The sequence below is a fragment of the Muntiacus reevesi genome, chromosome 7, assembly GCF_963930625.1.
Source record: "Muntiacus reevesi chromosome 7, mMunRee1.1, whole genome shotgun sequence".
Taxonomy (NCBI): Eukaryota; Metazoa; Chordata; class Mammalia; order Artiodactyla; family Cervidae; genus Muntiacus; species Muntiacus reevesi.
Genome location: NC_089255.1, coordinates 50365110 through 50437198, shown reverse-complemented (window position 1 = coordinate 50437198; position 72089 = coordinate 50365110). Strand labels below are relative to the sequence as shown.

The 72089-nt window shown below is 40.1% G+C and overlaps 1 protein-coding gene across 2 annotated transcripts; it reads left to right on the top strand.

The window, feature by feature from the left end:
• Positions 1-25331: 25331 nt before the first annotated feature.
• AQP9 (aquaporin 9) lies at positions 25332-66748 on the top strand. 2 transcript variants are annotated; one of them, XM_065941500.1, is made up of 6 exons: positions 25332-25442; positions 50872-50998; positions 57037-57174; positions 58816-58934; positions 61090-61307; positions 66574-66748. In XM_065941500.1, exons 1-6 carry the CDS (start codon positions 25332-25334, stop codon positions 66746-66748), a joined length of 888 nt encoding a protein of 295 aa, XP_065797572.1. The 2 variants fall into 2 exon arrangements, with proteins under 2 accessions (XP_065797572.1, XP_065797574.1); XM_065941502.1 differs by lacking the exon at positions 61090-61307 and having other exon boundaries at positions 66574-66585.
• Positions 66749-72089: the final 5341 nt, after the last annotated feature.

Sequence of the window (72089 nt, the reverse complement as noted above, 5' to 3'; positions counted from 1 at the left end):
TCCCTGAGTTGGAATGGGAAGTAAAGCCTTCCTGAAGGGCGTCAGCCTGTGGGTGGACGGAGCAGGTGTTGGGTCAGTCAGTTCTCTGTTCTGATTCATGTTTTCCAAGCTTTCAAGAACGATTTGGCTTCCGCGAGGACTATTGCTAAAGACATGTTTGTTCATCAGCCAAGAGGAGTAAGATGGCTGTTTTTCTCATTGTAAATTAATAAACAGACATCCCATTCATTAGTCAGACTGATGAATTTGGTAACTTGAGTCAGCCCTCCAGGGCTTAGCCACATTTGAGTGACACTATGAAATTAAGTTTTAGACCTGTGAAGCTGCAGACAACCACCTGGGTCTCAGTAGATTCCATTCAAAGGACAATCTCCTTTCATAAGAGAGTCAATCAGCCTCTCTCTTTGATATCCTTTTGGGGTAAAAGTTCTGGGAATTCCACGGACTATGAGTTCACTTGTTTCAACCATTTATGCTGCTGCTACTGCTGCTAAGTCGCTTCAGTTGTGTCCGACTCTGTGTGACCCCATAGACGGCAGCCCACCAGGCTCCCCTGTCCCTGGGATTCTCCAGGCAAGAACACTGGAGTGGGTTGCCATTTCCTTCTCCAATGCATGAAAGTGAAAAGTGAAAGTGAAGTTGCTCAGTCGTGTCCGACTCTTTGCGACCCCATGGACTGCAGCCTACCAGGTTCCTACATCCATGGGATTTTCCAAGCAAGAGTACTGGAGTGGGGTGCCATTGCCTCCTCCATTCAACCATTTATACATGTATCAAATTTACCAACTATCTATGTGGTTTCTTAACTAAATTGAGAGCATCTTGAAGACACAGTCTGCTTTTTATCTTCATGTGCCCAGGACCTAGCACAGTCCCAAGCACTTGCATATTCAAAAAATGTTTGTTAAACTGAACTCTATGTGGGTAAGAGCATTATATCGTAACTATAGACAATACAAGCAACATGCCCAATATGTTTTCAGAGAGTAAATTAAACCACTTTCAAGATATCACTTTGCCTCTCTCCATGTACCAAATACATTATTTTAAAATTAAAGATCAAATGACCATTTGATAAGTGTAATTGACTGCCCTTTTGTTTCAAGTCAACTAAACTTTTGTTTCAAACTAACCTTTGTTTCAAGGTTTCCTTCATGTCCTTCAGTAGCACACCAAATTTCATCAGTCAAATCCTTTGATATCTCAGAAATGACAAAAACAAAAGTGACCTTCCTTCATTTAGTCAACACACTTTCCCTTAAACTCTCTCTGAGCAAACATTTGGGTAAACAGATGTTCTTTATCTTTGTACTCAGAAGATCAATAAACTGAGATCATAGAGGACATGACAGACATGGAATCAAAGATTCCCCTGGGCAAGCACACATTAGCTATTACTACATTCAATTCTGATCAAATGGAGTTGACTTTAAATTTTTTCTCTACTGTTTATGGGATCATTAATTGATTGGTTACTTTTATCAATTCAACTATTACATTGTACCTCAGCTAGGTGGAGATTCAATCAACTGTTCAGAGATTAATCTGCAAAAGGTCTATATGAGCAACCACTATCATAATCTCCATATTCCTTGTATTAATCCAGAAGATGTTTAGGGGTGTTTTGAGAGTGCACTTCCGTTGAGAATATGGCACTTCAAAACACACCGTTAACTCATCACCAAGGACAAAGTTTTCACTGCCAGTGTTATAGTCTGCAGTGGCTTTCTAGATAATGGTCTGTCTGAACTACACGGTTTTGTTTTAAAATTTCTTGAGGTCACTGTAATGTATTTTTCACCATCTAACAAGTCAAATTTTTAAAAAATTGTAATAATAATAAAACACTTGGTGGATTTAGGAGATGAAGGAAGTTTATCTTGCATGTGTGCCTCATTTTCTCATGGGAGTCTCCCAGAAGTCTATGGAGATTTCCAGGGTATTCTTTAGGTTAGGATGCCATGTTTTCTCTAAAAGCAAGGTAAAGGTCACCCTTTACTTTGCCCTTTCCTGAGAAATGGATCAGTGACCAGTGCTGATTCTCCCCATTGTGCTACAATGAATATGAAGTTAGGAGAAGAGGGCTACCTTGGAAAGAGCTTTAAAAAGGAGATTTCTGTGCCCTCTATACTTAATGAAACAGTTAGAATTGTAATTAGTGAAGCAACTTCTGGAAGAAAAGCTTGACTTAGCACTTTTACAGACACAACTGACAATATGACCAACCCAAAGAGTGATAGCTACTTACTAGAACAAGAAGGAATTCCCAGTGTCTTGGGACTATATGAACAGCATGCTGGGCTACTATATAGAACCAGTAGGCCTTTGGAGAGCTCGAGATCAAACCAGTCAATCCTAAAGGAAATCAACCCTGAATATTCAGTGGAAGGGCTGATGCTGAAGCTCCAATATTTTGGCCACCTGATGTGAAGAACAGACTCATTGGAAAAGACCCTGATTCTAGGAAAGATTGAAGGCAAAAAGAGAAGGGGGTGGCAGATGATGAGATGGTTAGATAGCATCACCAACTCAAAGGACATAAATCTGAGCAAACTCTGGGAGATAGAGGAGTTCAGAGGAAGGTCCATAGGGTCACAAAGTCCATGGGGTGGCCAAGGATAGGACATGGCTTAGTGACTGAACAACAATAATCGGCAGAACTCAAAAAGTAGGCACTGGACTCCTCTCCCAACTGTTGAGAGAGAGGGGGCAGCATAAGAATGTGTTTAATACCTCTCTTGAGATGTTGTGTCCAGCATCTTCCTGGTGGAGGGAGTGTATGAACTTCCAGGGGAATGGGCATCCTTGTGGAATTTGTGATCCCTCATCCTGAACCCAAACCTGATGAATTATTTAGGCTCTTGAAATACTAAAGTTGCAGTTATAATACTAGCTTCCCTGTACACAGTTGTTGTTGCTAATGTACTATCCACAAGGCACAAGCTTTTGCATGTGTGTGTTTTTTATTTTTTGTAGTTCTGGAGATGAATTTGCAGAAGATCACCCCTGGCCAATGTGATCAGCTGGGTGTAATTTGGAGATGCACAGGCTGGGGCTGTGGAGTCATCCAGGCCAAGTAGCACTAGCAAGATCAATCCCTTGGCCTCAGCCTCACTTACAGAGAGCTGCAATTCTACCAAAGAAATCTTTTCCCAACTATAGTGTATTCACTCTACAAAATAGCCTACTCATAAAGAAAATGAGAAAGGTTGAATAAATATCTACCCATAAGCCAAAATCTCCTTTCCCTTTATGACAAAATGAGATTTCTTCACTGTGTCTGAGCAATGGTAGAAGATACACTGGATCCAGAGTCCAAAGTTTCAGATTTGAATCCTCACTCTCTCACTAACTGCATTGTTTTAGACAGGTTACTGCTTTGTCTTAGGCTTCAGTTCTCTCAACTGTAAAGGGAGGGCTCTCCTTACTCCCTACTTCAACATATGTTTAATCAAAGATTATGTGCCATGGACATACCATGTACTGGGTGTCTAATAGTCAACATGGTTTCTAATCCTCTAAACACTCACAGTGTAGTGTAAGAGAGAAGGAACAAGAAATTGCAGTTTATATCTGTTCCTTTTACTTAATATGACTGTTTTGAGATGCAAATAAATAATTTATGCAAATACTTGATACACTGTGAAGAGTTATTAAAAAAAATAACATTCTGCCCATAGTCAATTTTTATAAATATTAAGTTGTACTTCTTTGATGATAATTTTATTGTGAGATGATTTGTATGTTTGATAAAGACAGATATAAAGATTTTCTTCATTCATGAAAGTGGAGTACATTAAGAGAAGGTGATATTTCCAAGGTAGAATATTTGACAGGACCACCATGAAGTGGCTCTGTACTCTCTCTTTTATCCTTTTCTGAAAACTTATCTACCTTTCATCAACCCCTAAGACACACTGTTCCTTACCTCACTCCTGAAGCCCCTTGGTCAAGGGTCATAGATAGGTTGAATCTTTTAGGGACACAGAGGAGTGGATAGGATGGAGGGTCTGTCATGCACACTACTGGTAAATTTTGTTTAAGCTTAAAAGTTAAAATTTGTACCTTGGGTCATGTAAAACATGGTACCTGGGTAAAAATGGCTACATCAGAATGTCAAGTAAGGGAGGATATTTCTGAAGAGGACGTACAACTGGAAAATTTGAATGTCACAGCACATACTATTTCAAAGTTAGAACTAATTTTGAAAACTCTTTCCATATTTGATTTAAGACATTTTCAAAGTATCTCATGCCATTAAAAAATTTTTGAGACAGGATCTTTTGTTATGACAAATGTTTACTGTGCTAAGCCCTTTAGGCCATGCCAAGAATTATAAAGCATAGTCCTTATTTTTGATGAGTTTATTATCTATCTGGGGAGAGACAAAAAGCCACATGTGTGCATATACACATATACACACTCAGACAAGAAAAGATAAGAAGCTGTATACAATTAAGGGTTAAATGAGTAATACACACCATAAATGGGGCATTTCATTGCAAGACATTTCACTGTTCAGTGGAATTGGGAGTGAAGAGTTCATGAATGAGTTAGAAAGTAGTCATGGCCTTAGGAAGATGAGGTAAGCAAGGTTTGGACAGGAAGAGAGGCAGAGGAAGGGCATGTGAGGTGAATAAAGAGAGCATAAGGAAGAACTTGTAGGCAGAAATGAGCAAGACACTTTGTGCCACCTATAAGGGCCCTTCCAGAAGAAATGGAGGGCTTCATTTGGGGGGATATTGACATACCTATTTGGGCAGGTTAGGAGGAGCCAGATTTGTGGAAGACCTTTAATATCAGCCTAGGGAGACTGGACTTCACTCTTTGGAGAACAGGGAATCACTGAGCTTTAGAAAAGGGAAAACTGTAACTAAATCATGTTTCAGAAAGATTTCTCTTGGAGTTCCCTGATGGCCTTGTGGTTAGGGTTTGGGGTTGTCACTGCCATGGCCCAGGTTTCATCCCTGGTCAGGGATTGCACAAGTCATGAAATTGCACAAGCCATGCAGCATGGCCAAATTATTTTTAAGAAAAAATTCAAAAAAAGATTTTTCTCCCAGAGACGTACAGGGTGAATCAGTGAGCAGAGAGCTCATTTCTTCTATTATTTTTTCCATGTTTTATCCACTTTTTCTCTTCATTAATAAAACACATGCAAGGTATAAAAATTCATGCTATAATGAACACCTGTGAACACATCTCCCAGTTTATGATGAGCAACAGGACCATTACCTTACTGTTCCCTTCCTGAGCCATCAAATCCCTTTCCTCGCCTGCTCTCCTGAGACGCAGACCCTAATAATTCTGCAACTGTTTGCATTGCTTCATAGATTTACCACCTAGGCTTGGGTCCTAAAAATTGTTTAACAATTTTGTAAGCTTTTTCATGTAAAATGTAAAAATGTAAAAGGACTCATTCTTTATAAATTCTTCCACAACATGCTTTTTTGGGTCAACATTATATTTCTGAGATTCATTTATGTTGTTTTTTTGTAACTGCAAATAATTAATTTCAACCTCTTTATGGTGAAAGTGAAAGAAAGCGAAAGTCACTCAGTCATGTCCGACTCTTTGTGACCCCATGGGCTATACAGTCCTTGGAATTCTCCAGGCCAGAATACTGGAGGGGATAGCCTTTCCCTTCTCCAGGGGATCTTCCAAACCCAGGGATCAAACCCAGGTCTTCCGCATTGCAGGCGGATTCTTTACCAGTGGAGCTACAAGGGAAGCCCATCCCTTTGTAAAAATTTACTCAGTTTATTTATCCACTTAACTATCGATTGGGCATCTGCATTGTTTCCAGTTATTTTACTATTAGAAATAGTGTTGCTAGGAATTGTCTTGTACATTTCTGTAGGTATACTTATGCAATTATTTTCTCAGGGTGTATTTGTTCATGTGGAATTGCTGGGTCATTGGGTATCCACACCTTCAAATTTATTAGATAATGCCAAACTGGGTGTGGTCACAAAATGGATTATATTAATTTATACTGCCACCAGCAATGTACTGGTATTGCAGTGGTTCTAAATCCTGGCCTACCCTGGATACTATAATATCTTTTGTTTTTGCCAATCTGAATGGTATGAATTGTGATCTCATTGGGGTTTTGTGTTTGTTCAATTACTAGCACAGGGGAGCATACGTGAGGTCCACATGGCAGGCAGTGAGGAAGAGATGAGAGATGAAAAGTGAGGGAGAAGAACAAGCTGGAAACTACCAGCATAGTCAGGAGTCCACAAGCACAGACTGACAACTGTTGAAAACTGCCAGCTCTTATTGGCCCTGACCCTGAAGGTCTGAACATCCTACAGAAGCTAGGGTGCTTCATCGTGGTGACACACACACACTTATACAGGCATGCGCACGCACGCGCGCGCACACACACACACACCACTAGTGCAGGAACAGAGAAACTGAAGTAGGAACCAGGGGAAGGTGGAGTCGGTACAACCTGGCTGCTGCTTCACACCAGCAAGCTGAGCCAGCAGACAAGCAGTAATCCGTGTTAGCTACAGAATGGCTACTCTTGTAGTTCTGCTGTCCACATCCAATGAGAAGCTCTTTGGTGGCCCCACCCCAAGAGAAATATACAGAAAGGGGAATTCTGGGAGACGCAATAAGCCGAGCCATGTGGACAAAAATACTGCCACCCCACAAACAATACTGCTTAGTATCAGTTCAGCTCAGTCACTCAGTTCAGATTCTTTGCAACCCCATGGACTGCAGCACACCAGACCTCCCTGTCTATCACCAACACCCGGAGCTTGCTCAAAGCCACGTCCATTGCATCGGTGATGCTATTCAACCATCTCATCCTCTGTCGTCCTCTTCTCCTCCTGCCTTCAATCTTGCCCAGCATTAGGGTCCAATGAGTCAGCTCTTTGTATCAAGTGGCTGACGTATTGGAGCTTCAGCTTCAGCATCACTCCTTCCAATGAATATTCAGGACTGATTTTCTTTAAGATGAACTTCTTGGATCTCCTTGCAGTCCAAGGGACTCTCAAGAGTCTTCTCCAACACCACAGTTCAAAAGCATCAATTTTTCGGCACTCAGCTTTATTTATAATCCAACTCTCACATCCATACACAACTACTGGAAAAACCATAGCTTTGATTAAATGGAACTTTGTTGATGAAGTAATGTTTCTGCTTTTTAATATGCAGTCTAGGTTGGTCATAGACTTCCCTGGTGGCTCAGATGGTAAAGCACCTGCCTACAATGTGGGAGACCTGGGTTTGATCCCTAGGTTTGGAAGATCCCCTGGAGAAGGATATGGCAACCCACTCCAGTACTCTTGCCTGGAAAATCCCATGGACAGAGGAGCATGGTAGGCTACAATCCATGGGGTTGCAAAGAGTCGGACATGACTGAGCGACTTCACTAGGTTGGTCATTGTTTTTCTTCCAAGGAGTAAGCGTCTTTTAATTTTATGGCTCCAGTGATTTTGGAGCAAAAAAAAAAAAATGTCTCTCACTGTTTCCACTGTTTACCCATTTATTTGCCATGAAGTGATGGGACTGCATGCCATGATCTTACTTTTCTGAATGTTGAGTTATAAGCTAACTTTTTTCACTCTCCTCTGTCATTTTCATCAAGAGGCTCTTTAGTTATTCTTCACTTTCTGCCATAAGGGTGGTGTCATCTGCATATCTGAGATTATTGATATTCCTCCTGGCAATCCTGATTCCAGCTTGTGTTTCATCCAGCCAGCATTTCTCATGATGTACTCAGCTTATAAGTTAAATAAGCAGGGTGACAATATACAGCCTTGATGTATTCCTTTCCCAATTTGGAACCAGTGTGTTGTTTCATGTCCAGTTCTAACTGTTGCTTCTTGACCTGCATACAGTTTTCTCAGGAGGCAGGTAAGGTGGTCTGGTACTTCCATCCCTTGAAGAATTTTCCACAGTGTGTTGTGATCCACACAGTCAAAGACTCTGGCGTAGTCAATAAAGCAAAGGCAGATGTTTTTCTGGAGCTCTCTTGCTTTTTCAGTGATCAAGCAGATGGCAATTTGATCTCTGGTACCTCTGCCTTTTCTAAATGCTACTTAAACATCTGAAATTTCACAGTTCACATACTGTTGAAGCCTGGCTTGGAGAATTTTGAGCATTACTTTGCTAGCATGTGAGATGAGTTCAATTGTGCAGTAATTTGAGCACTCTTTGGCATTGCCTTTCTTTGGGGTTGGAATAAAAACTGACCTTTTCCAATCCTGTGACCACTGCTGAGTTTTCCAAATTTGCTGGCATATTGAGTGCAGCACTTTAACAGCATCATCTTTTAGGACTTGAAATAGCTCAACTGAAATTCTGTCACCTCCACTAGCTTTGTTAGTAGTGAAGTTTCCTAAGGGCCACTTGACTTCACATTCCAGGATATCTGGCTCTAGGTGATTGATCACACCATTGTGGTTATCTAGGCCATTCGGATCTTTTCTGTATAGTTCTTCTATGTATTCTTGCCACCTCTTCTTAATATCTTCTGCTTCTGTTAGGTCCACATCATTTCTGTCCTTTATTGTGCATGAAATATTCCCTTGGTATCTCTAAATTTCTTGATAAGATGTCTAGTCTTTCCCATTCTATTGTCTTCCTCTTTTTCTTTGCATTGATCACTGAGGAAGTCTTTCTAATCTCTTCTTGCTATTCTTTGCCTAGTACAGACATATATTAAAGAAAATCTTCTAACAACACAGGAATTCCTTAAAATCATTATCAGGATGAAAGATATGAACACACTTTTTTCAGGATTTGATAGGTTAAATGTGTTAGACAAAATTCTAAGTTGGTCCCCAAGTTTCCCACCATTTGTGTACATTATAGTGCACTCCCCTTGCACATGGGCCAGGCTTGAATACAATGGGACTTCATTCTTGTGATTGTGTGGTTACATGGCTGAAGGGTTTTGCAACTATAATTTATATCAGTTGGCAACACTAATCAATTGACTTTGAGTTAAACAAAAGAGAGGTTATCCTGGTTGAGATGGATTTAATTAGGGGACCCCTTAAAATGTGGTCTAGGCCATTCCCAAAGAAATTTCTAGATGAACCTTCAGATAAGGACACTGGCTGATGGCTGGCCAACAGCTTGATTTCAACCTTGTGAGATCTGAGCAGAGGAACCATCCATGCCACCTTAGCCCACACAATTCTGTCAGATAATAAATCTGTGTTGTGTTAAGATGCTAGGTTTGTGGTAATTTGTTATGCAATAATGAAAAACAAAAATAATAAATATAATAAAATAACAAAAATAAGCATTCGTCTTGATTATATGAATATGTAACTTTGTGTAACATAAAGGACAGAAACGGTAAGGACCTAACAGAAGCAGGAGAGATTAAGAAGGGGTGGCAAGAATACACAGAAGAACTGTACAAAAAAGATCTTAATGGTGGTCTAGGTAGTCACTCATCTAGAGCCAGACATCGTGGAGTGTGAGGTCAAGTGGGCATTAGGAAGCAAAACTAAGAACAAAACCAGTGGAGGTGACAGAATTCTAGTTGAGCTATTTCAAATCCCAAAACATGATGATATTAAAGCACTGCATTCAATATGTCAGTAAGTATACTTGGAAAACTCAGCAGTGGCCACAGGACTAGAAGAGATCAGTTTTCATTCCAATCCTGAAGAAGTGTAATGCCAAAGAATGTTCAAATTATCATGTAATTTCACATGCTAGCAAGATTATGCTCAAAATCTTTCAAGTTAGGCTTCAGCACTATGTGAACTGAGAAATTCCAGATATACAAGTTGGATTTAGAAAAGGTAGAGGAACCAGAGATCAAATTGCCTACATCCATTGGATCACAGAGAAGGCAAGGGAATTCCAGAAAAACATCCACCTCTGCTTCACTGACTAAGCTACAGTATTTAACTGTGTGGATCACAACAAACTGTGGAAAATTCTTAAAGAAATGGGAGTATCAGATCAACTTACTTGTCTCCTGAGAAAGCTGTATGCGGGTCAAGAAGCAACAGTAAGAGCCTAACATGGAAGAGTATTAGAAAACTTTGATTATATATTAGGCCACAAGAACATTTACAATCTAGCCCACAAATCTGAAACCTTAGGATACATTCTCTGAATATTCTACAATAAAGTTAGATACCAATAATAAAACTTCTTTGGATAATACATTAAAAAAAATCACACCAACAAATATCTATTTCGTAAAAGGGAAATCAAACAGAAATGACAGATTTTCTAAGAAATAACAATAATTAAACATAATATGCCAAAACATATTTATATAACTAAAGCAGTTCTCAGAGGAAAATTCATAACCTTAATTACTTCTACAAGAAAGAATATAAATGAATTAATCAGTAAATAAAGACATAAGAATAATGAAAGAAATTAAACTAAATCAGGAGAAATATATTAAGTTTATTTTATACAAAACTAAACTAACTTACAAATAAAATCAGTACATTGTTCTGCAGAAATAACTATGAAAGAGATATCTGTCTGGCAGGGATCAAGGCAAAAAGAGAGGAAAATATAGGTAAGTAAGTTTTGAAATGAAAAAGGATGCTTGAAAATTGTTTGCTACATCAGTATTACTAATTTTAAAAATCTATGGCAAATAAAACAGTTTTTAGAAAAGACTAACTGACCAAAAATCACTTATGTGTGTTAGTTACTCAGTCATGTTCAACTGTTTGTGACCCCATGGTCTGTCCATGGAATTCTCTAGGCAAGAATACTGGAGTCGATTGCCGTTCTCTTCTCCAGGGAATTATCTCAACACAGGGATTGAACCCAGGTCTCCTGCACTGCTGGCAGGTTCTTTGCCATCTGAACTACAAGGGAAGCCGAAAAATCACTTAAGACAGATAAATAACAGTAACAATTTAGTAGGTACTAAAATCTCCAAGATCTGCTAATCAAAGAGGAGATTGGCTCATGCTTGCGTGCATACATGGTAAGTTACTTCGGTTGTGTCTCTTTTCGACTCTATGGATTGTAGCCCGCCAGGCTCCTCTGTCCAAGGCAAGAAGACTAGAATGGGTTGCCATGCCCTCCTCCAAGGGATCTTCCCAACCCAGGGATCAAACCTGTGTCTCTTATGTCTCCTGCATTGGCAGGCAGGTTCTTTACCACCATCACCAGCTGGGAATCCCAGATTAGTTCACATTTGTGTATAAATGGAACTCTTATTTTTAAGGAACATATCATTCTTAAGTTATTTAAATTGTTCTATAGGATAGAGAAATATAGAAAACTTTCCAGTTTTTTTGCTCATAAATAGTATGTCTGATATTAAACTCTGACAAATAAAACACAAATCACCTACTTATAATTTCCAAGACAAAAGAAAATGAAAAACTAAATATTCAAAAATTAAATCTAGCAGTATTTGTGTATGTGTATCATGACTAAATAGGAATCTTTTCAGGAATATAAGAATATTTAAAATATAGTATAATTAAGTAACAACATAAAAGAAATAGAAGAATTTTTTGAAATGTAATAACCTCAGTAAATATTCAACAGACATTTTGATAGATTCCAACATTTATTCCTGTTTTTAAAATCACATTGCTTAATGGAAATCAAAACTGTAATCAGAAATCTTCCAGCAAACAAAAGCCCAGGACCAGATGGCTTCACAGCTGAATTCTATCAAAAATTTAGAGAAGAGCTAACACCTATCTTACTCAAACTCTTCCAGAAAATTGCAGAAGAAGGTAAACTCCCAAACTCATTCTATGAGCCCACAATCACCCTAATTCCAAAACCAGACAAAGATGCCACAAAAAAGGAAAACTACAGGCCAATATCACTGATGAACATAGATGCAAAAATCCTTAACAAAATTCTAGCAAACAGAATCCAACAACATATTAAAAAGATCATACATCATGACCAAGTGGGCTTTATCCCAGGAATGCAAGGATTCTTTAATATACTCAAATCAATCAATGTAATATACCACATTAACAAATTAAAAGATAAAAACCATATGATTATCTCAATAGATGCAGAAAAAGCCTTTGACAAAATTCAACATCCATTTATGATTAAAAACTCTCCAGAAAGCAGGAATGGAAGGAACATAACTCAACATAATAAAAGCTATATATGACAAACCCACAGCAAACCTTATCCTCAATGGTGAAAAATTGAAAGCATTTCCCCTAAAATCAGGAACAAGACAAGGGTGCCCACTCTCACCACCACTATTCAACATAGTTTTGGAAGTTTTGGCCACAGCAATCAGAGCAGAAAAAGAAATAAAAGGAATTCAGATAGGAAAAGAAGAAGTGAAACTCTCACTGTTTGGAGATGACATGATCCTCTACATAGAAAACCCTAAAGACTCTACCAGAAAACTACTAGAGCTAATCAATGAATATAGTAAAGTTGTAGGATATAAAATTAACACACAGAAATCCCTCGCATTCCTATACACTAACAAAGAGAAAACAGAAAGAGAAATTACAGAAACAATACCATTCACCATTGCAACAAAAGAATAAAATACTTATGAGTATATCTACCTAAAGAAACAAAAGACCTATACATAGAAAACTATAAAACACTGATGAAAGAAATCAAAGAGGACACAAATAGATGGAGAAATATACCGTGTTCATGGATTGGAAGAATCAATATTGTGAAAATGAGTATACTATCCAAAGCAATCTATAGATTCAATGCAATCCCTGTCAAGCTACCAACGGTATTCTTCACAGAACTAGAACAAATAATTTCACAATTTGTATGGAAATACAAAAAAACCTCGAATAGCTAAAGCAATCTTGAGAAAGAAGAATGGAACTGGAGGAAACAACCTGCCTGACTTCAGGCTCTACTACAAAGCCACAGTCATCAAGACAGTATGGTACTGGCACAAAGACAGAAACATAGATCAATAGGACAAAATAGAAAGCCCAGAGATAAATCCATATACCTATGGACACCTTATCTTTGACAAAGGAGGCAAGATATACAATGGAAAAAAGACAACCTCTTTAACAAGTGGTGATGGGAAAACTGGTCAACCACTTGTAAAAGAATGAAACTAGAACACTCTCTAACACCATACACAAAAATAAACTCAAAATGGATTAAAGATCTAAATGTAAGATCAGAAACTATAAAACTCCTAGAGGAGAACATAGGCAAAACACCCTCCGACATAAATCACAGCAAGATCCTCTATGACCCACCTCCCAGAATATTGGAAATAAAAGTAAAAATAAACAAATGGGACCTAATTAAACTTAAAAGCTTTTGCACAACACAGGAAACTATATGCAAGGTGAAAAGACAGCCTTCAGAATGGGAGAAAATAATAGCAAATGAAGAAACAGACAAAGGATTAACCTCAAAAATATACAAGCAACTCCTGCAGCTCAAATCCAGAAAAATAAATGATCCAATCGAAAAATGGGCCAAAGATCTAAACAGACATTTCTCCAAAGAAGACATACAGATGGCTAACAAACACATGAAAAGGTGCTCAACATCACTCATTATCAGAGAAATGCAAATCAAAACCTCAATGAGGTACCATTACACGCCAGTCAGAATGGCTGCTATCCAAAACTCTACAAGCAATAAATACTGGAGAGGGTGTGGAGAAAAGGGAACTCTCTTACACTGTTGGTGGGAATGCAAACTAGTACAGTCACTGTGGAGAACAGTGTGGAGATTTCTTAAAAAACTTGAAATAGAACTGCCATACGACCCAGCAATCCCACTTCTGGGCATACACACTGAGGAAACCAGATCTGAAAGAGACACATGCACCCCAATGTTCATCGCAGCACTGTTTATAATAGCCAGGACATGGAAGCAACCTAGATGCCCATCAGCAGATGAATGGATAAGAAAGCTGTGGTACATATACACCATGGAATATTACTCAGCCATTGAAAAGAATACATTTGAATCAGTTCTAATGAGATGGATAAAACTGGAGCCCATTATACAGAGTGAAGTAAGATAAACACCAATACAGTATACTAATGCATATATATGGAATTTAGAAAGATGGTAATGATAACCCTATATGCAAGACAGAAAAAGAGACACAGATGTACAGAACAGACTTTTGGACTCTATGGGAGAAGGCGAGGGTGGGATGTTCTGAGAGAACAGCATTGAAACATGTATATTATCAAGTGTGAAACAGATCGTCAGTCCAGGTTGGATGCATGAGACAAGTGCTCGGGGCTGGTGCATTGGGATGACCCAGAGGGATGGGATGGGGAAGGAGGTGGGAGGGGGGTTTGGGATGGGGAACACATGTAAATCCATGGCTGATTCATGTCAACGTATGGCAAAACCCACTAAAATATTGTAAAGTAATTAGCCTCCAACTAATAAAAATAAATGGGGGAAAAATCACATTGCTTACATTTTAAAAAAAAGTCTCCTCATGATTAAACAAGAAACATGAAACTTAACAGTTCACTAAAGGCATTGTCGGTAAATTAACGAACAGAACAAGAATGCCTGTCTTTATTATTATGATTCAATACTTTTGTAATGATTTCTACCCATATACTAAGGCAAGAAAAAGAAATAAATATAAAGATTAAAAAGAAAAAAGAGAGAGCAAAAGAAGATTATTTATAGTTCATTATATTCTATCTTAAAAATTTAAGATAATGGAAAAATTTAGGCTTTTTAATATTGAAATGAATAGAAATCCCATTCAAACTGGTTTTGAAAATATTAAACATTATTGGTTTACATAACTACAAGTCTAGAAATGGCATGGGCCTCAGGGTTGGTTGATCCAGTAATTCAGTGATATCACTAAGGACTCAGCTGCATTCTGGTCCCTGTGTTAGCTTTATTAGAAGGCTGCTGCCGCTGCTGCTGCTAAGTCACATCAGTCATGTCCGACTCTGTGCTACCCCATAGACGGCAGCCCACCAGGCTCCACCGTCCCTGGGATTCTCCAGGCAGGAACACTGAAGTGGGTTGCCATTTCCTTCTCCAATGCGTGAAAGTGAAAAGTCAAAGTGAAGTCGTTCAGTTGTGTCTGACTCTTCGCGATCCCATGGACTGCAGCCTACCAGGCTCCTCTGTCCATGGGATTTTCCAGGCAAGAGTACTGGAGTGGGGTACCATTGCCTTCTCCGAACTAGAAGGCTAGCTCCCCTCAAAGTATGGGATGGGTGTCTACAACAGTTGGAGCTACAAGCTTCCGTGTTCATGTCCAGGGAATGACAGAGAACTGGGTTCTTAGAGCTTTCAGAGACTTGAGGAATTTCTTTCCAAAGCCTCAGAAAGTTTCTTCTCAAATTTCATTGGCCCCAATTAAACCACATTATTATTTCTGAACCAGGCATGCTTTCAAGGGTGGGAAAATGATTCTCATAGGTTAAACTAGTCTATTTTTACCCTTAAACCTTAAACTTGTGTTTACCCTTAATCAGTGTTCTACCTAAAGCCTACAGTTGCTCAGAAAAAGCAGTGGATATCCAAATAAAAATCTAGTACTATTTGAAAGAGGGTTTAAAAGATGCCAAGTAGGACACTAATGCTGTTCACTACAATGTCAACTAGATAACTATTTAAAACTGTAATAAAGCTCATTAGCATGTACATATTAAAGACATACATGCAGAAATTTGCTTGTAATGATCAGTCAGAATTATAAAGAAGATCTCAATCTAATTCCCCATATAGCGACAACTAAATATCAAATGCCTAGAAATAAGAATTTAAGAATTTTCAAGACCCAGTGGAGAAAATAATGTAAACTTACTTACAGACATAAAAAAGACTTGAATAAATGGAGAGATAAGAATCATATTCCTGAAGGGAATATTCAATATTATAACTTTATCCATAAAGTTAATGCTCTTTCATTAATTAGAGTTGGGAGGATATGAAATTTTTAAATGATTTTAAAGTTCACTTACCTAGTAAGTATTTGAAAATAGTAATAAGGAAGGACCTATTCTACCAGAAAGACATCAAAATGTCTTGCAAGACTACAGTAATTAAAATCACTATTTTACTTCCAGGATTTTTTCTATATAGGCAAGACAGAATTTCAAACCAAATAGTGTTGAAAAACTTGCCAAAATATTTTGGAATAATGTTAAAGTTCTGCCTTATACTATATATCATAATATATCCTTAAAAAAGTTAAAATTTAAGTGTGTAAAGTAAAATCATGGAAATATTGGAATAATATATAAAACAAAGCTTACTATGTTTGCAATTTGGCATAATTTTAGCCAAATTAAATAAATTTAAATAAATTAAATTATAGCCAGATTATTTACCATAAATATCAAATTTGGTAACCATGCAGAAAAATATGTATAGACTTAAGTTTACAAATTTTATAAAGTTCTATATGGCAGCCACACATCATTATAAATAAACATAAAGGATTAAATGGAAAATGATCCAGAAATTCATGGCTGATTCATGTCAATGTATGGCAAAAACCACTACAATATTGTAAAGCAATTAGTCTCCAACTAATAAAAATAAATGAAAAAAAAAATGGAAAATAACCTGCCATATATAACAGATAAAAGATTTATATTTTTATATTATAAAGAGTGACAAAAGTTATTAAAAATGAAACTGATGAAAGGGGATAGAGGACACAAATCGAAAATCTATAAAAGGACACCAATAGTTAGTACATGAAAGATACCCAACCTCAATCAGTCAGTTCAGTCACTCAGTCGTGTCCAACTCTTTGCTGTCCCATGGACTGCAGCATACCAGGCCTCCCTGTCCATCACCAACTATTGGAGTTTACTCAAACTCATGCCCATTGAGTCGGTGCTGTCATCCAACCATCTCATCCTCATCCTCTTTCTTCCCCTTCTCCTCCCACCTTCAATCTTTTCCAGCATCAGGGTCTTTTCAAATGAGTCAGTTCTTTGCATCAGGTGGCCAAAGTATTGGAGTTTCAGCATCAGCATCAGTCCTTCCAATGAATATTCAGGACTGATCTCCTTTAGGATGGACTGGTTGGATCTCCTTGCAGTCCAAGGGACTCTCAAGAGTCTTCTCCAACACCACAGTTCAAAAGCATCAATTCTTCGGCGCTCAGCTTTCTTTATAGTCCAACTCTCACATCCATACATGACTACTAGTAAAACCATAGCCTTGACTAGACGGACCTTTGCTGGTAAAGTAATGTTTCTGCTTTTTAATATGCTGTCTAGGTTGGTCATAGCTTTTCTTCCAAGGAGCAAGCGTCTTTTAATTTCATGGCTGCAGTCACTATCTCCAGTGATTTTGGAGCCAAAAAGAAAAAGTCTCTTACTGTTTCCACTGTTTCCCCATCTATTTCCCATGAAGTGATGGGACCAAATGCCATGATCTTAGTTTTCTGTATGTTGAGTTTTAAGCCAACTTTTTCACTCTCCTCTTTCACTTTCATCAAGAGACTCTTTAGTTCTTCTTCACTTTCTGCCTTTAGGGTGGTGTCACCTGCATATCTGAGGTTATTGATATTTCTCCCAGCAATCTTGATTCCAGCTATGCTTCCTCCAGCCCAGCGCTTCTCGTGATGTACCCTGCATATAATTTAAATAAGCAGGGTGACAATATACAGCCTTGACATACTCCTTTCCCAATTTGGAAACAGTCTGTTCTTCCATTTCCAGTTCTAACTGTTGCTTCCTGACCTGCATACAGGTTTCTTAAGAGACAGGTCAGGTGGTCTGGTATTCCCATCTCTTGAAGAATTTTCCACAGTTTATTGTGATCCACATACTCAAAGGCTTTGGCATAGTCAATAAAGCAGAAGTAGATGTTTTTCTGGAACTCTCTTGCCTTTTCAGTGATCCAACAGATGTTGGCAATTCTGGTTCCTCTGTCTTTTCTAAACCCAGCTTGAACATCTGGAAGTTCATGGCTCACGTACTGTTGAAGACTGGCTTGGAGAATTTTGAGCATAACTTTACTAGCGTGTGAGATGAGTACAACTGTGCAGTAGTTTAAGCATTCTTTGGCATTGCCTTTATTTGGGGTTGGAATGAAAACTGACCTTTTCCAGTCCTGTGGCCAAATTTGAGTTTTCCAAATTTGCTGGCATATTGAGTGCAGCACTTTCACAGCATCATCTTTTAGGACTTGAAATAGCTCAACTGGAACTCCATCAACTCCACTAGCTGTGTTCGTAGTGATGCTTCCTAAGGCCCACTAGACTTCGCATTCCAGGATGTCTGGCTCTAGGTGAGTGATCATACCATCGTGATTATCTGGGTCATGAAGATGGTTTTTGTATAGTTCTTCTGTGTATTCTTGCCACCTATTCTTAATATCTTCTGCTTCTGCTAGGTTCATACCATTTCTGTCCTTTATTGTGCCCATCTTTGCATGAAATGTTCCCTTGGTATCTCTAATTTTCTTGAAGGTAGTCTTTCCCATTCTATGTTTTCCTCTATTTCTTTGCACTGATCACTGAGGAAGGCTTTCTTGTCTATCTCTCCTTGCTATTCTTTGGAACTCTACATTCAAATGGGTATATCTTTCCTTTTCTCCTTTGCTTTTTGCTTCTCTTCTTTTCACAGATATTTGTAAGGCCTCCTCAGTCAGTCATTTTGCTTTTTCCATTTCTTTTTCTTGGGGATGGTCTTGATCCCTGCCTCCTGTACATTGTCACCAACCTCTGCCCATAGTTCTTCAGGCACTCTTCCTATCAGATCCAATCTCTTGAATCTATTTGTCACTTCCACTGTATCATCGTAAGGGATTTGATTTAGGTCATACCTGAATGGTCTAGTGGTTTTCCCTACTTTCCTCAATTTAAGTCTGAATTTGGCAATAAGGAGTTCATGATCTGAGCCACAATCAGCTCCCAGTATTATTTTTGCTGACTGTATAGAGCTTCTCCATCTTTGGCTACAAGGAATATAATCAATCTGACTTTGGTATTGACCAAGTGGTGATGTCCATGTGTAGAGTCTTCTTTTGTGTTGTTGGAACAGGGTGTTTGCTATGACCAGTGAATTCTCTTGGCAAAACTCTATTAGCCTTTGGCCCACTTCATTCTGTACTCCAAGGTCAAATTTTCCTGTTATTCCAGGTGTTTCTTGACTTCCTACTTTTGCATTCCAGTCCCCTATAATGAAAAGGGCATCTTTTCTAGGTGTTAGTTCTAGCACTTTTTGTGTGTTATCCGAAACGTTATCCAACCTCACAGTTAACCAAATAAATGCACATGACTACTATAGTGGGAGAATTAGAAAGAATTTACATTAATCAATATTAAAAAGAATGAGAGAAATAGATACATTTTCCCCCTTGGCTTCACTGTGAGGCAGGTAGGAACCTATCTGACCAGAGATTGAACCCATGCCCCTGCACAGCAAGTACAGAGTCTTAACCACTGGACCACTAGGTAAGTCCTGCAGAAGCAGGTACTTTTAAAAAACTTTATATATGCATATTTGGACCAGTAATTTAACTTCTAGACAGTTCTTCTAAGAGACAGACAGATAAGTATATATATAAGGATATTCATTTAATGTGTGTGTGGGGCGGTGGCAACAACTAATTGTCTATTGAAAGGAAGTTGTTAAAATTATGGCACATCTGTATAATTAAATATTATACAGTCATTAAAAAGATGAGGTATACATTGGCATAGAAAATGACAGAAAATATTAAAACACATTAATCTAGTATGTATAATATAATCCCACTTTTAGGGAAAAAGAGAGAAATATTTATGTAGATCCACTGAAAAATTCTAGGAGGGTATATTTCAACTTGTTAATAGTGATAAACTACAAGGGCTTGGATTATGAGAGATTTTTGTTTTAATTTAAATATTTCTGAATTTTTTTCAATTTAGTATGATTTATTTTGCTCAAGGTAAAGTGGTTATTTTTTCCCACTAGAAATGAAAAAAGGCAGTGGAGATAGATGAAATGGTTGCTATGAATTGAATGTTTGTGTCATCCCAAAAGTCCTAGGTTGAGGCCCTGATTCCCAAATGTGGTGTTTTGATTGGATGGACTTTGAGAGGAAATTGGCTTCGAATGAAGTTAAGGGAGTGGAATCTCCATGGTGGGATTGGTAGTTTTAAAAGAGGATTAAGACTAGAGCTCTCTTTCAGCCATGAGAGAATGCAACAAGAAGGTAGCTGTCTACACCAGGAAAGAAGCCCTCACTCTCTCCCAACCTTATTGGCATCCTAATCTCAGACTTCTAGCCTCCAGAACTGTGAGAAATAAATGACTGTTGCTTAAAACACCCAGTCTATGGGATCTTGTTATAGTAGCCCAAATGGATTAAGACTGTGAAATTTAAGGTGAAAACACTTCTGAAGGAACATTTTGCAGGAGAATTAAGACCTGAATCTCTTTTTAAGACCCAGGAAAGAAGCCAATGGGGGAAGGATATTGTGAGAGTGAGGAAAATGTTAATTGGAAGGTTTCAGAGGAGCTGGAACAGTATACCAGCATCAGAGCTAACTTTAGAAAGAAAGGAAAGGAAAGGAGGACATTATAAATAAAATTAGGGCAACTTTTTGAAGAGAAGAGGTACAAAAGTAGTATAGTTAATGAACCTGTTTGTTTTCTCAGTGGATTGGGATAAAAGATCATCAGCTGAGTAGGAGGGTCGGAACAGTAAACTGGAGGAGCATGAAGGATATATTGCTGCTGCATAGAATGAAATAGTGCGTGGGATCTGAACTATCAGGAATACATGCAAGATTCCTGGGCTCCATCCCAGATCTACCAAATCATAGTTTCTGAAGTTGGGTGATTTGAAAGCATCCTAAAGTCTGGAACCTTTTAAATAAAAGGTTCACTAAAGTTATGGGGCCATTGTTGATGCTAGATCACAGCTATCTTTAGGGTCAATCAGTACCTTTATATAATTTTTCAGCATTATTCAACATTGTGGGAGGAAAGTATTTGAGAGAAATCAATGGTTGAATTTACTCAGAGTTGGGCTTTGGCAATGTGGGTGTGGAAGAAAGTCAAGGGGTCAGTGGAACCAGAGACACCGGTAAGTGCATCATTAACCTGGGGGGTAGTGAGGTAAGAGCTAGGTGGAGAGGGAGGAGTTGACAGACGGTAATCTATGAAGAGGATGTGAAGCAGATTGGTGAAAAAGAGTGGGTGAAAGATGGGAACTGGAAGCTTTAGTCAGTGGGATATAGTCTGGTATGAAAGATTTTGAGAGAGGAGATAGTGACACAATCCCAACAGTGGCCATCAAAGGGGTTTCTGAACTAGAGTGGGGATTAAGTTGGCCAAAGTAGAAGAGGTTGGGGAAGTCAGGTTGGAGTAAGAGATGGTTCTCCTTAAGAACAACAGACTTGCTGAATCCCATGATGGTGCCAAAGATGGTTTCTCTTCTTCAGGAAAAAGCAGAGAAGACAATGTGAGGTTAGGGAGGGACAGGGAAGGAAGGGGGTGGGGAATAGAAGAGCTGGGTACAAAACTGTAAGTCAACTATACTCTAATAAAATTTTTTTTAAAATAAAAGGCGAGGAAACTGAGGTAAATAAATAAATAAAAGAGCTAGGTAGGCTAGCTCCAAAAATTTAGCCTGGCACTGTGTCTAGGTATGCACGATTTTAGGACTGTTGGTGGCAGAATGAGTCACTGTGTTGGCACTGCACAGTAGCCTCTAGGATGTCTATGTGGTGATAAGTGGAGTTTTGGTTTAGTATTTTGCACATGCTTCTGCTTTACCATATGATGTATTCACTTGGAGATATTTGTCACTTAGACCGTATAAATTCTTAGAAGTAGAGATCTGTCTACCTTATTTTTGAATCCCTATTGCTTAATGCTGTGCGTGATGTATGGTAAGTAATAAGAGGTTTTTCTGGATGAGTAAATGAAAGAAATTAAGCAGCCCCATTACCCAACAGGACCTTTGGCATGAGGTTGCTTTGCAAAGGGGACTGTGAGTGAATTACGTTTGAGGATGAATTTATGGTGATGGAGGTGAAAAGGGTAACTGTCCTCTGAAGGTAGAATGAAAGAAATTAAAGATTTGAAATGTTTCGTACCACAAGCTCAATTTCTGCTTTATATAAATGCTCCCCTAAGGTAACCTTATCTATTAAAAAAATTTGATTCAACTTTATTTTATTTTAGGTATGGCATGCATGCTCAGTTGTGTCTGGCTCTTTCTGGCCATGTGGACTATAGCCTACCTGCCAGGCTCCTCTGTCCATGGGATTCTCCAGGCAAGAGTACTAGAGAGAGTAGCCATTTCCTTCTCCAGGGAGTCTTCCCCATTCAGAGATCAAACCTGCATTAGCAGGGGATTCTTTACCACTGTGACACCTGGGAAGCCTGTAACCTCATCTTTATTCAAGGCTTCAGTTATCACCTAGATCAGCACACAGACCTTTCTTCTGAATACAGACCATTTTCTACTTGACATCTCCTCTTAGAAGCACTAGAGAGTCCCTGAGGCTCAACCCGCACAAGCAGAATTCACAACCTTCCCTTGCAGCCCTGGTCCTCTTCCAATGTTTCCTCTCTGGGTGCTTAGCCCCTCTTTCCCCGACAAATCAGGAATATAGCCATTAAACTTGAGTTCCTTTTCCTCATCCTTCATATCCAACCCATAAAGCCCTTCCAATTTTAAGATATAAAGAACTCTTACATTTCTCTCCATTGTGAAAGCTACCGCCTAGTCCTGGCATTCTGTAATATCCCCCAATGTCTACATATATCCACTTTAGGCCCTCTCCAATACCCCCTCCACCTCACAGCTAAGATAATCTTTTTAAAACTCAAATCTGGGGACTTCCCTGGTGGTTCAGTGGTTAAGAATCCGCCAGCCAATGCAGGAGACATGGGTTCAATCCCTGGCCCAGGAAGATTCCACATGCTGTGAAGCAACTAAGCCCATGCACCGCAACCATTAAGTCTGCATTCCAGAGCCCACAAGCTGCAACTACTGAACCCACATGCCTAGAGCCTTTGCTCCACAGAAAGAGAAGACCCCACTTGCCACAACTAGAGAAAGCCCAAACGTAGCAGTGAAAACCCAGTGCCACCAAAAATAACAAATAATTTTTTTAAATACTCAAATCTCATGGTGTCCTGTTCCTGCTTAAACCACTTCAGTGACTTATTATTGCCCTTATCTTGAACATGATTTACAAGGCTCAGTATGGTCTGTCCCCTGAATGAGGCTCATTTTGCTCTGTACTCCTTTGCTGTCTCTGCGAGCCAGTCATTTCTCTCATTCTTGGATAGGCATTATACTGTTCCCATCCCCACCCCCAAGACATTCCCCACTTCATGTGATTAACCTCTATACTTCCTTCTGATCTCAGCTCAGACATGATATCCTTAGAGAAGCTATCAGAGATCTCCAACAAGGTGAAATTTCCTGCTTACATTTGCTCATAGAAATATGTCGTCTACCTCCATAGCATACATCTCTGTTGTGATTTCATATTTCTGTGTGTATGATTATTTCACTCAGGCTTGCTCCCCTCATGAGACTCTGAGCTCTGTAAGGGGCAAGAACCCCATGTGGTTGTGTTAAGTACAGTGCTTGGCACAGCACACAATGAGTACGCCATAAATATTTGTTAGGTGAGGGAGTGGACAGACCAAAGAACACCCTTGTGTGGTATTAGTTGTAAACACAACAATAAAGTCCTGTTTCTCTGGCCCATTCACTGGTACTTGGGAATAGTGTGGTCATAAATAACTCTTCTAGACAATAGTATCCATAACTTAACCAGGAGTTAGTCAAATACTTCATTACTGTTTGGGCAAAGGCATATTCTCAGGCAAGTTATAATCTCTTTAGACCTAAACTCTTGATTTCAATTATACACTAGGTATGTCTTCTGTCCTTGAAATATCTGCAGCTCTTTTCTCCAGGTCCTTCCTTCTCTTCCAGTCTGCCTCCTTAACTGGGAATAGCTGTGGGCCTCCTGCAAAGACAGGAGAGAGCTTGAAACAGAGCTGGCTTCTCTGTGGGAGAGTTGGGAAGAAGCATACAGCATGGGTACTCATTCCATGGGATGTTTTGGGATTCAAAAACAACCACTGGATTCTACTTCTTCAAACTAGTTTTGAAAAACAAAACTTGAATGTTTGATGTGATTAGAAGCTAGTCTTGAAGACAGTTTGCTGTCTGTAGGGATGTTATTCATCAAACTTAAAAAATATAACTCAGGAGCCTTGTTTAGGTATCTTTACTCCCTTCCTTGTTTAATTGGGGTGACATATACTCAGGTTGAGCTCCTTCTGACTCAGTAATCTCTAAGCAGTATAGACTTTCAAGCTACTGTTGTTTACTTACTATAGATTTTGCCTAAGTATTTCATGGTAAATGAAAGAGAGCAACTTGGTTTTCAAACTAGAATGCTTCTTAAGAAGCTGGTTTCTCCATCATTCTGATTCTGGATTCCAAGCTATCTTGGGTAGATGAATCCCAGCTACAGGATCCAAACAGGAGATCCCATTCTGTTCTACAGACTTGCCATGTGAAACTTGCAATTGTCTCTCTCTATGTTAATTTCTTCAGGTCTTCCCAGGTGGCTCACTGGTAAAGAATCTGCCTGCTAGTGTAGGAGATGCAGGTTGGATCCCTAGGTCAAGAGCCCCTGGAGAAGGAAATGGCAACCTACTCTGGTGTTCTTCCTGGGATAATCCCATGGACAGAAGAGCCTGGTGGGTTATAGTCCGTGGGGTCACAAAGAGTGACTGAGACGCTGAGCACAAACATGGTAATTTCTTCATCTCTAGAAGAAATGCAGTGGTTCTCAACATCATCAGGGAGCTGTAATTAAATCACTGAAATGTTACTGGAAGAAAAAAAGAGTGATTAATTTTGCAGAACAACATATCTATATTTTATTCATGTTCCATAATGTGCATGAAACTGCCTTCAGAGAAAAATGTTTACACTGGATGTATATGTGCCAAGCTACACTTCAACCAACCATTTCAGAATAGGGGAAAAAAAAGAAGCTTGCAATTGTGCAACATGTAAATCTCTCCTGGATTGGAGCCCATCGCTGTGGTTTGGCAACGATGCAACCAATACATCTCTTTTCTCATCTCTTGAAAAAAAAACCAACAGAGAAAAAAAGTACCATGAAAATAAAGGTAATGATTAATCCATCAGGCACAAAAAGGGTTATTTTCAGGATTTCAGGTTCTACCTGGCCATTTCAAATAAGCAGCAGCAACCACGGAACGACAACTTCACCACCAGAGGAGTAAACCACAGGTTCTAATTGGGACTGGATAACCTAATCAGGCATCTCCAGGAACCTGTGAGCAGTTGTTAAAAACTTTTATGTGCCAGTGAAGTAGGGATCAGAAGAAGCAGGTGTTGGTGAAACGAGTGGTCTTTGAAGAAGTGCCAAGATGCAGCCTGAGATGGAACAAAAGAAAAAAAGCTTGAAGCAGAGATTGGTCTTGAAGAACACTTTAGCCAAGGAAATGCTCTCTGAATTCTTGGGTACATTTATAATGATTGTAAGTATTTTCTGATTTCCTGAATTTTGAACCAAGGATGCCTTACTTGTAACCTAGCTGGTGATAAAAAATTTTATCTTTGTTTTGAGTTTGTCATTAGACTCACTTCTTTCAGCAATCAGTAAGTTACTTCCAGCAAGTTACTGTTTGGCTACTCAGTGGCCAACATTTTAGGTTTCTGCTTACTCACTCCATTTAGCCACAAAAGTGGATGAGAAAGGAAGAGGGGCATGAAGTACTTTCTTCATTTTACAGATTTACTCAGGCTCTAAAATGACTTTGTGACTAAAGTTAGCTGTTAGAAAATTTTTCCCTTTGCTTAACTGATTTATACCTTGCTTATTTCCCCAAAAATGTTAAGCTGATTTATCAATAATCAATAAATATGGATGTCAAGAGACAGCTTGTTATCACAAGTGCTTGGCAAAGATTGTGTTGTCAGATCACTTGATTTTTACTAAATTTAAAAATGCACTAATTTATTAGGTAGAAATAGTGTACTGTGCAATGGTTCAGCTGTAGTTTTATATTATTTTCCCCCTTTAATTAACTCAAACTAATCTCTAAAGAGTTTCAATTAGACAGTTATAAAAAATTGTCAGATATAAAGGAAGGATGTATTCTAAGAACCTTTTGAGGATTTTGCCTGAAGATTTGCACAGCTATTAATAAAAGTCTGGAAAGTTTACTTAAGTGGCATGGGCCCTATAGGTTTTCATCCTGTTGCATGTTCCATCATTCTCTGTATCCTGAATTTTTAGCTGGACTCAAACCATTATTGAGCAAAAGTTAAATATGTGATTATTTTCATGAGTAGCTGCTACTGATTTTAACTTGCTTTAAAACAACAACAAAAATCTGCTTGAAGATTCCCTACTCCACTTACGAATAATTTCATTTTTAAGATTATAGAGGATTATCCAAAAACTTTGTACATTAAAAGTTCTTGGGTGATATGCAGTATGGTGACTACAGTTAATAGTATTATATTATATATATGAAAATTGCTAAGATTATATCTTAAAAGTTCTCATCACAAGAAAAAAATGTATAACTATGTATGGAGATAGACATTAGTTAGATTTATCGTGATGCTTGTTTTACTATATAAACAAATATTGAATTAGTATATTGTACACCTGAACTAACATATTGCTATATGCTAATTATGCCTCATTTTTTTAAGTTCTTTGATTTGTGTAAGTACACATTTCAGGAGACTAATCCAAGAAAAGAATATGGACTCAAAAAATTGAACTAGTGTAAAATGAGACAGAGTGATATATTTTCTGGTTTCTGAAAACCTCTTTGTACATGATTCATTCAAGTATCTTCAAGGTATTAGGACAATTTCTTACATTCCCTCCTGACCATCCTCCCCTCTCATCTACGTGACTTAGTTAGACGGGGGCAGTGTTGGGGAGAAGGGCGTTGGAAGGAAAAGAGAGAGAAAATAAAAGTCAAGATTCTTCTGATTCTAGTCACTCTTTACTGAAAAATTGCCCTCGGGGAGTCAGAAATCCTGTGGTTATGTTCCTTGACAATTTGGTCCCAAAGGGAAGAGTGGTGGTTACCCCAGCCTAACTTCATCCTCAGGGTGACCTGTGATACAGAGAAGTGAAGTAAATTCAGTTAAAATTCTAAGTGCTCTGCAAGTAAAATAGAGGAGGAAGTGAGCTAAACATCTGTGTATTTTGTAATCAAAAAAAGTTAAAACCCTCTATTTCTTCATAAGAATCTGTTTCATAATCTCATACTGTCTGAATTGAGTAAATGAAAGTGGCTTTTAGCCATTCACTATTCTGCTCATGCAAACAGTAATGTGTCTTCCCCTACAAAGGTGGGAGCTACAGAAATAATATCTTGACACAGTATGCTGAAAAATTAAATTTTGTATCTTCTGGCTAAAGCCAATCATTTCCCGAAATGTTTGATTTCTATTTATACTGTTCTAAAATGAACCTTGATGAAATCTTTCTGATTATAAAATTCAATTTTGTTGAGGCTTGTGGGGATGTATAAACAAGAAAATTCTGCAAAAATGTACTTTTTTCAATATATATATAAATTAAAATTTTAGTTTTTAATAAATCTACATGGTCTTGCTCAAAGGTTATCCAAAGTAATTATTTCTGCTTTATTAGAAAATGTGCATTTTGCCTTACTTTGTCTAGTAAAAAGTTTGCATGTTGATAAGGCATGGAGCAAAGGGAGCACTAAAAATTGGCAGACTGTATATGTAGGACTCACTTTATTTGTAAAGATAATTTTCACTGAGACACTGGGAGTCTGATGCCATTTTCACCCCAATCTTAAAAAGTGCTCTTAAGGGAAGCATCTCAAGCTCATTCACACTGTGGTATAAATGACTGATAAGGGCTACTGGTAGCTTTAAGGGAAGAGAAGTTCCATGAAAAATTCTCTGTATATTAAAATAATTAAGTCATAAGCTAAAAACTTAGCTCTAATTTGGCCTTTTAGACATTGGGATGGATGGTGGTGGTGGTTTAGTCGCTAAGCAGCGTCTGACTCTTGTGACCCCATGGACTGTAGCCCACCAAGCTCCTCTGTCCATGGGATTTTCCCAGAAAGAATACTGGAGTAGGTTGCTATTTCCTTCTCCAGGGGATCTTCCCAACCCAGGGATCAAACCCGCGTCTTCTACATTACAAGCGGATTCTTTACTGCTGAGTCACCAGGGGGATCCAGACATTGGAATAGGCAGGCCTTTTTGCCTTTACTGGTGTGAGGAAGACAGGCTGCAATGCATCTTTCCTATCACAGGGAAGAGGTTTAGAAGCACTGAGCTGCAAATATAGGGAGTAAGTAATAAGTATCCACTGTTTGTTAGCTTCTTTACCTACATTTATCACTCATAAACAGTTGAAGAAATGAAGGCTCAAAGAGATGAAGTAACTGCCCCCAAACCAGTAGGCTTTGCAGCGAACTGGGGTTCTTTCTAATTATAGAGCCTATGCTTTCCGCATACTTTTACCCATTGCTGGAATTCCTTTGGTAGTGTCCTTGATAGATAGTAAATCAGACTCTGCTTTAATATTTCCTTAGACTGGAGCCTTGAGTTAACACTGTGTGCATATGTGTTTAATTAATGAGAACCTGATGAGACCAGATCATTAGATGGGCCACCAAGAAGAAAAACCTACTCAATTCAGGTGGAAGTGTGTAAAGGTGAAGGCAGAGAACAGACTTCTCAGCCCCCAGCATGTGGGCCCATGATGTGTGGGTTTCCGGTTGCACATTAAATATACACTACATGTAAAATTCCTGACATAGGAAGCTCATTACATGTTAGCTCCCTTTCCCCTTGATCCTTCTGCTCTTTTACTTGAGAGTCTTTGTAGTATTTAAAAATAGCTTCTTTGTCCCCTCCTGGGCATTGTGCCCATACCTTTCCTTAGAACTGACTACAGAACTTTGCCCATACATAAAAGAAGCCCATCAGTGTGTGTTGAATTAATAATTCCTTTAGGAGGCTGAACTTCCCAAGATCTCTCATCACTTCTCACAGGATCTATGTTCACTCCTCACTATTCTGTGTACCCTCCTCTCTCTCCAAACATTCCAAGATTCTTTGATAAAGAGCCCATCCTATTGAAGATGCTAAGGTGAACAGCCCAGCCAGCAGCCATATTTCCCTTTATGGTGGAAGGACATCCTTCCAGGGCTGGACTTAGGAGTGGATGGCATCTACCTGTATATTGGGAAAGACCCTACATTTTTTTCCTCACCCTGTCAAGCCTGTACATTAGACATCTACCTTTTGGCCTATCTAAGAATGAAATAATGCAAGTACTTTTGATAAAAGTAATACATTTGATCTGTGCCATGAAGGGAAATAGAAAGGGCAGAAGCTGGTTACAGAAATTATAGGGTTCTCAAATGATTATTACAAAGTGTGCTCAGATCTTGGAATAGGTCTGATCCATATTAGGAAGCTGTTGAAACTAAAGAATGTAGGGTTAGCATTCAGTGTGAAATAGGAAAGTTCTTAAAATTAGCCAGTTCTTAAACTAAGGCCGCATTGCAGGGTATAATTTAGGGCAATCCTGGCCTACTACATTATCTGGAGTTCCCAGAGACTGGTAGGACAACTGTGAGGTAAGAGTGAGGTGGATGTCCTTTGCCCTTCTTGTTGATGGGAAGCTAAGGCACAGGCTGATGCAATTATAGGTCCTAGGAATCAGCATGGAGCCCAGTTGTCCTGTCTTATACACATACTGGGCCTTGGGTTTCCACTCTGCTTTTCCTCTAAGAGGCATGGAGTGTTTTTTCATCTGGACTGTTGCTTATTTTTTTATAACTCTCCATGGAGAGGAGGGGGAGAGGGAGGGAAGGAGGGAGAGAAAGAGAAACATGATGAACTCCATTTTGCCAGATGGGAAAACAGATGTAACACAATCAAGAGGTTCACCCAAGGTCACCCAGCCCATGAACACAAGAGCTAGGCTTAATATCTTGACTTCGGTCATTCCTAATATATTTGGTTGGCCAAAAATTTAGTCCGGGTTTTTCTATTACATCTCACAAAAACTTAAATGAAAATTTTGGCCAATCCAATACCAGTATTCAATGAGAATTAACACCTTTCATGTGGAAGTCCAAGAGAACTTTGTTAATTTTATAGCCTAAAATACATTAGATAGTAGAGTAATCAAAAGATTACTATATAGGACAGATATGACCATGACATGAACATTTCATAGAAGATCTATTAGCATGAAGGTTTTAGACTTCTTAAATGTGACCCACTCCAGTATTCTTGCCTGGGAAATCCCATGGACAGAGGAGCCTGGTGGGCTATAGTCCATGGGGTCACAAAGAGTCAGATATGACTTTGCAACTGAGCACCCAGGCACGACCACCTACAAACACATTCAAACACCCTGTAACATCAGAACTCTAAGGTGGTTCAGCCATCTCTTCATGGCTCTAATAAACATGTTGGCCATGCATGGCACTCTGTTCTTGCCCTAATATTTCTATTTTCTAGATCCTTCTCTGTGCAACCAATCTGTGGCTTAGAACAAAGGAACTAAAAGGAAGGGGCCGTTAAGAGACTTCATAAATCTTTTGTCTTACTCTCTGGCTGGAAATTCCCCTGTCCTGTCTTCTCTCTGCTTGGTTCAAGCTTGTAGCTTTGTAAAGCTGTGCCCTACTCCAGGCCTACAACCTCCAGGACTGTGGATCCCACAGAGCTAGAGTTGTCAATGTGCTGGCCAGTAATAGGCCAGGAGCCTCTGTTGATCTTGGATGGCTTGTTTCCCAGAGCTGTGGAAGGATCCTCATCCATAGGCCCTTACACTGGGATGAAGTTGTCTCTGTGGTCTGATCCCTGTGTCTTTCCAATGAGGAAACAGAGACCCATAGGCTCGCTCACAGAATTCTGTCAAATGCTCTTTCTACCACAGCAGAACATGGGAAAGAACATCCACCGCCAACGCTACCTGCTTCTTTTATTTATTTACAGTGTATGTCTAGTACTCTGCCTTTCCTGGGTCTGCACTTCTGCATGTGGGTGCTCTGTCACTTTAAGAAAGCCCAAGGTTCTAAATCTGAAGTGTGGACGAGCCAGCCACGAGGTCTTCTGTGGGTTCTTGCTCTGTGCTTTCAACGCGGGTGCAGAGGGGCCTGAAGTGGAAGATTCTCTCACTCCAGATAGTTACGTAATGAAGTCAAAGGATGGTGAAATTCCCATTTCCATACACTCATCAACTCTTGATATGCTTCAATTTTCTATTTTTGTCATTTGATATACAGGCAATAAAAGGTCACTAGAAATTTTAATGAATTCCTAGTGCAGTTGATCTTCTCATGTTACTGAACTTTGAGATTTCTCTCCTCTGGAAATTGATTCTTCATATACTCTGCATATTTTTTCTTTGTTTTCTTTTTCTACTTTTTCTTATTGGTTATAGGATACTGATATTTAAAAACAGACATGAAAAATATTTTGTGTTTTTTAATTACAGTTTAATATTTTGCTTTTCACATTTAGGTGCTTAAATTATTAGAATTTTAAAAACATTTATTGAAGTATAGTTTATTTACAATGTTGTGCTAGTTTCAGCACAGTGATTCAGTTATATATACATACATATATATATAATTTGTCAGATTCTTTTCCATTATAGGTATTTATAAAATACTGAGTATAGTTCCCTGTGTAGAATTTATTTTGGGGTAGTGTAGAGTAGGTATATCTTTATTTGGAAGGATCACCAGTTGTTCCAGTACCATTTTGACTAGTCTGTCCTATCTCTACTGGTGGTAATGTCCTCTCTATTATATACCAGTTCCCATATAAATGTGGTATATATCTAGACTTTATTTAGTTCCATTGATCTCTCTGTCCAAACCCTACCACTGTCACATATTTTTGTTATAATTGCTTTCTAAATAATTTTTGTTATCTGGTGTTTTTCTTCCTTGTTATTTTTTCAACATTATCTTAGCTATTTTTAGCCTTTCAGTCTTCCACATGAATTTTAGGATCTGGTTTATCAAGTTCCACACATACCCTGTAGAGATTTTGACTGGAATTGCACTGAATTTACACTATTCTGGACAGAACTGACATTTTGAAATAGTGAATCTGCTCACCCATAAATAATTCTTCATTCATAGGTCTGCTTTCATATTTCTCTCCAAAGTTTTATAAGTTACTTGGTATTAGTCATACACTTATTTTTGTTTGATATAGTTCTAGCTATCTTATGGTTATGATCACTACTCTGAGTAGTACCTTTTAAATGATATTTTATAATTGGTTATTACTAGTGTTTAGAAACAATACTGAGTGTTATATATTGATTTTGTATTCAGTAAACTTGGTCATTCTCTTATTAATTCAAATAAGTCTAAGATTGTCTTAGATATTCTGTATAGTTCAAGGCTGTCAAATTTGAGTGCCGCTACCCATATGTGGCTACTTAAATTAAAATTAATCTTAAATAAAATAAGAAATTTAGTTTCTGCCCTTCCTAGTTCTATTTTATGTGCTCAAGAACCATATATGACTATTGACTACCATATCGGACAGCAGAGATACAATAACAGAACTTTTCACTCATTGAAAAATGTTCTATTGAACTGTACTGACATAGATAATACCTATTTCTCTGAGAATATGGGAGTTTTTAATTTTCTTTCTTTTTAGTCCTTAAATATTTAATTTCTTCTTCTTCTTATAATGAAAACCTCTTGTTCAATGTTACTAGAAGCTATAATTGTGTCATACTTGTTCTATCCCCAACTTTTAAAAATCTGCTTCTTATATTTTACCATTAAACAATAGTTTCTGTTGGTTTTGGGTAGACATTCTTGATTTGAGAAAGGAAATTCCTATCTCTTTCTCATTTACTAAAACTCCGATTAGGAACAATTGTTGAATTTTTTAAAAAATACAATTCTACATCTATTGAGATAACCACATGGGTTTCTGTTCTTATCTGTTGATAAAGAAAATTACATTGATAAATACTTTTAGTGTTAAATCATCCTTACGTTCCTGAGATTAATTCCCACCTAATCACAGCATTTAATTTGCAATGTTTCATTAAGGATCTGGACTATAATTTCACTTATTATATTTTCCTGTCTACTTTTATTACCAGCAGCATATTAACTTCATGAAATATACTGGAATTTTCCCCCACTTTTTGTTTTCTGGAACACTTTGTATAAAATGAGGATTATCAGTTCATTAAAGATTACTTAGCATGTGAACTGAAAAAGAAAGAGAGATGTATGAAAGTAGATTTCTCTAAAGCTATGTTTCATTTAGATTTTCTGTTATTAATTCTACTTTGGCAATTTATTTTTTTCCAGAGAATTGTGTTTTATTTCTGTTTTCAAATGTAGTTTTTAAAATTTTTTAATACTTCCAAAATTAATATAGGAAAGCAGTAATTTTGAAATGATTTTTCACAGTATTGGCTTCCAGCTTTTAAAAATCTCTGTGGTGATGTCCTTTAATTTTTATTTATTTTTCATTGAAGTATTTTGATTTATAATGTGCTAATCTCTGCTATACAGCAAAATGACTCAATTATACACATATATGCATTTTGTTCTTTAATTTTTAATGTGGTTTCTATTTTTTCCACTTAGCTTCTGCTTTGACATTTCTTACATTCTCCGATTGAGTTGATTCTCCCATCAGCTTTCTTTATTTCTCCCTTTTCTCCTCTGCTTACTCTTTCTATTCTTTAAGTACTTATTCTTACATTTAAAAAAGTGTATTAGTGCACTAACAAACTTTAAAATGAATTAAGATCTCTTTCCTTCTGAACAACACAAAAATGTTTTAAAAGCCTAATTGTAATCAACTACTTCATCTTATGGCATTATATCTAATATTATACTCACTGTGCTTAATATTAGTGTTTTGAATAGTGAATACTTATTTGAATTTACTATCAATTACCAGTTTATTTGTTAATCATTACTGCATTCATCCTTTATTTTCTTTCAGGTGCTGGCTTCTTTGTGCAGTTAGGAAAAAAAAAGCTTTCTTAAGGAAATTTTTCAGGAAGGGTAGTCTTTGTTTGTCCGACTATGTCTTTATTTTACTCTCAAGCTTCAATGATAAATTAGCTGATAAGTTTTAGGTTGATGATTGGTTTTGTTTAGCAATTTGCAGGTATCATTTCAATATCTTTATTATTGCTATTGACAAGTCTATTATTGGTCTAATTTTTGTCCTTAATAATCTGCATTTCTCTGACTACTATTACATATTTCCCCTTTTCTCCTGAAACTTCCCTATAATATGACTAGGAATGAATTTATTATTTTTTTTTTGTAGTGCCCAGGATTCATTGTTCATCTTCAATTTAAAGATTTGCAATTTTCACCAATTCTGGAAAATTCTCAGCTTTATCATCTTTTCTGTCCTCCAGACTCTATTTTTTTCTTCCAGAATTCCTGTTAAACTCATATAGATGCTTGATGCTCTCACTTTTTTCATTACCTCTCCCAACTACTTTGACAAATCCATCTAAACCTCTCCATGATGAATTTTGTGTAATGCTCTCAAATCTGTCTGCTGATTCACTAATTCCCTATCCAGTTATATCTAGTCTTGTGTTTAATATGTTTATTAAGTCTTCAGTTTCCTTAATATGTTTTCATTTCTAGAAATTCTATTTGGTTCTTGTACTTCATTGTTTTTATTTTCTCTCCTTATGTGTTTATTTTTTTAATCTGTTTAACTGAAGTCTAACACATTTACAGTATTTTATGGTATTTCATCTCAAGTTTTGGAGTTGGTAATCATCCTGCGTATTTTATCCACTGCTTCATTCACAAAGGATCATTCCCTTTAGTGTTTTGTGAATTTGTATTGTAAGCTCTTTAAGAAGGTTTATTCTTCAGTGTGGGAGATCTTTAAGGCCCAAATTGTGGCACTGCTCTTCCAGAACAGGTGTGCATTTGCTTCTGCTAGGTTGCCCAGGTATATCACCAACCAGAAATGATTACCATAAAGTGGAAAACTGAAAAAGAGAAGGCTGATGAGTGTGGGTGCAGTGGTGAAGAGTTCTCTGCTCCCTTTCTCCCACCTGGAATATGTGACCATGAGAGACTAGGAAACCCTATCAGTTCAGTTCAATTCAGTTCAGTCACTCAGTCGTGTCCAACTCTTTGCTGTCCCATGGACTGCAGCATACCAGGCCTCCCTGTCCATCACCATCTACTGGAGTTTACTCAAACTCATGTCCATTGAGTCGGTGGTGCCATCCAACCACATCATTCTCTATCGGCCCCTTCTCCCATCTTCAATCTTGCCCAGAATCAGGGTCTTTTCAGATGAGTCAGTTCTTTGCATCATGTGGTCAACATACTGGAGTTTAAGCTTCAGCATCAGTCCTTCCAATGAATATTCAGGACTGATTTCCTTTAAGATGGACTGGTTGGATCTCCTTGCAGTCCAAGGGACTCTCAAGAGTCTTCTCCAACACCACAGTTCAAAAGCATCAATTCTTTGGCACTCAGCTTTCTTTATAGTTCAACTCTCACATCCATACACGACTACTGGAAAAACCATAGCTTTGACTAGACGGACCTTTGTTGGCAAAGTAATGTCTCTGCTTTTTAATATGCTGTCTAGGTTGGTCATAGCTTTTCTTCCAAGGAGTAAGCATCTTTTAATTTCATGGCTGCAGTCACCATCTCCAGTGATTTTGAAGCCCCGAAAAATAAAGTCTGTCATTGTTTCCATTGTTTCCCCATCTATTTGCCATGAAGTGATGCAAAACTAAGTGATGCAAAAACTAAGATGCCATGATCTTAGTTTTCTGAATGTTGAGTTTGAAGCCAACTTTTTCATTCTCCTCTTTGCTTTCATCAAGAGCCTCTTTAGTTCTTTGCTTTCTGCCATATGGATGGTGTCATCTGCATATCTGAGGTTATTGATATTTCCCCTGGCAATCTTGATTATAGCTTGTGCTTCATCCAGCCCAGCATTTCTCATGATGTACTTGGCATATAAGTTAAATAAGCAGGGTGACAGTATACAGCCTTGACGTACTCCTTTCCCTGTTTGGAACCAGTCTGTTGTTCCATGTCCAGTTCTAACTGTTGCTTCCTGACCTGCATATAGATTTCTTAAGAGGCAGGTCAGGGGGAAACCCTATGCTTTCTGCAAATGAGGCTGAATCTCTTCAAATCCTTAGACTCTGAGTCAGTATCAGCTGAAGAAGGACTTCCCTGCAGTCCTCCCCTTATCAGCAGTGAACATGAAGGGCCAGACTAACTTGGGAAATTTCAGAGTTCCAAAGGACCTGAGGAGAAAAGTCTGTTCTGAGTCACTGATCTTAGGGCTGCAGACTCATAAAGCCACATTTGATTCTGCCAAAAATAAACTCTGTGATCCCTGAGTTTTAATTTTGTCCCAGAAAACTTGCTATTTTCATTACTTTTGAAAGGAAATTTTCGTTTTTTACTTTCCAGAAGTGGAGCTGCTTAGTTTTTAGTGACAAAGTTTGTTGCAACATGTTCTCATTACTTGACAAGAAAGGAGAATGTGGGATGAGAGCAGAAGCTGGCTCCTCATTTATCTGCCTTGTGATGCAGAGGACTCATAATGTGAGGACTACGAGGGAGGGAAGCCTCATAGAAATGAGATCACAATCCATAGAATCAATCAAGATGTAAAAGCACCCAGCAGTGACTTTATGCATCTAGTGGGCACCTTATTTCATGCCTGAGGTAGGATTGCGAAGTTCACTGACCCTGCAAAGCAAAGTAAATGCTTTAAAAGTAAATATGCATGAGACAAGTGCTAGGGCCTGGTGCACTGGGAAGATCCAGAGGAATCAGGTGGAGAGGGAGGTAGGAGGGGGGATCGGGATGGGGAATACATGTAAATCCATGGCTGATTCATGTCAATGTATGGCAAAAACCACTATAATATTGTAAAGTAATTAGCCTCCAACTAATAAAAATAAATGGAAAAAAAAAAGTAAATATGCCAGCAAAATGTGCACCCCACCCCCCTAGCCATCTTAATAGATGGGCTGATATACTCTAAGCTACATGATGGGGATAATCAATCAAGACCAAAAAAGACCTGAGGGCTTAGTCCTCATCCTAGAATAAGTCTACATGGCTTAATCTCTTTTGTTGCAGGAAACCTCCCCCTAAATCCTATGCCTCTATTAACAAGTAGTTTAAAGAAATTGGAGTGTATTGCTGTAATGGACTCTTATGCAGCTGTTAAAGATAATGAGGCCAATATTCACATGCTGATATAGAAAGACTCACTAAGCTTTTAAAATGAAAAAGCAGGTAGAAGATATTCCCATTTGTATAAATGTTTATACACGTTTAACAGGATACACCAGAAAATATTGTTATTAGTTACCTGTAGAGAATAAAATATGAAATTTTGAGTGAGAAGGAGACTAACTCTCATATTTTATCATATCCCCTTTATAACTGAAAATTTTCTACATGTTCATGAATATTTTCTTCACTTCTCTGCTCCCCATAAAAGAGCTCACTCAGCAGAATTTACCTCTTCCAAGTGACTTAGGGAGTTGCTCAAACTGTGTTCTGAAGAATACTAGTTCTGTAAAATGCACACAAGAACTACGTGAAAGAAAATGCTGTCCTTTCCAAATACACTTTGGAAACATTGGGATAAACCAAGCTAAGCAGTTTTCTCAACTGTAGGAATTATCAGAGCCTTTAAACTTCACTGTAAATCTCTAAGAGGGGACTAGAATGTACAGCTGTCCCCAGACTAACTTGGTGACAACCCCCATTTTGTGAGGAGCATCTCATGGAACTGATGACTCGTGGAATATACTTTAGAAACTGCAAGCTCTGGAATGAACCTAAGAAATAAAGCAGGGCTCTAAACCCTTCCATCTTCAAGGATCTTCCAGATTGAGAGTGACCTGAAATATACTTGACATTGTTGGACCACTCTGAAAGAAGTGAGAATTGTCCTCAGCAACCTCCCATCCATACCCAGCACACTCAGTCCCATAGTTATCCTGATACGAAAACACACACACCTTAACAAATTATTCATTAGTTTCTTATTGTGACCCCTATTCTGGCATTATTTGGGGTGAGCTGAGGGAATGAGGGACTGGGTGCAGATCAGAAAAGGAGGTCACTATTCTTTTCAGCTTTGTGGAAATAGTGGAGTTTAGCCACCTCTCATTTCTGAGATCTGTGTTGGTTCTGGGCACTCTTCTACTCGGAATCCTGTAAGATTGGCCATTTGCCCATTCACTTGGTTCTCAAATCTCAGATTCCGCTCTTTTTATGAGCCTGCCTTAAAATCATCTCTTTTGAAGTACAGCTGGTTCTTACAGATGATTGATCGTGTTCTGATATTATCTCAGGTTACATGCCACCCAATACTTTATTTTTAACCAGAATGTCCAGATTTCAGTCTAAGTTCTTTGTGACTGTTTTTGTTATGAGTGAGAAAGTTTTATTTTCCAATTGGAAATCTAACCAACTGGAAAGCCGTGCATAAAGAGGCATTCTGTCCTAATAAAGAAACCAAGTAACCCCAACAAGATAGCAGCAGTTGTCCCAGGAGAAACACAGGACTGGGAATCAGAGAAGTTGTCTCCAGATTCAGATTCTGCCACTTGTTAGCAATAGGATTTTTTGTTAAGTCATGCAGCTTTTCACTTTTTAAATGGGGATTTAATATTGGGAGGAATGTTGTTCAGTCACTAAGTCATGTCCAACTCTTTGCAACCCCATGGACTGTAGCATGCCAGGCTTCCCTGTCCTTCACTATCTCCCAGAGTCTGCTCAAACTCATGTCCATTGAGTTAGTGATGCCATCCAACCATCTCATACTCTGTTGCCCCCTTCTCCTTTGACCTTCAATCTTTCCCGGCATCAGGGTCTTTTCCAATGAGTCAGTTCTTCGCATCAGGTGGCCAAAGTATTGGAGCTTCTATTATGGAAGTAATAGAAGTGATACACTTTGTCCATTGTATACATGCTGTAAATGCTTGCTCATTCACCCATCCAGTGGCCAAAATTAAGTACAATCAAACCTGGACCTTATCACTTGCTGCCTCTGTGAATGTGAGAAATTCTCTTGACCTCTTAACCTCTCTAAACTTTGTTTCCTTATATGTAAAGTGGAGACAATAAAAGGAGTAGGACTCATTGGGTCCTTGTGAGAATTAATGGGCTAATATATGCTATTATACTCTATAAGCAGTATTTGTTTCTGTTGTTGTTACTATTATAATTACATGTTCCAATAGACAAAGTCACATAAAATAAATAGGTATATTAATATATAGACAGATTGAGTAGGATGTGGGACTTCTGGTAACAGACACCTACAGCACAGGCTGGAGCGCCAAGGTTTGCCAAGACCAGGGTCCTGACAGGTGGGGATTTATTCTTCCTTCTCTCCAGGGACAAAAGACATAATGCTTACAGAGAGAGGAGACACTCTGGTAAGCCCCCAAGATGACTTTCTTCTCAAGAATAGGACTGTGTTTGTGTTTTTTGGTCTTCCTATTCCTTAACCTACTTAGATAAAGTTTTACCCATAGTTAGTCCTTCATTTGAAGGTAGCCACAGACCCTTCCGCCAGGAAATGGGAGGCTGTCTTGCGTCTCAGGGCAGGTTTGCTATCACCATAGTGTCTGTGGGGCCAGAAAATTACAAGCCCCAAAATCTTAAGTGGGTTTCCATTCCTAGGATTTAAGATGGTACTCAAGAGCCCCAGAGCTTATTGAAACCAGACAGGTAAGATATCTGGGTGAAGGCCTGGTGGGGTTAGGGAGAAAGTGGGCAGTGTACACATGTCTTAGGGGGCATCTCGTTTTGCCACTCAGACCATCTCCACTGTGTGTAAGCAGGAATGAGGTAAAGCTTCATCAAGTATAACAGTTTTGCAAGAATGATCAGAAATCCAGAGTTCTATGTGAATTTTTCTATTTTTATATACTGGCAGCAATTTCTAAAAATCACCAAGTGGGCCAAACAAAACACATCTTTGAGTCGATCCTACTTAAAGGCAGTCTTCAACCATGGCCCACTAGTTTGTGACTCTGCTCTGAAGGTGTCCTGAACCACATTCTACAAAGACAAAACATTCTCACCAGGAAAGCACAGATGGAGAGATCATTGAGGGTCTAAGCCTGCTGTCTGATATTGCCTGTTTACAGGAGGACTGGCTAACAGAAATCTAAGTCCTACATGCAAGACTGTGTTCCTTTTCTCTTCCCATCCTACCCCCTGGCAAAATTAGTTGAGGCAATAGTGTAAAAATCATTTTATTTCTGGCAATATCAAAAGATAAATCTTGATATTATATTATCATAGTCAAGTTCTTCATGAGACCAATCTGTTATACACTCACATGATATATTAATATATCTCAGATTCAATGTCAGGTGGTTCAATAATTTGGGGTATTAATCAAGTAATTCAAAAATTTGGGGAGACTTAAATGTGAAAATTTCTATCATCTAGTTAGTAAGGTTTACAAAACTACATCCCCATGTGCACTTTCCCTAGGCATGAGTACTTACACCATTCATGAGTAACAAGCTTGTAACATAAAAGGACAGTGCATCACTTCATACAGTTTTCATGATTCTTACCAGTTCCCATCTCCTACCTCTCCTACTGCTCTGTAAGCTTTGAGAGGCCCTGTGTCTGGTTTTTTGCATCCCTCCTACACCAGGAAGCATGCATGGCACTTCGAATTTTTAAATGTACATGAACAGGGAGGAATGGATGAAGAAAAGTGAATACCAAATCTCAATGAAAGGTATTTGTAGATTCGGAGATCTTTGTTTCCTACTGTTTGATTTTTTTTTTTTTTTGCATTTCTTTTTTTCTATTTTTTAATTTAAATATATATATTTATTTAAAATTTTTACAATGTTGTGTTGATTTCTGCCATACAGCAACGCAAATCAGCCATAATTATACATACATCCCCTCCCTCCCTATCCTCCCTCTCCTCCCCGCTCCCATCCCTCCAGGTCATCACAGAGGTACCAGGCTGGGCTCCTTGTGCTACACAGCAATTTGACTTTTTGAAAGACAGACTTGTGAAATACACATCTGGACAAATGACTTATTTGGCTCAGGTACAGTCGAGGGCTGTTCATGTAAGTGAAGGAACATCAACTTTGGATGGAAATGTTAATTTGGGATTCAAAAAGATATTTTCACTAGCTGTAAGTCCTTGGGTAAATTACTTAATTTCTTTGGCCTAAGATTTCAGTTTTCTTCCTCCTTAGGTTTCTATTGGGATTAAATGAGATTATTTATATCATATATATATATGTGTGTGTGTGTATGTATACAAATCTGATAAAAACACATACACTCACCCACCTACCCACAAAACAAATCAGTTTACTTAAAATATGTGTTGCCACAGATATGTTCTTTTAATGCTGACTTCTGTTCTATGAATATTTATATCATTTTATGACAAATCACCTAGTGAAGAATATTTTTCATTCAAAATATATTCCTTACCTATTTCCAGGAAAACTTGCAGCAGTATAAGGTGAACAGCCATACATGATTCCTGTTCTTGCGTCACATTGCTGCTGCCCACAGTGGGCACAAACTGGAGGACGCTGGCTTCCTAGACAAGTTTTTAAAAGCACAATAAAACACCAGCCAGGTGTGCTCTGAAGGTACTAGAGCACTTTAGAATGGCCACCTGGCTTAGTTCTTTGACTCTGATTCAGTAAAAGGTATTAAAGGGGCACGTGGGGCCTGGACAGAGAGGTGGAATTGTTTGACTTCTTGAGTCTTGCTGTTGTGATAGGTGTGAATGCTAAACAAGTGCCCTAAATGTTGGCCAGCTCCACCAGAAATCCACGTGGTTCATGGGTGTGGCTTGGAAGTGTGGAAAAGGCCCACTCCACCTTTCTCTCAGCCGGGAGCAGACAGGTTTGGTCAGCAACAGGGGGAGGAGTGTGCCTTCAGCTGAGACTACAAGACAGGGAGGCACTGTGAGGAGAGAAGCAAGCAAAAGAAAACAAGAGGGGAAAGGTCTCACTCTGCCATCAGGTCTAATGCTCCACGGTGAGCGTCTGGTCATCTAGTGGAAGCTCTCTCTCAAAGAGGGGTTAAAAATCAGGCAAACAGGAATAAAAAAAATAGGCTGTGCACGAACTGAAAAAGTTGCACTTAATCACCAACATGTCTCATTGATCTCTGAGAAAGGAAGGGAAATGGGGCTGAAAAGGATTTTTCTCCAGGTCATGGGAAGCTTCAGCAATAAAGTACAAGTGTTGGTGTTTTTCAGAACCAGAGCGACCACAGACGTTGTCACCAGAAAAGCCACTTGTCTTGTCACAAAGAGCAGGCTCTATGAGGAGGCTTCCAAATGAGCTTCAACCTCAGTACTTTCTCCTCAGACTGTATCTGGTCTACAGGGAGGCCTTTAATACTGGGAGGTTTGGTAATAGATGGCTGCTGCCTCCAAACCCTTCCACATTCCCAGACAGTCTTTATTCTCAGCACGCAGATAGGAAAACTGGTATCCCCATCTTACCTCCTGTGGAAAACCCAGTGTCCTCCCTGAAACTTTCTGTGAATTCTTGGGGACCTTGCTTGCTTCTGATGACCTTTGGCTCTGTCCAATATGTAATGGTTAGGAGCACAGTCCTCTAAGACAGGCCTGCAATCAAATCCTGGTTCTGTCTTCTTTCCTTTTATGATGTAACATTGGGGAAATTGCTTGGCCTTTCCCAGCTTCAATTTCCTCATCAATAAAATGGAGATAATAATACTTCCCTTTCAGAGGGATTGTAAGTTAATGGATGATGATGAAATAATACTGTACCTGTATTACAGCCCTTGGCATAGAACTGGCACAGAGAGCACATCAAATAGATGGAAGCTGGCATTTGTATTCTTTTACTCACATAACCCTAAACAGGTGAGTAAAGATAGACAATGTTTCATTCAGCCTTTACTACAAATTCCATGACAATGTTTCCCAAGGAGTTTCTTTCAACCTTGAATATTTTCAGGAACTCTACAGGATAGAAACTGTTTTTTAGTATCCATTAATTCTGAAAATACTGAAACACAAGATTCCAGAAGGTATGACCTTGGTGACTGGGAATGACTGGGGTTACCTCACTCACCAATCAGGCTTTTGTAGGAATTCTGCCTTTCAAATGTCTTTCTTCCTTTTCCACTGAAATCCTTTCTCCTACTCCTGCCCTGCAAAGACCCTGACAACAATAGTATTCACTCCTTCTCTTTTCTTCTTCTTCTTTTTCTTTGCTGTTGTTTTTTTGTTTTTGTTCTTTTGGCCACGTCGTGCAGCTTGCAGGATCTTAGTTCCCCGACCAGGGATTAAACCTGAGCCCCAGCAGAGAAAGCATCGAGTCCTAACCACCAGACATCCAAACACTAAAGCCTTGTCAACTGTGAAATGACCCATCTTTGGAGAGTAATCACAAACAGACAAAACACCTTGAAGATACAAGACATGTTCATTTTTTCCTTCTTTGGACAATGCTGATGTGCACAGGGACACACAGATCACCTGTGATAACTACAAAATTCCCCAGTAATCCCTGGCCCCAGAGTACATGCATCTGCCAATATTTTACTAAGGAATCATCAACCTTCACTAACCGCTTTTCTGAGAGGGCTCAGCTTTTATGTGTCAAGCAAATATTCTGGGTGTCTGTTACACACTGTGTTCTCTGTGCTAGGACTATCTTGGTTAACACTTCAAAGGAAGTAGTAGATACAAAGGAGATTTGAGAAGGGTCACATGAAATAAAATTTGTGGACTCATGAATCTTTGTCCTCACCTCCAGCATTTCAGTTTATGGCAATCACTTAATAATGTGAGGTTTCACATTGTGTCCAGTAGTCAGCCTGTCATAGGATTCATGGCTCAGTTGGGAACTTTCCAACAGTCTCAAGAGGTATGTCTCAGAAATTGCACCTCCCACTTTTTACATCGTGCCCCCAAACTAACATTTTCTCTTGAAAAGGTGTTTTGGAGCTTCCCTAGTGGTCCAGTGGTTGAGAATATACCTTGCAATGCAGGGGACTCGGGTTTGATCCCTGACCAGGGAACTAAGATCCCACATGCCACAGAGTAACTAAGCTCATGCACCTGCAGCTACTGAGCCTGCATGCTCCGGTGCCCACGTGCTGCAACTAGAGAGTCCTTGTGCCACAACAAAAGATCTTACATGACAAAATGAAGACCCCACGTGCTGCAACTAAGACCCAACCCAGCCAAATAAATAAATATGTTAAAAAAGAAAGAAAAGACATTTTAGGTAGGATTTTTTTCCTCATTTATGCTTAGATATTTTACTATCTTTTATAAATATTGTTTGAGCACAGAATATAAAGAAGCACAAGTGACCTGGTGGGCATTATGATCTTGGTGGAGTGTCACAAGGCAAGGCGGGGATAACATAAAATGACATTGTAAAGACATGATGAAATAAGCAGGAGAGGTCTTTGGGGGCTTCAGTTGCCAGAGAAAGCCCTACAGAAAAGGTAGCATTTTAGCTCAGTGTTAAGAATAGACTGATTTGGGCTGGGGAAAATGCAGAAAAGATATTGTGCTGGAAGGGATGGCATGAGCAGGTGTGCAGAGGTGGAAATGAGCATCAAGTTCAAAGGACTCAAAATGAATGGGTTGCCAGCCTGGCTGATGGGGAGATTTATTCTGGGGAGAACACTGGGCTGGGAATCATGAGGCATGGCACCGGAGAGCCCTGAGAGCCAGGCTGAGGCATTGGTGCTAGTACTTCCTGAGCAACGGGCGTGGGACAGTGTGCAAGTTGTGCTTCATCTGGCACGATAGCTGAGTGGGGAGATACTGGAACTGGGGACACAGGTCAGAACACACAGAAGGCTCCACAGAAACCCACAGAGGAGATATGGAAATAATTGACCATGGGTGAAGAGAGAGAAGAGGAAAGAGTACCAAAAAAAATTACAGAACATGTGGCTTTAGTGACTGAGAAGGACTGAGGGTACCTCACTCACCAATCTTTTGTAGCAATTCTGCCTTTCAAATGTCTTTCTTCCTTTTCCAATGAAATGCTTTCTCCCACTCCTGCCATGCAGAGATCCTAAGAGCTATGGTATTTACCCCCCTCCTCTTTTCTAGTCTTGCTTTACTACCAAAAGCACTAAAATCTTGCCCGCTATGAAATGACCTCATTTTGGAGATTAATCACAAATACACAGAACACCTTGAAGTTCTTGTCATTTTCCCACTTCTCTTTTTTCCGCAAATTTTGATCTCATGTTTGGAATGAAATAACAGCTTTTTATAATTTCGGTCATAGATGTGTTTTCTCTCCCATTTTTATTGCCAGGCAGTGAGTTAGGGGTTAAGTCCATGAGTCCCTTTGCCTGAATGTATTCACCTTGAATTGGGGTTTTGCTTTTGAGTTTATACTAAAGCCAATAATATCCTTCACCCATTAATTTCCTTTGTTGTTTAAATAGTGCCTTCATTAAGGTTGCCCCATTTGAACCTTTGCTGAACAATTTTATGAAACAAGGCAAGCAGGTGTTATTTTTTAATAGATGAGCAAGCTGAGACTGAGAAGCAACATGATCGTTTACACAGACACCAAGTGGCATAATTGGAAATAACACCTAGGATCTGGCTATTTAATTACCTCCAATATACTAGATGCTGTTACAAAGTCAAAGAACTTCATTACTTGATTCTGAGTCTTATAAAACTGGGAAACCAGGCATTACCTGAATAGTTGAATTACATACTGTGGTTAAGTGACCCACTAGATGGCAATAGAAGCAATGAACAGAAGGTATGTAATTAATTATCGTGTCATAATATGATGGCATAATATGATATGATGTACAAACAAGGGAGGATTGTCTACAGAATAGAAAATATTTGCAAACAATATATCTGATGGGGGTTAATATCCCCAATAGGCAAAGAACTCATACAACTCATCATCAAAAAAACATATGTGTTGAGGTTTGACAGAAAACAACAAAATTCTGTAAAGCAATTATTCGTCAATAAAAAATAAATAAAAATTTTAAAATGTGTATAGGACCTGAAGAGACATTTTTCCAAAGAAGACATGGTCAGCAGACACATGAAAAGATATTCAACATCACTAATCATCAGGGAAATGAAAATCAAAACCACAGTGAGGTGTCACCTCACACCTGTGAGAATGGTTATCATTAAAAAGACAGCAAATAACAAGTGTTGGCAAGGATGTGGAGAAAAGGGAACCTTCATGCACTATTCATGGGAATGTAAATTGGTGCAGCCACTATAGAAAACAGGATGGGTGTTTCCCAAAAAATTAAAAATAGAACTACCACATGATCTAGCAGTTCCATTCCTGGGTATTTAGCCAAAAGAAATAAACACTAATTTGAAAAGTTATATGCACCCTTATGTTCACTGCAGTACTAATTACAATAGCCAAAATATAGGAACAACCTAAGAGTCCATTAATAGATTAATAAATAAAGAAGATAGGGTATGTCTATGCGATGGAATACTACACCATCATAAGAAACGAATGAAATTGTGCAATTTGTGGCAATATGGTTGGATCTCAAGGGTATTATGCTAGGTAAAATAAGTCAAACAGAGAATATAAAATCAAAATAAATGAACAAACATAACAAATAGAAACAGACTCAAGGATATACAGAGCAAACAAGTGGTTGCCAAAGGGGAAGGCAGAGGAGGGATGAGTGAAATAGGTGAGGGAAATTAAAGAGGTACAAAGTTCACATTATAAAAGAAATGAGTCACAGGAATGAAAAGTACAGCATGGGGAACATAGTCAGTAATATTATAATAAATTTGTATAGTGACAGATGGCAACCAGACTTGCAGAGATCATGGTAATGTATGAAAATAATGAATCATTGTGTTGTATACCTGGAACTGACATTGTAGGTCAGTTGTTGTTGATAGTGTTGTAGGTCAATTATACTTAAATAAATAAATATTTTTTTAAATTACTGGGGAGAAATAAGCCAAAGTTTTATAATGTCTGCTCATAGATAAAGGTATTGTGATTGTTTTTTTCTTTATATTTTTATATATGCCTCATATTCTCTCTAAGAGAGAATTTAGAGAATTAGAGAATTCTCTAAGACAATCTGTATAGGATTTTAATCTTAAATAAAAAACATTTTTAAAGGCTTCAAGAAAATAAGTGAGGCTTGTGCCCATTCGTGGGCTCTGTGTTTTAACAGAGGTGCTAACAACCTTGAGCTTATCTAGGCGAGACTCACTGGGATCTGAGGAGCCCTCAGGATCCAAGATGAAGGGACAAACATTCAGCAGAAAAAAATTTAGGGAGGACTTTTAGCTCCCTCCACTTAGTGGAATGCCTGGTGTGTAAAAGATGCTTCTTCTCTGAGGTCCCAAGACTAAGCCAGGAGCTAATGAACAGAAGATACAGGATAGAAGACTACAGCTTCACGTAAGGAAGGGCTCCCCAACCACTGGACACCAAGAAGATATTGAACAAGCTACCTGATGTGGTAATAAGCTCCCTGTCGCTAAAGGCAACCAACATGGGCCAGGTCAATGGTTATTTAGGATGTTGTAGTTTGTGTGCTATCGAATTCAGAAGCAACACAGTCATGGCTGAGAGGTAGCATAATGCAGGGTTTAAGAATGCAGGCTCTGGAGGCTCTACCATGCTCACCCCCTGGAACCTGGCTAAGCCACACAGAGGCCGTGTGTAGGTGTGTTGGCCACCCTCCCAGGTGAGGCACCAGTTGCCTGCCAACATCAACCTCTAGGCATGTGACTAGGTGAGCCTTCAGATAATTCCAGTCCTTCAAGTTTTGAATCATCACGTTTGATACCAGCTGGAGTAGAGATAAGATGCTCTACCAAACTTTGCCCAAATGACAGATTCACAAGCAAAATAAACGTTGCCATTTTAAACCACTAAATTTGGGAATAGTTGCATATCACTGAATAACTGGAATGCAATGTTTATGTGATGTTCTGAATTGCCACTGATCTTCAAGGCCACTTAACAAGTGCTGAGTCAAGTAAAAGGAGGTATTATTTTCAGAAAGGGAATTGGGTGCCTTGGGCTAATGAGAGCAGAGAAGGTTTGGTGAAACAATTGGGAGAATATGAAAGAGGATTTTGGGCAGCACAGTGAAGGCTAGATCCGTGGCTTTGTAATACCCTCCCTCCCCTTCATGGTTTTGTGATTTTCTAAGTCTCCTGGAGAAAGTAGGTGCTGGATCCTGGCATGAAGGTGGAAGAGACACTGGAGGTCTGTGGATGGCAGGCACAGAAGGACTGGTGGTAGGCTTGGGAAACACGCCACCCAAGGAAACAGAACAGAGTAGCATACTATCCCCTGTTGGTATGCAAAAGAATCTTAGAGATTGTTTTCTAGATAAGGAAATCAGCATCAGGCACTTGGAAAACAACTAAGTACAAATTGTTCAGTAGAGACAGTACAAATGAATTACAGAGAGAAAAGATTAGGTTTAGTGAGAAGACTATGAAAGGGTGATGAAGCCAAGAAAGATTTCTTGATAGCGAAAACCAGAAAAATTGAGACAGCATGGCTCTTCCTGTGTCTAAGAAGGGGAACAATAAGGCAGTTCTTAATGGTTAGAGCATGGAATCATGTTGGAAATTCTATCAGCAATACTATAAATGACAGTTCTCTCATTTTTTTAAAGAAGAAAATTACAGTGGGCACACAGAAGAAGGAAACAAGGGTGAGTGACCAATTTCCTAGTGATCAGAGTATGATAATGTCAGGATAGCTTAGGTCTACTTCCCTGGTGCTGTGAATACAGGAGAGAGGAAGCAGGCAAGAAAAGATACTAGCAGGCAATTACTTGTCTGCCTCATTAATTTTCAGGCTATAGTAAGAGTATTTAAAAATTAGGAAGAAATGATGTCAACATGGGCTGAAATCTTCTGAACAGCAATTTCTGACTAAGCAAACTGAAGTGCTTACCTTGTTTATTTCTCCTTCTGCTCATTTCCAGAAGTGCACAGCTTCAGTTCAGTTTTGTTCAGTTGCTCAGTAGTGTCTGACTCTTTGTGATCCCCATGAACTGCAGCACGCCAGGCTTCCCTGTCTATCACCAACTCCTGGAGCTTGTTCAAACTCATGTCGATTGAGTCGGTGATGCCATCAGTTATCCTCCCTAGAAAAAGAACAAAAAAGCAATTTCAGCTTCTAGGGTGGAAGAGGACAGTATTAATCACAATGAAGTTTGACAGACCAGAAGCCTCCCCAGGTCCACTCAGACCTTTTAAAGCTTTTACGCCCCCTGTAGAATATCACAAGTCCATGAATATCACACCATAAAAGAGGGAAGAAGCTTATTTGGAAAGTGGTAATTGCTCAGGACTGGCCTGTGTCTGAATGTGTCTCTCCTTACCCCTGGTTGCCTAAATCAGATCTTCTAAGCTGTCAGGAATGTTTTGTTTTGTTTTGTTTTGTTTGCTCTTTTCAGAAGAAGCTGCCAAAATGACAGTTAGCTTGGAAGTTGTACTTGGGGCATTTAATTGGTCTTAAATTAAAAAGAAAGACAGCAGTGTGGTTTTAATTCTGACATTTATTATAACAGATAAGGATTCTAGAAAAAATAATGTCAAGTCTAGGTGAAATTGGTAGGCTGTGAGATGGACTCAGAGGAATTTTTCATTTCTTAAAAAGGGAAAGGGAACCATGTTCCTGATGCAACTTAACTTGGCTCTCAGTATAGGGTCTGGAGCCAAATCTGTCATTAACATCAAAGACACCCCCATGCCTGTGATGTGCAGCCCTGGTGCACCCCTTCAGATGTCAGGTCCTCCTTCTCCCTACTGTCTAGCAGTTAGAGTTAAGTCGATATATCTTAGAATCAGGGACTGGAGGGGGTATTCAAAGATCATCTGGGTAATTTCTCTGCCTTCAGGGAGGAGTAAAACAAAACCACTCTATATGTGTTAAACATCCCTTGTTTGTAAATCGTATTTCTCTGAAGGACTTCACAAATGAGCCTCAAGGGAGCTATTTAGAATTAATTCATCACTATCAGGAAATGGTTGATGTGCATCCTCTCTTATTTCAGGTTCAGACTTCCCTTCTCATTCTTTTGTGAAGAGACACCATAGTTGGTTATTATCATCCTGATAAGGAGCCTTCCTATTCTTTGTCTCTTGTTCCTTGAATACATTTGTTTCTGAAAACTTTTTTCACATACCCTCAAATCATATCCATTACTTGATGCAGAGTCCTCCCTACAGTTGGTGCTCTTCTTTAATTAAGAAACCCAAACTGTGATCTGTATTCTAGAAAAAGTTTGGCTACTTGACATGCAGGAGCAATGATCTACAATGATCTACATCCAGGAGCAAGGATCCTACAGCCCCAGACATTCCTCCAGGACCACACTGGCTCTTTAAACCACAGCGTGAGGATAGCTGATGGTCGTGTATTGTCATGTTGCTTTCCTACCGAACTTTATGCAACTGTTTCATCTTTCCCAATAACCCTGCTTCACCAAATGTTCCTTTTTTCCCCCACCTTCTACCCTCCCTTCCTCTCGCCCTTTCTTTTTGAAGTATAATGACATACAACATTATGTTAATAGTTTCAGTTTTATAAAATAATTAGATATTTATGTAAAATGAAATGATTACCATATTACTCAATTTACAAATTCATTAAAAATTTTAACACTGTGAAGGCCTAACAAAACTCATCCATAATCCAGATGCAGCCTCGGGACCAGCATTTTGCTACCTGTGCACAGTTGGAAGATTATAAGCGGATTTATACGAGGTCTGTGGCAGCCTGGTTTGTGAATGTGCTTGAAAAATGCTTCTTGTTACTGTGGCTTTCCATTGTCTTTGATGGTGGCCATCTTCACTCACTTGTTGAGTTTCCTCTCATTCCAGGTCCTTGGATGTGGTTCTGTTGCCCAAGCTGTTCTCAGTCGAGGACACTTAGGAGGAGTCATCACTATCAATATTGGATTTCCAATGGCAGTTGTGATGGCCATTTATGTGGCTGCAGGTGTCTCTGGTAAGTACCAGAAACAATGACAACTGCTGCTAACTCAGCCATATTCTGGGTGCTTTACATACCTTAACTGTTATAGATCTCAGCAGTCCTACAAGAATATGTCTTTGACTCTATTTTTATAAATGACCAATTTTAAATGGCCAGCAAATAAATGGTAAGTGACTTGCCACTGTGGCAACCTGTAGCAAGAGACAGAGATGAGGGTTGGAACTCAGAACTGACTGATTCCTAAATCCGGCCACTGAATGGTATTCTTTACCTGTCAATACATTCTTTTACAAGCTCCATCTCACGCTTGAAACCACTTCCCAGATATTCTGCAAATGGCCCTGTGAAGATCACTCCAACAGGGGCAATTCCCTAGACCTTTATCACAGAGAGCCCTGGGCCATTTGCAAAGTAGCTGGTGCTTTCATGGAGGTGCAGGGCTAGTCAGCAGGTCTTGGTCCAGCCCTGCCCTGAGTGGTAGACTAATTAAAAGTGATTCTCGAGGTTCTGAGAAGCAAAATGAAATGATACTTAATGCAGCCTGGGACCTTAGGAAGGAACTGTGGAAATGACCCACAGTTCCGCAAGGCGCAATCTTCAGCAGCCTTGTCTTGGGGACTCAGAACACTAAGGTAAGACTGTTGGTGATAAGGGAAGAAGGGAACTCCAGTGTGCTGGACACTGTATGGGGTGCTGTATACAATATATCTCCTTTCTCTTCTGTATTAGCTCCTCTTTCTTCTATAGCAGCACTCTGAGGCAGGTATTACTGTCCATTCTACAGAGGAAACTGGAGCCCTGAGGATTTTTGCTTTTTGCTTTGGGTTTGTGCTCAGTCATGTCTTTCCATCCCCATAGACTATAGCCCCCCAGGCTCCTCTGTCCATGGGATTGCCCAGACAAGAATACTGGAATGGGTTGCCATTTCCTACTCCAGGAGATCTTCTCGACCCAGGGATCGAACCTGTGTCTCTTGTGTGTCCTGCAATGGCAGACGGATTCTTTACCACTGTGTCATCTGGGAAGCCCCCAAGGGGTTAAATTAATTGCCAGACATCCCACAGCTGGTAAAAAGGCAAATCAAAGATCTGGCCCAGGTTCATGAGACAGCAAAGCACAGGTCCCCATTACTAAACAACACTTCCAGTGATCTATCATGGGAAAGGCAGTTTAGACAGGGCTGTACAGGTCCAGTACAGGGCAGAACGGTCCAGGGGAGGATTCTGCCGGTGAGCTGGCTGGACTGGTGACAAGCACTGCCATTGTAGCACTGAAGAATGACTGCCCAGACCCCCTCAAAGCCTCCAGGGACTAGGTGCTTGGAACAATCATTTGCTGACTGGCAGCCTCTCCATATCATAGGGACACACAGATCCCAAGGCAGTCCAGGTTACAGATTCCCATGTATGTGGTTTGTTAAGTAGGAGCAGTTATTTCTGTTCAAACTTGTGCCAAGCCTTTGCTGTGATCCCAGCACTCTACTGCCTACCCGAGATGCAAAAATAACCAGGGGGCCACCCTGAATGGGCCAAGGCTTGATGACGGTGCAGGCCTTGACACCGAGGCAGAATACCTTCTTGGCTTCAAACAAGCATGCAGAATGATCCACTGCCTCCCCCCCTGCCCCATGCCCTCCCATATTCAGACAAGTGTGGTTTCCACAAACCATGCAATATAAATGTAGGCATATTCTCAGCTACTTTTTTTAAGGTGGAGATGTGGTTTGGCAGTATTTCACCTACCTAACTCCCTGAATTGAATATCACCAAATATTTACTTGGGATAAATTGGTCCCAGACCTCACCAATGTAGCTAACACTTCACCACCACCGCTGTCAATGTCTGTTTGCATACACCAATATATTTGGAGTTATCACGGGAGGAAAAGGGGCAGAGACCAGCAGGAAGGGAGAAGAGGGAGTGAAAGATGGTGTGAGGTCTTCCCATCTGGCATTAGCCTACGGTTGGTTAAGCCCCTGCGCTCAGAGGGGCTTGTTTTCACCAAACGCTGTTTCTGAGCAAGGCTCGGGAGTTGTCCAATGTGTTTTGGAGAGACTGTGAGATCCCCAAATGCAAGGAGAACAGTCTCTGAGCCTGGCTAATAGAAGGCAGCTATTGCTGTTGTTTAGTCGCTAGGTCGTGTTCAACTCTTTGCAACTCGATGGACTATAGCCTGCCATGCTCCTCTGTCCATGGAATTCTCCAGGCAAGAATAAGGAGTGGGTTGCCGTTTCCTTCTCCAGGGGATCTTCCTGACCCAGAGATTGAACCCACATCTCCTGCATTGGTAGGCAGATTCTTTGCCACTGAGCCACCTGGGATGACAGTGTTGAGCTGGGGAAAGGGAGCTTATCTCCCATCTCTGTTTGGAACTAAGCGCTATTCAGGTTCCCTGGGAACTGGGGGAAACAGGGACAGATAACACACTGGCCCAAAGATGACATCAGTGCAGACTCAGTATTGGCTTTAACAGCCCGGGAATAGGAGAGGAAGATGGGGGTGGTGGCGGGGGGTGGGGGGGGGGGGTGGGCAGGTGATTCTCTCATAGTGGCTGCAACTAACATACTGGTTTGTGGACACTTGTGAGGCCCTCTTTGGGAATTCCAAAAATAACCAATGTATATTAGGCATAAACATAAATGGGACCTCACTTTGTGGTCCAGACTGGGAAGGTCAGCTGACCTCTGGTTTTGGAACAGAAAGCGTTACTTCTCTGCACTGGACTCACTATTAAGTGCCTTTTGGAAAGTCAAGGTGAACAGTAGTTTTGGCCTCAGAGTGCTTTTGAGAGACTAAAAGCATAAATCTCTTATGCTTTAAACCTACACCAAGTTTTATTTTGGAAGAGGAGCTTGCTAAATCATAACTCTCCCATTGGTGGACTCATCTCAGGGGAGATATTTTTGATTGGAGGTGATTTCTTATGTCCCCACGTCCTTTCACATTGGGTCCCTCCAGGCTGGCCGGGTGGTGGTGACCCTCCAACTGGCCTCTGGAAGAAGAGAAACAGGGCTGGCTCCAGGAACTTTTCCCCTGCCCTATGCGGTCCCCTCTTCTAAGCCCTGTTTCCAGCTTCCTAGTAAGCTATGCTCTTGCCAGCCTCCATAATTATGACTCTCTTAGATTCAAAAGCAAAACAAAACAGGCGATGCATGTGTAAGTCTTCAGGAAGTCACCTGTGCTTTGATGTATTGACATTTTCTTGTTCATATGAGCCCCTGAGGGGCAGAGTCAGGTGAAGACAGGGCACTCATAGTTTAGCCAGCAGTCAGAATCCCTCCCCACTGCAAGCCCACCTTGGCTTAGAGATTCAGGAGAAGCACAACTTTCTTTCTGGAGGCAATGAGAGGAGGGAGGCTTCCAAAAACAAGCTTATCAGTAGGTTCTGTGTGGAGTCAAATGGCAAAGTGTCATCGTCATCATCACCATCATCATCATTATCACTGCTTTGTTTACAGCTATTTCCACAACCCAGAGGTCCACATTTCAATGTGGTTACACTGACAGTCACTCTAATCCCCCCAACACACACACTAAATGTCTTCTGTACTCTTCACATGTGTGTCCTTCATCCCTAGGAATCAAGCCCATATGTTCAAAGATGACTTTTGAAATTTTTTTGCCTGCCTTCTAAGGCAGAGAAAAACTTTATAAACTTGGTAAAGAAAACCTAGAAAAGTCAAAACATAGGTCCTAGAGTTCAAATAAGTTTGGATTTTAATCTGAGACCTACCACTTATTAGCCATGTGACCGTAAACTGTTACTTGACTTCTCAGTTTCCCAACCAGTAAACTGGAGTAGGACCCATCTCACCGGTTTCTTAGGAGGATCAAGTGCGTGTAATTACCCATATGACAGCACCTGGCAAGTGTTCGATATGTGTGGTTGTTGCTGCCACAGCAAAGTTAGCTGGGGATAGCAGTAGCCTACAACGAGCCCTCTGCCTGAACTTGCAAATGGGTAAGAATCAAAGAGAATGATTTCTTGAGTCAGAGTTTAGGTTGGAGTGAAGGAAATGTTATTCTATTTCTGTGTGTGAGATATACATTGTCTTTGCAGAGAAACTGCAGAGAATCCATTCAGAGGTTGTGACCACCTCAAAATAAACTGAGCCCCTTACCTCAGTGAGAGGCAGAGCCCACCAAGGGAGGGCCATTAAAGACATGTCTCTTTTTCAGTCCTAATATTACTTCTATATCCTCTGGACATGGAGTTAGGAATTACTAATATAGAATTTTGGAGAAGGCAATGGCAACCCACTCCAGTACTCTTGCCTAGAAAATCCCACCGACAGAGGAGCCTGATAGGCTGCCGTCCATGGGGTCGCTAGGAGTCGGACACGACCTGAGCGACTTCACTTTCCCTTTTCACTTTCATGCATTGGAGAAGGAAATGGCAACCCACTCCAGTATTCTTGCCTGGAGAATCCCAGGGATGGGGGAGCCTGGTGGGCTGCCGTCTGTGGGGTCGCACCGAGTCGGATACGACTGAAGCGACTTGGCGGCAGCAGCGATATAGAATTTAATATACTAATTTATATTTAATATACTAATATACAATTTAATATAGAATTAAATCTTCTAAGTATATGATATAAATATATTGATTTTAAAATATACTGAAGCTAACAGTTTACATCAACCTCTTTGGGGTTATTGATTTATAGATAGGCAAAGCCCAGTAGAACAAACTGTGGAAAATTATTAAAGAGAAGGGAATATCAGACCCCCTTACCTGCCTCCTGAGAAATCTGTATGCAGGTTAAGAAGCAACAGTTAGAACCAGACATGGAAAAGCAGACTGGTTCCAAATTGAGAAAGGAGTATGTCAAGGCTGTATATTATCACCCTGCTTATTTAACTTACATGCAGAGTACGTCATGCAACATGCTGGGCTGGATGAAGCACAAGCTGGAATCAAGACTGCCAGGAGAAATATCAATAACCTCAGATATGCAGATGACACACCACCCTTATGGCAGAACACAAAGAAGAACTAAAGAGCCTCTTGATGAAAGTGAAAGAGGAGAGTGAAAAAGCTGGCTTAAAACTCAACATTCAAAAAACGAAGATCATGGCCCCTCCAGTCCCGTTACTTCATGGCAAATAGATGGGGAAACAATGGAAACAATGACAGACTTCATTTTCTTGGACTCCAAAATCACTGCATATGGTGACTGCAGCCATGAAATTAAAAGACGCTTGGAAGAAAAGCTATGACCAACCTAAACAGTATATTAAAAAGCAGAGACATTACTTTGACAACAAAGGTTCATGTAGTCAAAGCTATGGTTTTCCCAGTAGTCATGTATGGATGTGAGAGTTGGACTATAAAGAAACTGATCACTGAAGAAATTGATGCTTTTGAGCTGTGGTGTTGGAGAAGACTCTTGAGAGTGACAGCCAGGAGATCCAACTGGTCCATCCTAAGTGAAATCAGTCCTGAATATTCATTGGAAGGATTGATACTGAAGCTGAAACTCCAATACTTTGGCCACCTGATGCAAAGAACTTACTCATTTGAAAAGACCCTGATGCCGGGAAAGATTGAAGGCAGGAGGAGAAGGGGATGACAGAGGATGAGATGGTTGGATGGCATCACTGACTCGATGGACATGAGTTTGAGCAAGCTCTGGGAGTTGGTGATGGACAGGGAGGCCTGGTGTGCTGCAGTCCATAATGGGTTGCAAAGAGTTAGACACGACTGAGTGACTAAACTGAACTGAAAGCCTAGTAGACAGATATGATAGATGGACAGAATGATAGACATATAAATAGACAGAGATGGAAAATAAGCCACTTGAGTACAAGTTTCTTTATAAATTTGACTTTGAGAAAGCTAAACTCCCTGAAAAGTATCTAATGATGCCTTGAGGATTAATACTCCTCTCTTCCTCCCCACTCTCACACACACCCCCCTCTGTGTCCTCACATATGGTTCCTTACCTAGAAGACGGAGTTCTGCCTGCAGTCCCTAGACAAGCTTTTCTTCACAATAGTTCTCCCAGGCCTGCCCTCTGACTTTCTTAATCACCTTGTCTTCTTTGCAGGTGGCCACGTCAACCCAGCAGTTTCTTTTGCATTCTGTCTTTTTGGACGGATGAAGTGGTTCAAATTCCCCTTTTATGTGGGGGCCCAGCTCTTGGGAGCCTTTGTAGGGGCTGCAACCCTCTTTGGCATTTACTATGGTGAGTAGGGACCCCGAGTTCAGAGATTAGGGAGGGCTGGGTCTAAGCTGAAATTCAGGATTACTTGGCAGGAAGAGGTGAGATAAGGAAGAACGTGACACAGTCTATCATACACTTGACAGGCAGTTCTCAGTGTCCTGAATGAAAGTGAACGTGTTGGCTGCTCAGTTGGGCCCAACTCTTTGTGACCCCATGGACTGTAACCTGCCAGGCTCCTCTGTCCGTGGAATTCTCCAGGCAAGAATACTGGAATGGGTTGCCATTCCCTTCTCCAGGGGATCTTCCCAGTCCAGGGATTGAAACTGGGTTTCCTGCATTGCAGGTGGATTCTTTGCCATCTGAGCCACCAGGGAAGCACTTCTAAGGGTCCTAAGTTCTAATTAACAGGGCCAACATTATTCTCAGGGTACATTCATGGAGCCTCTTAGTGAAAATGATTACAACTTAAATGAAGGGGAGAACATAAAGGAATTCTATCTTTAGACCCAACAAGTACTACAGTGTAAACAATGCCAAAGCAAGCAACAGGCCACTGGCTTCTCCATAGCTTTCTCTGAATTGGCTGGGAGAGAAGTCATTGACTAGTGGCAAAGGGAAGGATGAGTAAGTATTTAGAGAAGGAATTTGGAGCAAAGCCTTTGAGGGAAGGAACACAGAAGAGAAATGGGGTGAGTAGGGAACCCCATCTCCCTTTTGTCCAACAGCCAGGGCTTCCATTTGGCAGCAGTCCTGGGGAATCAAAGTTCTGACGATGGAAGATCCAGACTTTAGTTCCATGTGAACTAAGTAACTAGCTGTGTGGCTTCAATAAGTCATCTGACCTTATTTGTCTCAGTTTCCTCCTCTGGAAAATGAGGGAATGAACTAGATGCCTTCAGAACCCCTTCAAGCTAAAAAATCTTGGGGTTCCATAAAATCAACTATTAAAGTAGTTCCTTCTATCTAACCCAAAGTAAATCTCAATACCTTATAACTCTCAAGCTGGAACACTTAGGAAACTAGAATTTATGAGCCAAGTCTAATAGCAGTACCTGTGGAAAGGCACCTTTTCCCACAGACTATCCTAAGAATTAGAGTGTAAGAAAACTGAAGGAGAACTTGAGATCAGACCAGAAACCTGGAGAGTCAGCTGCTGGGTCAGGAGAGGCCTGGGGGTCTGGGACAACCTAGACCACACTGGCTATGTCAGGGTCTGCTGTGTCTCTTGCTCTAAGAGCATCTTCACTGTACTTGATGCCCTCAAATGCTGGACTGGTATTAGGGGTTACTGAGAACCCTCTGGGAATCATGAATTCTGCCTAGAGCAGGTCTAAGCGTCACTTTGGCTTTTAGTCAATCTTGCAAATTCCAACAATCCCCTCAGAGAAAACTGGTTCCCAAGACCCACTGAATAAGGATTTGGCTCAAGTGTGGGGAGAACCATCCGGGGCAGCCAGGGCTTTCTCTCTCTGACCCATCACCTTTGGAGCTCTCTGGGCATCTCTAAAACTACCATACTATGAAACAAAGAGAGGCGAATGATATGGATCTGCCAAACTGAACCTGGCTATTTGTCTGTACTTGCTCAGCACAAGACCCAGCATAGGCCTCCCTCTCTTCTGCCCAAAGGACACTAACGTGCCAGAATTCTGTCTTCTGTAGACGCATTTATGTCTTTTGCTGGTGGAAAACTGCTCATCGTGGGAGAAAATGCAACAGCACACATTTTCGCAACATACCCAGCTCCATATCTGTCTCTGGCGAATGCGTTTGCAGAACAAGTAAGTGTATATGCAACAAAGACCTAACTTCAGTGAAAAGACATAATCTAGTAAGGAGGATGCATAGGAACATTACAGGCCTATCAGAAAGGAAAGTCTGTGTTTCCAAAGTTGGAGGTCCCTAAGCATAAACCTAGCTTTGCTGACAAATTCTTGCACTTGCCAAAGTTGAATCACTAAGAGTTTCCTGCTTCCTCTTTAAAAAGTACACTTGTTTCACATCAGCTGAAATTCAGAGAAAAGTGGAGGAGTGGACATTTCAACCCCAGTAGGGGCAAGTGGGGTTTGCTTTGCAAAACTGTCTCATTTGTTCACATCATGTAAATGTAGAGATCTGGAGAAAAGACGTTTTGTTCTCAGTTCAAGAACTGTGAAGTGTGGTAGGCGAGCTGAGGGTCCTTGGTGTCTCCCCATGTATATAGGTTTATCTAGACTCTCCAGGCAGCTAGAAGTGTCTCTCCTTATTGACATTTAAACAAGGGGCATCCAAGCATTTGTCCTGTAGCCAAGAGCACAACTATTCTGTTCTTAAATCAGTTGTCTGAGTCTCATCCTGATTCTTCTGCTTAGGAGCTCTGTGCCCTTGGGCAAGTTTCTTAACCTCTTTCAATCCTCCTTTTCTCACCTGTAAATTGTGAATAAATAGGATTTATCTCACAGATTAGTGTGAGGTTCTAATGAGAAAAAGCAGTGAAGTACCTGGCACATAATAAGTATCTAGTAGATAGTGGCTGTCATTTCGTTGTTAAAGTAAAATAGTAATATGATTTCCAAATAATAGTTTAGAAATTTTAGAAAGTAGAGACTGGGGGAAACACCCTCTATACCACACCACTTCAAAATACCTGCTACCATTATTTGTATAATCCCGTACAACTTGTCTTTTATGTTATTTTCAAGTATAAAATGTAGTGCACATATAATTTTTTACCTGTCATAAGTATTTTTAAATTTTACCACATGTAAAAAAAAAAATTTACCACATTTGTGTGCTTACTCACTCAGTCATGCCTGATTTTTGTGACCCCATAAACTGTAGCCCGCCAGGCTCCTCTGTCCACGGGGGTTCTCCAGGCAAGGATACGGGAGTGGGTTGTCATTTCCTTCGCCAGTGGATCTTCCTGACCCAGGAATCAAACCTGGGTCTCCTTCACTGCAGGTGAATTCTTTACCAACTGAACCATGAGGGAAGCCTCTGATTTTTTAAAAAAATGTTACCACATAGTTTTTGTTTTCTAATTAAAAAAAAAAAAATACCTGTTCATTTTCATGTTAACCTAGAAAAATATTTCATGTTAATGTGTGATTTAATCATCACATTGTACACACAGATTTCATATTTATTGTTTTTAGTGGCTGTATAATAGACTATAGAATGGGCCCTACACAATTGCTTTTGTCCTGTTGATGTGGAATTCAGTTTTCCAGTACTATAAATAATGCTTAATTATGTATTTGCATACTCATTTTATGATTTTTCCATATTTTAGATTATTTCCAAGGTGTAGTTCTCAAGTATCCAACTGGGTCCAATTGAGTACACACGTTTATGGGCTTTTTAAAATACATATTGCTAAATCATTGCTACATTGCCTTTCAAAAGCATAAAACATGATTAGTTCAACCAGGAAAGCCTGAGAGGACTGACATCATTTCCCTAACATTTAGTATCGCTTGCATTTTTTTCATTACCAATCAGTTTTCTGCACTTATTTGCTTTTCAAATCTATTTTTCTTTTATGAGCTGTCTTTTCATTTCCTTTGCCCATGTATCTATTGACGTCTCACACCATTTTTCTCAAAAATTTGAATAAGCCCCTTTGTTCATTTCTCCAGCCTGCAGCTTGCCCTCTATTTATCTGGTAGTGGCTTAGCAGGTCAGTGTAGTTGAGATACAGTCTCTAGAGTTAAACTCTCTGCATCCACACCTGATTGCCACTGACTGTGTCACCTCGGTCAGGTAACCAGTCTTAAAGGAGAGAGATGTGAGCACCCACGTCTAGGACTGCTATGAGAAGAAAAGGCTCTGACACGGTACTCAGCCAGTGTATGTTGCTTTTTACTAGGTTTGTTTTTAATAATAGGGGGTGCATTTTGAGGTGGGCCAGTGGGAAGAATATAAGTTGAACCCCTCGTACATTTTCTCCTTACCCAGGTAGTGGCCACCATGCTCCTCCTCATTGTCATCTTTGCCATTTTTGACTCAAGAAACTTGGGAGTCCCCAGAGGTCTAGAGCCTGTTATCATTGGCCTCCTGATTGTTACCATCGCCTCCTCTCTGGGAATGAATAGTGGCTGTGCCATGAACCCGGCTCGAGACCTGAGTCCCAGACTATTCACTGCTTTGGCAGGTTGGGGGTTTGAGGTGTTCACGTAAGTAACAAAATGATGGGGGAAGAGGGAGGAAGATTCCTGCTGCGCCTCAATGGGAAGGCTGGGCTCCGACCTGGAGATCCAAGAGAGCGCAGATGGGAGGGTGAGGGGAAGAGCACCCTCGTCATAAGTGTGGAACGTATCACTGGTGGCTTATGATGGGTGTGTGCTTAAGACAGAGAGAGAAGGGGGAGGGAGACAGAGAGGAATCACTGACACTATTCTAATCACCACCACTGGGAGCACTGGAGCCACTACAGAGTAAGCATTGTGAGGACAGGGACCTCAACCGTGTTCTCACTGCTCTGCCTGCAGTGACTGAAATAGGGTCTAGCACATAGAAAGCCTCAGTGAAAGCTCTTGAATAAACGAATGGATAAATGCTCTGTGCCACATATGTTCTAGGAGATGAAGGATACAAAAAGAATCGAGCATCATTCCTTGTCTTTTTTGTTTCTTTTGTTGTGTCGGGTCTTAGTTGCGGCACACGGGATTTTCCCCATGTCATGCAGAACCTTTTGTTGCAGCGCACAGGCTCTCTCTCCAGTTGTGGTATGCAGGCATAGTTGCTCCATGGCATGTGGGATCTTAGTTCCCTGACCAGGGATTGAACACAAGACCCCTGCATCACCAGGCAGATTCTTAACCACTGGACCACCAGGAAAGTCCCCAATATACCCTATCTTTAAGGAACAAACAATACAATGAATTTTCTAGAGCAGTGGTTCTCAGCCAGTGGCAATTTTGCCCCCAAGGGTGTTTGGCAATGCATGGTGACACTTTGGGTTGTCACAGCTGGGCATGGTGAGGGCAGAACTTGTCACCAGTATCTAGTGGATAGAGTCCAACGCGGGATACTGCTAAGCATCTTACAGTACCCAGGACAGATTCCCACAACTAAGAATTATTCAGCCAAAAATGCTAAGAGTACCACAGTTGAGGAGCTCTGTTCCAGAATGACCATAACAGAACATGAAAAGGTGGAACAAAATGTTCACAGCTAGGATGGATCCTTTGTATTCTTCCAATGGACCATTGAGAACATATGTTAAAGGTCTCCTTATTTCCAAAGACCAGAATTAACCCACGAGTTTCCTTTAATTCCAATTTCCTGAGGTTCACTCCAGGAGACCACTGTCCTCACCTCACCACCAAGACACCTCTGTGAGCTTCACACAGACCCCTAAAACAAAGACGCGCCAGAGTGACCTGACCTCGCTTTGAGCCTTGCTTGGTGATTCACCCAAAGCTCTAAGAGTGATGGTAGTTCTCAAACAGGTCTTGCCTGTTCTCTTTGCTTTGTTGAGTATATGGCAGGAGCCCACATCTGTGATGTTGAAATCAGCTAATGCCAAGCTCTGAGCACCGCATCCCTTATTAGGATCAGGATTTTCCCCCTCATGCATGCATTCATTCATCCATGCAGCTTCCTAATCCCTTATTCAAGGCCCAGTGCTAAAGATGCCCTTTACTGCTTTGTTTATGTTCTGTTTCAGAGGGTGAGCATAGGCTCTTACACAGGTTGAAGCTGTCAAATGACTAACCCCTGGAGTTGAGAGAAGATTTGCAGCTCCAAATTTAGGAACTATGGGAGTGAAAGTAGGATTGTTTTATAGTATTTGGACATGTTCAATCAGAGACAGAGAGGCTATTTCAAGCAAAGAGGCATCTGTATCTAAAGAGAGTATATTAAAATGACACATGCTCTAGTCTAGTTGGAAGACTGAAGAAACTTGGAAGAGCAATTGTTTCAGATCATAGAGGACTAGATTTCTAGAACAAGACTCTGGGATTTTTGTTGCTCTCTTTTCTATAGATTATAGGGAGCAGCAAAGGATTTAGGGCAAAAGTTTGATGTGTTTAGGACTTCAATTTACCAAAAATTAATCTGACATCATTATATAAAAGAAATTAAAAAGGAGTAGAAGGGGCAGATACCAGTTATGAAATAGCTAGGCTGGCTGAAAATCCTCTACCAAAGGTTCAAAAGAAAACCTTTGAGTGGTAATAGGACTCCAAAGGGTCTCTAGAGTTCCATCCTTTCAGGGTTTTCCACCCAAGACAAGCATCTCAGAAGATTTCCAAGTTTGAATCCACATCCAGGATCTCAAATGAAACCTAGACTGCCTTATTCTCAGACCCTCATTTGCCCCTATATGGCAAGAAGTGAGGATGACAGGGAAGTAGGTTCCCGAGAGTCTGACAAGGGCAAGACAGACCCTATCTGACTCTTGCATCCCCTTAAGTACTAGGATGTAAAAGGGCTTCTCTGATGGCGCCAATGGTAAAGAATCTGCCTGCAATGAGGGAGACCGGGGTTCCATCCCTGGGTCGGGAAGATCCCCTGGAGAAAGGAATGGCTACCCACTCCAGTATTCTTGGGCTTCCCTGGTGGCTTAGATGGTAAGGAATCTGCCTACAATGCAGGAGACCTGGGTTTGATCCCTGGGTCAGCAGGATACCCTGGAGAAGGAAATGGGAACACACTCCAGTATTCTTGCCTGGAGAATCCCATGGACAGAGGAGCCTAGTGGGCTACAGTCCATGGGGTTGCAAAGAGTCAGACATGACTGAGCAATTAAAACACACACACACACACATTAGGATGTAAGCAAGTGGTCTTCACTAATTCACATTAAAGTGTTAATAGCTTAATAGATGAAGGATCTCAGGGCTGTTGTTAATTTTTAAAATAACTTAGCCAAAGAAATGAATCCTTGATGATAATACTCTATGCAACTGACACAGTTTTATGGTATCCCCCCCAAATCACAGCACACTAATGACCTTGTTTACCTGTAAGGCCAGGCAGGAAGCCACATCAAATCTCCCCATTTAAGCCTTGTGACCTTAGCACAAAATATCCAGCTCAAGAAGGTCCAGACAGTGAAAGGAGGACATGCATGCTGGCAGGTATCTTAGCCCCTAATCTGTTAAATGACAGTGAGAGATTCACCACAAATCAGTGCTAGAAAAAAAGGAAGTGATGGGTCAAATAAGGTGGTTAAATTCACTTCGCGTGCTGAAGAGAGTTTCCCCAGTGGCTCAGTGGTAAAGAATCCACCTGCCAAGCAGGAGATGTGAGTTCAATCCCTGGGTCAGGAAGATCCCCTGGAGAAGGTAATTGCAACCCACTCCAGTATTCTTGCCTGGGAAATCCCGTGGACAGAGGAGGTTGGTGGGATATAGCCCGGGGGGTCGCAGAGTTGGACACGACTGATTAAACAGCAGCAGTATGTGCTGAAAAGAAGGTGCTTCTCACAGAAAATTCTTTTCATAGAAAATTTGGAGGCATGGGATAAGGTTCTGTGAGAAGAGTGGAGTGCAACGTCCTCTTTCCTGCACAGTAAGAGTGCCATCTGGTGGCCACTGTGCTCAATCTCAGTGCTCTTCCCTGGAACCTGCATTGATGATCTAAGATTCAGGATCTAAGAGAGTGCTTGCATGGTACGGGTGGAAAGGACCACGGTATAGACGGAAGCATGAAGCTCAGAGATGGGCAGACTTGCTCAAAGACCTTCTGTAGTCCTGAGATCCCAGGTGGCTCAGTGGTAAAGAACCTGTCTGCCGATGCAGGAGACACGGGAGACTTGGTTTCGATGCTTGGGTTGGGAAGATCCTCTGGAGGAGGAAATGGCAGCCCACTCCACTGGAGTAGAGAATCTCACGGACAGAGGAGCCTGGCGGCTACAGTCTGTAGAGTCATAAAGAGTCAGACACAATTGAGTGCGCGTGCACACACACACACACGCACAGAGCAATGTGCTAAGTGCTCTAAACCCAGGACACTCCTGAGATTAGAACTAGGTCTCATGGATTCTAGAATAGGCCCCCCTTTATTATTTTTAAAGTAATTTTATTAAAAATACTATATTAAATGATATAATATTTCCTTTATTATTCTAATAAAAGTTCAATACAAACAGTTCCATGGAAATATGTATAGTTATTAAAAATGAAATTGTAAATAGCAGCCATGAATATGTCCCCCAAATAAAACACTGTGAAATTCCTAGGCAGAGTTGTGTTCCTTTTGTTTCCTCTGCCTCCTCTGCAATACCCTGAACTTTTTGTTCATAATTATCCTTCTTTTAAAAAGTTTTATCTCAAATGCACATATCCTTAAACAACTACACAACTATACTGTATAGTTTTACTTGCTTCAGAGCACTCATGGTCCTTTCTACTGAATTATCTAAATGGATTTTCTGTCCCCAGAAGAGATGGTGACAATTCACAGAGACACCTGATTTCTCCCAGAACTAGACCTTCAATATAATGTAGTGACACAGAACTTCTGGAGGAGAGAGGGAATCCTTATCAGAAAATACATTTGAGTAAGCTGTGACCTCAAAATATAAGTATGGAATTAAATTATATTTAGTATTTAATTCATAGATCTACCTTTGAATTTTTAATTCATTCATTGACAAATATTTCCTGATTATTTATCTTGTGATTGCCCTCACCCACCAATCATGTTCAGGAATCTCTCCACACCTCCCTTCCATTCACAATCCCCAGGACTTGCCACTTCAGTATGAGGGAAAGGCAACTCCTGAATAATTGACCTGAACTTACCCTGAAGTGAAAAAGTGAAGTTGCTCAGTCGTGTCCAAGTCTTTGCGACCCCATGAACTGTAGCCTACCAGGATCCTTAGTCCATGGGATTTTCCAGGCAAGAATACTGGAGTGGGTTGCCATTTCCTTCTCCAGGGGATCTTCCCAGCCCAGGGATTGAACCCTGGTCTCCCACATTGTAGGCAGACGCTTTACCATCTGAGCTACCAGGGAAGTCCATTTAATGTGGTGAACTTGCCCTAGATGCCCTCAATTGTTGCCATGGGTTCAGGGACTATGTTTTCTGAAAGGAAAATAAATGGGACATTTCTGTCACAGGTACTAATAGAACAATGGAATTGGTCAACTGAAATCAGTATCCTGCAAAATAGTACCTTTAAGCAATTAACACAGACATTTTTCTGGCATCCCCTCAATCATAGGATGCAAATGACCTTGCTTACCAGTAAGGTCAGGCAGGGAACCTGCTCCTCCCTTTAAGCCTGGCACAACACATCCAACTCAAGAGGATCCAGCCAGTGAAAGGATACTGGTTACTAAGCTACCATGAGTGCCATTCTACTTAGCTCTTGCTGATTTAAAAAGGAGCCATGAGCAGGAGAACAATTAGCTGGTTAGTGAGTAACTAGCAGATACCAGAAGGAAGGTCAAGCGATGTATCACTAATTTCTTTGTTTGCTTTCAGAGTTGGGAATAACTTCTGGTGGATTCCTGTAGTGGGTCCTTTGGTTGGTGCTGTTCTTGGAGGCCTCATCTATTTTCTTCTCATTGAAATCCACCACCCAGGTCTGAACCCAGACTTGGAGACAGAACAACCCGAGGACAAACCAGAGAAATATGAACTGAATGCAATCATGTAATAGCATGCTCAGGTCTGGGTTTACAGTTGGCTATGTACTGGGCTTTACCTTTCACAAAGCATCTTCACACACATTATCTAATTGAATCCTCCTAGTGACCATCTGGGGTAAATATCAAGCTGCTCATCTTTGAAATTAGAAAACAAAACCTTAGGGAAGTTGAGTTGCCTAAGGTCCCATGGAAAGTTGAACATCATCGAATGCATCCTACACATATCAGATTCAGAACTGCACAAAAAGTTTGACCAGCCCCTCTTGGCTCACCAGAAGAGGGATTGGCAGCTGCCAGAATTTGTACACAGCCTGGGCAACATTCTTCTGGATCCTAAGTTATAAAGACTGCCATTGTCTGATTTTATTCCCAGAAACACTACAAAGGGAAGAGGTAGCCCATATTTTTCATCTGCGGAAGAACATTATCAGAGGTGACTAAGGGTGACCCTTCCTAGGCCACGCTTAATCTTGCTAAGTCCTGATGTCCCTGACCATCCCAGCATTGTACATTCCAGGAATTTCCTCTTGGTCAGGCTCCTCCCTGTCACTTTAGTCAAGGGTCATTGAATTAGGGAACTCTGCTCGATGTTATGAGGCAGTCTGGATGAGAGGGAGTTTGGGGGAGAATGGGTACATGTGTATGTATGGCTGAGTCCTTTTGCTGTCCACCTGAAATGAAATTCTATCACTGTACTGTCAATCAACCATACTCCAATATAAAATTAAAAGTGTAAAAATTAAAAGGTAAAAAGTCTCTGTGAATTACAAGCATGAGAAATTGTTCTACATCAAGTGATGAGCTTTAACTGTTACAAAGCTCAGAATTCCCAGACTATCCAGTTTCTCAACTGTTTTGTAATGATAACAGAACAACCAAAAGCACATGTGAAATGTCTCCAGGGGCCTTTAATAGACAGTAATAGACTGAGAGATGGAATTTCTTCTTGCTCTGAAAATACTGGCATTTCCTATTTGAAATAAATTTGGAGTGACGTGTTTGTTTGGCGTTTTTATGAGTAATAAGATTGCTAAGTACACTTAGTTTAGAGGTTGTCTGTCCTATCTATAAATTAAGATCTCTGGGGAACTTCTAAAAAAACAACTTGGTAAACATCTTGGGTGATTCTAAATGGGTGGGTGTAGCCAGTGTTGAGAACATTGACTTGGTTAAAGTACATGGGTTTCCTTGAGAAACATGCCTAGTGGTGACCAAGTAATTCCTGGCAGGATTCTCAGACTTGGGGTCCTCAGGGGTTAGAGGGAAGTGGCTCTCAGAAGGGGACAGTTTACTCCTCCTCACTCTCACCTATCACCTATCACGTTTGGCCACGTTTGGCCACCTATCACCTATCACCTCTCACCTATCACGTTTGGCCACATCTGGGGACAGTCTTGGCTGTTACAGCTGGGGTAGGAGTGTTATTGGCATCTAGTGGGTAGAAGTCAGAGATGCTGCTGAACTTCCTACCACGCACAGGATAGCCGTCCCCTGCAGTACCCATTCACACCCAGATGTCTTCAGTGTGAAGGTTGAGAGACCCTAGATTCAAGAACAGACAGGCACGTAAGAGAAGACACCAAAGTCCTGTGCCTTGATCCCAGTTCTGTCAAAAACAGAGATGCCAGATGAGTCGGAACCAGACCCCGTGGGTACATTATACTTCTTACCCCAAATCAAGAGGTAACCCCAAATTTGAGTTTTCAGATTGGACAGTGGAATCTATGATCCCATAGGTGCTCATTAAACACTGCTTGGTGATTAATGACTGGAATTATGAAGAGAAAATGTGTGCTTATGGAAATCAACCCCAGAAAGTTTTTTTATTTATGGAAAAAAGAAGTTCTCTTGTTCCAGGTGTGTGCATTCAAATCCTCTGTCTTTTCCAGTTTACAAATGGGTTTGCCTGGGTCAGGTACTTATCCAAGAGAACATCCATGTTTCAGAAGTCAGTAAGAGTCAAATACCTGTCTTTAAAAAACAGATTCTTAGGACTTCACTGGCTGTCCAGTGGTTAAGACCTTGCCCTCCAATGTAGGGGTTCCATCCCTGATCGGGGACCTAAGATCCCATAAGCCTCTTGGCCAAAAAGAAAAAAAAAAAGAAAACATAAAACAGAAGCAATATTGTGACAAATTCAATAAAAACTTTAAAAGTGATCCACATCAAAAAAAATCTTTTAAAAAAGTAATTATTTAGGAACTAGAATTGCAACATTTCCCCTTCTCTCTTCCTTGTCAATGGCAAAACTTAGTAGACATGTTTATTATCAAAGATAGAATTTCTCTATGAGTCCCTAACTAGTTGAGATCTCAGAATATGCCAAAGGTTGTAGGACTTTTCTAACCATCAACAGCCAGAGTTGTGTTTTTTTTTTCCATTTATTTTTATTAGTTGGAGGCTAATTACTTAACAGTATCGTGGTGGTTTTTGCCATACATTGACATGAATCAGCCATGGATTTACATGTATTCCCCATCTCAAACCCCCCTCCCACCTCCCTCCCCACACCATCCCTCTGGGTCTTCCCAGTGCACCAGGCCCGAGCACTTGTCTCATGCATCCAACCTGGGCTGGTGATCTGTTTCACCTTGATAGTATACTTGTTTCAATGCTATTCTCTCAGAACATCCCACCCTCGCCTTCTCCCACAGAGTCCCAAAGTCTGTTCTGTACATCTGTGTCTCTTTTCCTGTCCTGCATATAGGGTTATCGTTAGCATCTTTCTAAATTCCATATATATGCGTTAGTATCCTGTGTTGGTCTTTATCTTTCTGGCTTACTTCACTCTGTATAATGGGCTCCAGTTTCATCCATCTCATTAGAACTGATTCAAATGAATTCTTTTTAACGGCTGAGTAATACTCCATGGTGTATATGTACCACAGCTTCCTTATCCATTCGTCTGCTGATGGGCATCTAGGTTGCTTCCATGTCCTGGCTATTATAAACAGTGCGGCGATGAACATTGGGGTGCATGTGTCTCTTTCAGATCTGGTTTCCTCGGTGTGTGTGCCCAGAAGTGGGATTGCTGGGTCATATGGCAGTTCTATTTCCAGTTTTTTAAGAAATCTCCACAGTGTTCTCCACAGCGGCTGTACTAGTTTGCATTCCCACCAACAGTGTAAGAGGGTTCCCTTTTCTCCACACCCTCTCCAGCATTTATTGCTTATAGGCTTTTGGATAGCAGCCATCCTGACTTAACAGCCAGAGTTAATACTCAGCTGTTGAAAGAAATAAGTGGAGTAAAAGCATCATATTTAAAGACCCAACCTTTAAAAATAAAGTATTATTACTTTTAAATTGCTTACACACACACACTTGCATTTTTTAAAAGTATGTCAGTGCTCAAAAATGTTGTCATAGATAAAGAATTACAGTTTCCTGTTATAAAGAATGGTTCACAAGTTTTATTTAGCCACAGAAGAACCTATTGTTCAAATAAAATCTTAATGTGGTATCCAAAAGTCAACCAGAGCTGCTATAAATAGAAAGAGGTCCAGGAAGAGGAAATAAGTTTCATCCTGCCTGTGATACCTTACTCCCCTAGTGCAGCCACTGAGGGGTGTCTGGAAAGAAATCCTGTCTATGCGGTGGGGGATCTTCAGAACACAAGTTGGAAACCACTGATAAGGGTTTGAGACAAGTTGTTGCTAAACATTTTTATAAAAGTTTCCAGTATAGAACCTAGCAAAGGCCATGTTAATTCAATCTCAGGCAATTTGTCAAAGATGTCTTAATAAAAAAATTTAAGTTAAACGGAATTAACCTACTAAACATCACCCACAAAAAGATGTTGTATGTCAAGTTGTATATAATTTGTCAAACTGAGAATTTAAGTTTTCTGAGATAACATGTTTATTTATCATAGCGTGTGGAGAGAAACCATGGTAGTCCTGGTCAGGCTTATTGGCTCTCTAAGTCTCTATACAAATAAATCGGTACATAATTGATGATAGATAAATGATATATAGATGGATAGATAGGAAGACAAGTAGATAGGTAAGTAGATAGACTGATCCACACCAAGCCCCAATCTCTTCCTTGTTGCTGGAAACAGAGTAGCTCTTATTAAGAGAAGTAGTTTGGAGGCTAATAAAAGAAGGCCCCCATAAAACTGAACATGAATAAGTGAACTGAATTAGATGAGAGAATTCATGGAACTGTGTGAGGATGCACATGGCGTCCAAGCAGAGTCTGACACCCCATGGATACATTATGTCTTTGGGGGACTTAAGGAATGTTTGCCTTCGTGGACAGAAATTTATTTGCTTAAATAATGTTTTATGATAGCACTGGTAGTAAATGTTTTCATGTCATATTAGAAGACACTAAAACATTTTCCTGGGTTACTAAAAGCATCCTGGTCTCTAGCATGCCCCCTGGTGCCTCAGAGCCTGGACATACTGCAGCCTCTTCCTCCTGCGTGGGTGCTAAGTCACTTCAGTCATGTTCAGCTCTTTGCAACCCCATGGACTACAGTCCACCAGGCTCCTCTGTCCTTGGAATTCTCCAGGCAGGAATAATGGAGTGGGTTGCCATTTTCTTCTCCAGGGGATCTTCCGGACCCAGAGACTGAACCACATCTCTTATGTCTCCTGCATTAGCTGGTGATTTCTTTACCACTAGTGCCACGTGGGAAGCACTTAAAATGTGTTCGGCTGTGTCCAACTCTTTGAGGCTCCATGGACCATAGCCCACCAGGCAAATTTTCTTGCCTGGATAATTTTATTTTTTGAAGCAAATCCCAGACATGAAATATAATGGTATTCATGGATATTTAATATGTATATCTAAAAGATAAGGGTTCTCTTAAAAAAACAAAATACCATTATCACACAAGAATAATTATCAATAATTTCTTAATATCATCAAATATCCATTCATACTTCACATTTCCAGTGAGACTGTCCTTCAACTCCAGTTAACAACAATGTGGAATCTGAGAAGACTGAAAACAAGGGATTTACTCTGATATCTCAGAGAGACATGGGGATTTTGTAGAACAAGTTTATCTCAGTTCTGTACCCTTGTATCAGAGCCTTCTTTAAGCTTTCCACAAAATATTTACATTTTTATACCAAAAGGAAAATGCATTTGCCTACTACTAAAAGTTGCCATCTGCCAGGAGTGAAATTATTTTTAGAAAGAGAGGAAGTCTTGAATTTACCTGGATTTAAAAAAAGATCTTTAGTGACTATTGTTACACCAAAAAATACATACTCCGTAGAATGCTTACTGTTTAAAAGCTGAAGCACACTGTGAAAAGACACCCAAATATTTAACATCTGTGCAGCCCTATGCAAGGGAATCACTGTAACAGACTAAGGTAAGTGAAAACTTAAAAAT

Excerpts from the sequence above, each read along its gene's own strand:
- AQP9 (XM_065941500.1), top strand. The coding sequence starts at position 25,332 with ATGCAGCCTGAGATGGAACAAAAGAAAAAAAGCTTGAAGCAGAGATTG. Across the intron at positions 50,999-57,036 it reads TGTGGCTGCAGGTGTCTCTG|GTGGCCACGTCAACCCAGCA; the intron begins GTAAGTACCAGA and ends TCTTCTTTGCAG. Across the intron at positions 58,935-61,089 it reads CGAATGCGTTTGCAGAACAA|GTAGTGGCCACCATGCTCCT; the intron begins GTAAGTGTATAT and ends CTCCTTACCCAG.